Genomic DNA, 71,826 nt, shown 5'->3' on the forward strand with positions numbered 1-71,826 from the left:
ATCTTCATTGCCTAAAACTTGTCAATCTTTAATATAAAACATGGGTAGTCAACCCATGGGGCTTGGAGGTTGCGGGGTGTGTGTGTGTGTGTCTTCTGCCATGAAAAGTACGATTGGACCCATGGAGACCTCAGTCATGTTTTCCAGGCTGGTAGAAAAATGTTTTTTTCTGACGTTTTACCTTTTAATAATGCTCAAGATCTCACTGTTTTTTTATTTATTTATTTTAGGGTTCAGAACGTGAGTGGAGAGACGTGGTTTTAATGTGACAGGGGAGATACTATTCTGTTGGAAAAGCATCATTCATCTTGCCAGCACCTAACATCTTTAATACCAAACCATCTGTATCTGTGCATTTCTTTAGGTGAAGGATAGACAGTCTGTGGGCTTGATTCCTGCTAGATTTTGGGTCTCTATAAGATTTCTCATAAAACTGAAATAGTGCTTGTTTCATAGGAAGTAGTTTATTTTAAGGTGTCTCTAAAACCCACCCTTCCTTCCTTCCTTCCTTCCTTCCTTCCTTCCTTCCTTCCTTCCTTCCTTCCTTCCTTCCTTCCTTCCTTCCTTCCTTCCTTCCTAGTATGAATTTTCAAGGTAAGATTCTTATTTCCTAAAAAAAGAGAAAATAATGTTCTTTGTAAGTATACAATTTTAACATAAGCCGTTCCTCAGTTCTATACCCAAAATATGCTTTTGACATTGTACACTATGATGGTTTAGTAATATTGGTTACAAACGTAAGTATTGTTTTTGTCTGTGCAACAGAGCTGTCTTGACTTTCAGTTAATTTTTTCCAGAAGATTTCCTTTAAAAAAAAATTAAACCTTGAAGCAATCATTTGAACTTTACAGTTGAAATATAGAGACCTTGAATTTTATCATGTGCCCCACTAAACTTAAAAGAAAATATATTTATGTATGAATATAGCACAGTTACCTAAGGCATCTCATATTTGGCTATTCACCAAAATCAATGCTATGGTGTTTCTTGAGGCCATTAAGTTTTGGCTTGATCCAATTTCCCTTTATTTCTTAAATGATTTTTTATTTTATATAAATTCTCATAGCACAATTGGTAGAATATTATAAACCATTTGTGTTCCCATTAGGCTCAGCAAGGTCAAAGATCCGATGTGTTTGCGATTTTCATAGTAGAGGACAAATTTGCTACTTTTTAGAAAAAGAAAATTCATACTACTTATATATAAATTAACCAAAGTATGTTTTTGGTAATAAAGCAAGACAGCATGCTGTTTGCAATTTATAAGACGCCTCGCGTAGAACTATGACTGTCAGAACAATTGCTGCTGGTATTTAAAAACTAAATAATAAGAATTTATAGAAATTCATGATTTTACAATAAAAGACCCTGTTATACAAGATCTAAATTAATTGCCATAAGTTTTGAGTATAGTGAAATATATTGATCTGTTAATCCCATATTTAGATATGACTTTTTGATAGCTAGGGAGCAAACTGAAATTCATGTAGAATTCATGGAAAATTCTGTCATTATTTCTGACTTCAGTCTCCACCAGAAGGAAGGGAAGGAAGGAAGGAAGGAAGGAAGGAAGGAAGGAAGGAAGGAAGGAAGGAAGGAAGGAAGGAAGGAAGGAAAATTGGAAGCTGGTTGGAAGGTTGCATTATCAGTGTTCTAAATCATGAAGAAGTACAATAAATAGTCCTCTCTTTTCAGGTGGGCACTTTTTATGTATGGAGAACTTCCATTGGTGGACAGCCAAGAAAACAAAGCAAATCAATTCAAACTCCAAGCACAAATGTGTGTAAATTGTGCAAATTATCCTACTTTGGACACCTTATAAAAAGTCCTAATCCTTTGGAGAAGCCTCTAATGCTGGGAAAAGTGGAAAGAAAGAGTAAAGAAAAGGATGACCAGAAACAAGGTGGATGGACTCGATTACAGTGGTGATGGGGACACCATTGGAAGAGCTGAAGAGCCGGGTTAGGCACAGATCATCATGGAGAGAAGCAATAAGGATTTGATTGTACATTGATGATTGTACATGTCTTACAGTGGAGAACAGCAGATGTTGCCTCTTCGCAAAGTGTGAAGACTCAAGTATTTGACTTGAGTCACAAACTCAATGACTAGACTCCTAACTTTTCAACTTTTTTTTGGAATAATGAGACTGATGAATGACTGTAAGCATATACAGAGTGCCTTTCCTTGACATTATGTAATGGGAACCAGATGCTGTTCTTGGAGGTGAGAAGGTTAGGATAATGAAATTGAAGATGTCAGCTTATACAGGCACCATCTCAACTGGGCATTGGCTGAAAGGGAAGGGAAAATCTAGACTGGAAAACCTTCAAGGGTTTTTTCTTCCTAGTCAGTTTTCCCCTGGCTCCTAACCTGTCTCAAAAAAATCATGCTTCCTCCTAAGCGAAGGGGTTTTTGTATCCAGCAGCTATATTTGCCTATTATTTTGGGCAGCTAACAACCCTGTCAACATGCAAGTGGACAGGGTCAGGTTAACAAGCTGTTTCCTCCTTTTTTCATCTCTATAAGTTAAGCTGTGCCCCTTTTCCATCCGAATTAAACATCAGGAAGAAGTGGCGCCTTACAAAGTATTAGTCATTTCCTAGAATTTTTAAATATTTGGCTACCATTTTATAGTCCAAGGTCTTATGATTCATCCTAGTTTTACTGGAACCAATACTTTATGCAGCAAATTTATTGATGTTCTTATTAAAATTAGAAAGTCTGAGGCTGAAACCTGACAAATTAAGCTATGAGGTTTTTCCATCTTCAGGGATTTAAGCCAAAGTCTTTCCCAGCTTTGCTGTTGGAACCCTATAAAATAGAGATTATCAGAAGTATAGGATGCTCTGATACACCCAGCCAATTTTTTGAGTATCACTACTATCTATACTGACTGGTGATAACTTTCTAGGGTTCCAGGACCTTCCCAGCATTTTTAGGGAGCTGGGATTGCTGAAAAACAAGAGAATAAGCTTTAGAGAAACAAGTTTACCCTGAATGGATTGAAGCTTTTGCTTCAATTTGTCTCAAACACTGTAGTGAAAACATCCATTTTGGAGAGAAAGTCTGGATTAAGAGTTTATTGAACAAATGTCAGAGGCCTTTGGCTGATCTTACACATCATACTAAGACATGGCTTATTTTAGCTATGTTCTATTGCAGACATTACAATAGAGTCGATTTAGATCAGTAGTGTCCTAAGCTGGAGTGGCAGAGTTCCTATTCCCTCAGCAAACTACAAGAGGATGAAAAGTAGACATTATCATTGGAGCCCCTGTGAGGTCAAACCATTTCAAACTATTTCAAAGGGATTGGAGAGTTGATAAGACATTTGTTTTTTTACTGTTGTTATCTTCCAGTGTTTTGGGGTGTTGCTGCCATACAAGACAAAGGACATGAAGGAGATTCAGAAACATTGCTAGCTTATTCCTAAGTCAATGTGAAGATCTGGGAACTATTGGGCGATAAGCAAGGTCAGTTTTTAGTTCAGTATGTCGATTGGTCTCCTGTGAAGGGATCTATGGTTTAAGAAGCTTTGGGTGACGTCTATCTGCATAAGCCATTAGAACACTGGGTTTCTCAACCATGGTCACTTTAAGGTCCATAGCAGATTTTCCCTGCTATCATGGGTGGATTGAAGTCCACACATTTTCAGAAGGCCAAGATTGAGAAACATTATTTTAAAATGTGAAATTTGTGGATTCATGGTCTATTCTGTAGGAATTTAGAATGGAAGAATTCAAAATTTCTAGTATAATTTTGTTAATGCATAAAATTAAAGGGTATCTTTAGTCTTGACACTCTTAACATGTTTGGTGGGAATAATGTTGAAAGATCTAATAGTTTTGGAAAGTGTTTTTAGGGACACAAGTCAGAACTGTCCTGTTCTGCCAACAATAGAATTATATATTTTATATTTAAGGGATAAAATGAAAATAATAAACACAAATGATTCTTTCAAATTTATGCTGGTGACAAGAAGATTATCTACCACCTAGAAATGGAAACACACACACACACACACACACACACACAAACCTTCCTATAGGAAAATGTAGAGTTTCAAATATAGACCTTTGGCACTCCAAATTATTAGAAATACTATAGTCTTAATGGTATAACTTATTGATACAATATATAAAATGCAGGATATCAGAGGTAGTATTCCATTTAGTCTAATTTGGGGAACAAATTATTTGGTTTGCTAAAAATTCAGAACCTGTTAAGAGACATTTATCATCTGTGAAGACATGGATTTTGTTGAGTGAAACTGAATGATAATTTTGAAGGGGAAGTTTACAGTTACGAATCAACTTATGCATTTCAGTTATGATATACATCTTAATTATTTGAAATTTCTGTCTATCTTAACTCTAATCTAATGGTGTTGTTTTGAGATGTGCATTACCTCCATAATAACATTTTTTAAAAAGTTCACATAGCATTGTAGTAGTTGACTAATTTAATATTTAAATGTAATATGTGAATTTCTCCTTCAATTTTTGAAAATCTTTGTTGATACATTAGACCAGAGTTCAGTAGCTAATTTCAAAACCCACATAATGCAATCATTTCTGCCCTTTGGCACAAGGAATCCAGACCACCCTCAAAGCTACTGAATGTGGGAAAATATAATTTTGTTCCTGAAAAAAAATCATTGGCCACTTCTGTATTTTGGGGCTACTGAATTTGCTTCAAATCCCATATTCCGATTAGTCCTTCTGCCCGTCACTACCCTAAATTTATTAAATTCTTTCAACAAGAATGGAGACAGTTTGCATTTCATTTTCCAAACAGTTTGTGTGTTCTATTATTTTATTTATGAAGGGAAACATAGAGGGACATAAGTCACTTGGCAGGCTTTTGATTGACACACCCTTTGGAATTGACACTTTCCATTAGCTGTTAGAACTTCTTAGACACTTTCCATTACTTAGAAATCCTAGGTTTTTTTTTAAAGCTATGCCATAAAAACAAACATAGAAATAGTGATGCCTGCCTGCAATAGTCTGGGAACTTGGAAATTCCTACTGAGATAAGCACATTTCTCCTCCTCTCAAAATTGGCAGACACTTCCTTTAAAAAAATCCTCCTCTTCTTCCCTTTCCTTCTACTTTCCCCAGCATTAGAGCCTTCTTCAGAGAGCTATGTCTTTGTATAATGTGTCCAAGGGAGAATAATCAATAATAGACTGAGTGCTGATACAGTATGATGGTTAGAGAACTGAGAAGTGAGCCAGAACAAGGGAAATCAGACTAAAATCTTCACTGACTAAAAGACTACAGATTAGCTTATTTAGTTAGTCAAGAAGCAAAGACCCAGTGCTCTTAACTGACCCCTGCCAGTTGTCCTGTTTAAGGACAGCTCTCAGAGTGTGAACTCCATTGAAAACAACAACACCTCAGATCTACGTTCCTAAGATTTTGGTTTTTTTATTTTTTTATTTTAATTCCATTTATATCCCGCCCTTCTCCGAAGACTCAGGGCGGCTTTACAAACTTAGCAGTAAGTTTGTAAGCAGGTTTCTCGTCTTGCTCCTTGAACTCTTGATTTTCTGACTCAGCTGGGCTTAGAGAACTTTTTTGGCCTTTGCGTCTTTGCTACTTTTCCTGACCCTGTGCTACACTTGTCTGTCTTCTACTACTTGACTCTAGACTGAACTCTCCACTACCTGGGCTGCACCCACTTTGTGGGCAAAATTTCACTCTCCTGTATATCTGGAGTGTACATAACATCTCCTCAGTCAGCCGACTTTCTCTACCTCTGTAATTGCCTGGAATATTTCACATCAATAAACCCACTGTAACTAAATTCAGTGTATTGGATCAACCTGGAATAAGACAGTAGTAGAAAAATGAGGCCTCATGAGTTGGGACGTTGCAGCTCTCGGACCAAACAAGCAGCCGTCTTCTGAGACTGTTAAAGGAGAATATTCGTAGCTCAGGGTTGAAATGAGGTGTCCTTGGTGCTCTCTGAGCTTTTGTTTTCATGCAGATGTTTCATTATCCAAAGTAGGTAACATCATCAATGCTGAGGGTCTGTCTTCTAAGATTTGGATCAATGACAACAGGCCAGGTGGTAGCTGAGGGGGCCAGACGCCAGTGTGTTCAACATGCCCAATTTAAAATACTGTTTTAGTGCTAAGCTTGATCATCCATTTCTTAGCAAAGAGGTAGAATCTGGGTCTTAGGTCTTAGTCCTATAGTAGATTTAGTTTCAGCCTAACCCTAATTGGACAAGTTGCCTTGCTCTTCATGCTCTGTCCAAGGTGCTGAAAAAACATGACATTGCTCACCTTTTCAAAAACTCTTCGTTTTGAAAAAAAAATGCTTCAGTGGCGTCTTGGCCACGAATGCAAAGAGAGGAAAGGAATGCAGAAGCCACTAATAGATACAAGAGATCCTAAACAACACTTCAGGCTTAGGAAATCAATAAGCTTAAGGAAGAAAGTCAAAATAATTGCGCCATGATTCTCCATCATGTAAAAGAAGATAGAGGGCGATTCAGGTAGGATTTTAAAACTCCATTATTGATACATTTCAGTAATCAAATATAGTTCCATGCTGCCTGATTCCTAACCTGGCTTACCTATAGGGTTGGTCTATCCTTATAGCTTGGAGGAGATCGCGAGAAGGCAATCTGGTGGTCTTTATACGTTGGTGGATTACAATTTCTGTAAACGCCAGACAACACAGCCAACTGTAATAGATTTTACAGTAGAACCCAAAGCCAGTATGAAGTTTTCCACTTCTGATAGAAATTAGGTCCATATTTGGTCATCTAGAATTTAACTAGTAACTGAGGTAGTTATATAAAATTTAATTTCAGTTACAACTATTTAATTTAATTGTAATGGAATTAAATTTTATATAACTACATCAATTACTAGTTAGATTATTTAATTGTAATGACATTTCATTGCATTGTAATTTAGCTGTAATGAAATTAAATTTTATACAACTACCTCAATTACTAGTTAAATTCTAGATGATCCAATATACATCTAATTTCTATCGGAAGCAGAGAAATTCATACTGGCCAGGTGCTTTGGGTTCTAATTGTAATTCCATTATTCTTTTACTTTTAGATGCTGCTACGAATAATGGCTACTACTATCATATGTCTACAGATGACATGGATAGCTGTTTTTCTCATGATCATACATCAATGGGTGTAAGTGTAATCTGTATTAATGTCATATTTTAGGATATAAAATTGTGATAGTCAAACGTTGGTGCACCCAACCAATCCTTTTCTTGTTATTTCAATTCTTAGTGCCAAGGAAGGAAGTAACGTATTTATAAACATAGCAAAACTCCTTTTTGCTCTCCTACTGGGATCTACTGGGGCAAAAGTATCTGCTTTAAGTTCTCTCCTGTCTTTCTATGTAGCTGGGGAAATAGATCCCTCATTTGCTTCTAAATATCCTTCACTTTTCTTAGGAAAATGAATGATTGTATTTGAATTAAGCAAAAACCTCTCCCTGAGGATACTTATGACCAGTGGTGGGATTCAAATATGTGAACAACCGGTTCTCTGTGTGGATGCCACTCTGGAAGTCCATTCTGGGCCCGGGCCACAAAAAATTAGCTACCGGTTCTGCTGAAGTGGTGCGAACTGGTTGAATCGCACCACTGCTTATGACCTACCCCCAAAGCCACAAACGAAGCCAGAACTAAGACATTTGTCACCAAAGACTGAACATCAGTTATTAATGGATAAAATCTTATATGTGAGTTGTTTTACACTGTATATTTCTCTCTTCCTTCTCCCAGCTACTGTCAGCTACTACTCTCTTCCTTCTCCCAGCTTCTCCCAGCTACAGGGACTACTGTCCCTGTAGTCTTCTAGCAACGGCAGATTTTTCTCTAGACTCCAAAACTTGTTTTGTAACAAAGCTAAACACAAGCTGCAAAGATCAATTACAAATGACATCTAAACTTTTTGGAATAGAAATCAAATTAGCAACTTGATGTGTTCCTCCCTCCTTTTTAAAACTGTCAATGGAGAATTGACAATGATTGTTTATTTCTCAGAAGAGGGTATCGAATCACGGCCAATTATTAAATAAGACATGAGGCAGAGATAATGTGGTAAAGTATTAAATCCTGACATCTTCACTTCAAGAATGCAGCCTTAGCCATTATTTTACCAGGCAAATGTCATTTAGATACCTCAAGTGGTTTTTCTAAATATCAGCCTTTACTGGGACACACAAACATTTGGCTTTAATTAAGAAATCTGGTTCTTGTCATAACAGAAAAAAAGAGGCTTACTTTTATAGCTGTTCTTGGATGCTGGTTAGCCTCTAGATTTTGGAACAAACATGAGAAGTACTTTTCTAACTTGTTAGGTCCATGAAAAGCTTGGCTTGAATTTTGAATGCAGCCCATCCTGGAGGAACAAAATAAACTTGCAGTAGGCCCTTTGATCTTCATTGGAGTTGGTTTAGATCTGTAAAAGAAACATTGCTTGGAGCACTTTTTAACAGTAGAATTAAAGGTGGAAGCCACGCCTTTCAACAGACATACATAGCATTATCCAGGCTGTGAAAATAACTTGCATTGGATTCATCTATATTAAATTACCATACTTAATTACTTAACAGAAAGGTGTTGGGAGTATGTGTATATATGTGTGTGTTTATATGTATGCGTGCATCTCTCTCTTTGTATATACATACACATACATACATAAACTCTCTCTCTCTCTCTGTGTGTGTGTGTGTGTGTGTGTGTGTGTGTGTGTGTGTGTAGCTTGGCTGTTTTCTTGCAGACATTTCATTACCAAACCAAGTAACATCATCAGTGCTAGTAGGGAATTGGCTTTGCTCTCATGTTATATACTAGTGGCTTGCCCGGTCAGTGTTGGTGGGAGTGGACTTGGTGGTTCAAGGCTTGTTGGTGGTTTGAGGTTTGTTTTCCTGATTTTAATCAAAATTGAGAGGGGGGTATGACTAGTGATTTCCAAATAAGGCAGAAATAAGGTTAAATAAGGACTTACAACGTAGCTTGCTTGGAAGCCACCCTGCTTGTTTCAATCTTTCCTCAAATGGGGGAGAGAGATGGTTGCATCCAGATTTCTGAAACTCATGCCAAGGAAGGTCTTGACCATCTGGACATGACCATTATTTCATAGGGCCTTTGTATTACTCATCAATAAAATATGGAAGCAATTATCTTGTCCATGAACATAGCTTTTCTTTTCTTTTTTTCTTGCGCTTTGTTTTTTGTTCTCCAGAGAGCCCAAGCCATGCAAAACTCACGAGGAACCTCCTTTCTGAAATAAAAGATTAAAACGTGGTGAAAGAGAGTCCTCTTCTCTCCAAAGTTTTGATAACCTCATTAGATTGGGATTACCTGTGAATCTCTTCCAACCCAACCCATGCTTATTCTCCACAGGCCTTCCTTCCCAGGTGCTGGTGAATATTTCAAAATGAGACCTCTGGTTGTGGTTCTGTACTCTATTTTGGCTAATTGTCTAATCAGAACCAGATGAGCGAGGCACTTCTCCACTAGACTCTTTTTTTCTGAGCAGATTGCGTGTTTATGGCTCCCACTACAATTTTAGGAATGTAAAAGATAAAGTAACTATGGCTTTTATGAGGCTGATATTTAGAAGGCTTGTCAGAGGAGGCTATCAGCAGCGGTTCCCCCAGGGACTTCATTAAACTGGGATTCCCTTATTTTAACAACACCTCAGGGTGAATTAATGTAGTCTCTGATATTTGGAGGAAAAGGGCAGTGGGTTTCAATTGTTTTAAATCATTGGGCGTTTACAGATTGATAATACAGTCAGTCAAAAGGTATTGAGGATCTTTCTCATCTTTTCCTTCTTACTGGATTTTTTTTGGTCTGTGTGTGGCCGAAAGCTACAAAAGAGATAAGCAAAAGCTAGGAAGGTTATACACGGAAGACCCAATGTTAACATTCTGTTACTGCTGCTGTGATAAGAGATTGGGGGAGAAATCACACTATCCTTCCCTCTGATCAAGTCAAAGACTTGATTTGCCATCACTTTAAACTATGGCTTAGTTAATTTTGGGTTTGTTGCCATAGCCCACACAATATGCAACACCCTAAAGCGAGGTTTGCAAGAATGTGCACAGCATTCAAAACATCTAAAACTCCTACGGGCCCTCTGTGTGTTTCTGCCACTCTACGATGCTTAATTGTACAAATTCTTCACAAGTCCGATGAGGAGACTTACTAAGGCTATCTGTAGGGTCAGCATCGATAAGCAGCAGATAAAACACCGCTGATGTTAGAAAATGAGTCTCTTCTTTTACTTATCTTAGTAGCCAGGAATAAGCAAGGAGAAGAAGTAATGCAAGAAAGAAAGAAAACAAATCACTGGAGGATGAGGAGCTTCTAATCCTATTGCAAAACATTGAAACATTAAGATAAACAAGATTAAGTCCGTGGGGCCAGTGGGAAAACTTCTACAGCTGATCTACCTGACATTAGCTAAATCTTGGACCAGATTCTCTTAAACAACGTCCAGCCATATTTGGCTTATGTTTTCTGCCTTTTTATTTGCCCTTTAATCACTGGAAAGGTCAGGAGTGTGTATCTACCACATCCCAAGACAAACATAAATAGCCAAAGAAATTCAAACAGTTGTCAAAACAGCATCATTTTCACATCTATCCCAACTGAGCCCTTGTTGAATACTCTGTGGTGGATCTAATTCCGGCATACGGCGGTCAAGTAAGGTGAAGCAAAGCCACAATGAAGTAGAATTGAAAATAAAAGACAGTCCCAGATTTGATCTACAACAAGGGTCAAGCTTGGGTGATTTTAAGACCTGTGGACTTCAGCTCCCAGAATTCCCCAGTCAATTATGCTGGAGTTGAAGTCCACACGTCTTCCATGTTCAAGTCCATGTGTGGACTTCAACTCCATGCATAATTGGCTGGGGAGTTGAAGTCCACACGTCTTAGAGTTGCTCAGGTTGGACACCCCCATGCTATACTCTTGGTTGGTGACCTTAGATAGCCAATGAGTAGAAAGAACCTAACCAAAGGTTTTGGAGTTTTTTGATGCTGTACGCTTTTGAATTCTGGAAGACCTCCTTGCTCTTTAAGTGGACAACCTGATTATTTACCCAGAAACTGACAATAGCTTACAATAAGCAATCAGAGGGCAAAGCAAGTATAAAAACCACATTTTTTTTGACCCCACGTATTTCTCAAGGCCAAACTTAAATCTGTATCATCCTTTGGAATATCTCTGGCATTTTCTATGATGTCATACTTTTTTGCTGTGGCCAAAGATATTCCTCTTTTATTTATTTGCTTATTTTCTTAACTAACCATTTTTGTACACTGAGGGAAGAACAGCGTGCAACATTTTTCAATAAGAAACATATGTTAATCTCAAAGAATCAAAGATATCTTCACTTGTCCATACAATAATTGCACTTTTTTTTTCTTTTTTCTTTTGCTTTCCATCTGGGGTTCTTAGCAAGGCATTTCACTGCTAATTCAGAAAACAGTTGCTGCTTTTTGGACCACATAAAAGTTTGGCTTGTCACTCTTGGGGCTACCGTGTTTTCGATCATACTCATGATAATGTTTTATTTTAGGAAGCTTGTTTTGAATCCAACATTGGATGCTCAGGTATGCTTTAGGCTTGCAGCTATAGATCTATATTATAAAAATCAAATTAGTTCCTCTTTTTTTTTATATTCCAGCCTTCTCAGAATTATCTTTTACAGATATTTGTTCCAAAAATCTACTTTATACTGATCTGGCTCCTAAAAATTTAGGTATTATGAGAGAGGTCATAGTGCAGTAGTAGTTGAATAACTGTATTAAATTTTTTTAGTTGCAGCTGCACAATTAGAATTAGAAATAAACTATCAAGGAAGCACAGTATATCTTATCACAGAGGAAGAAAGACTTTTGCTTTATTCTCACTTGGAGTGCTTGGGCCTTTAGACAGGGAACTCTGAAGTTAAATACAGGGCCGCTAAATAATTAATTAGAGCCAGCTTGGTGCAGGAAGCTGTGAGTTCTAGTCCTGCCTTAGGTTAGGTCAGGGGTAGGCAACCTTGGCTCTTTTATGACTCGTGGACTTCAACTCCCAGAATTCCTGAGCCAGCCTGGCTCAGCTTGGAAACCTCTCCCTTTCCCTCAGCGTGGCTGGCTCAGGAATTCTGGGAGTTGAAGTCCACGAGTCATAAAAGAGCCAAGGTTGCCTACCCCTGGGTTAGGAAGATGACCTTGGGCCCGTCCCTAACTCTCAGCTCTAAGAAGGAGGCAACAGCAAAGCACTTCTGAAAAATCTTGCCCGTGAAAACTGCAGGGACTTGTCCAGGCAATCACCAGGAGTCAAAGCTGACTCAAAAAAGAGGAGAATTGGACAACTCCTATCTCTCCATCTTATGGTAAAATAAACGCTCGAAAGTAATGAGCCTTTTTGAGTTCATCCCCTGCCTGCTTTTCTGTAAGGTTGACACGATCTTCTTGTAGTTAAAAAAAACAACCACCACATTATGCTGCTTTTAGAACAAGACCAAGGCCTTGTTCATGTCCATTTCCAAAGATTAATGGCCAGCTAGTAATCCTTCCATACTTTCCTGGGTCTATACGATTAAGCCCACTTAGTTTTGCTCTTTATCTACCACTGGGGGAGTTAAGATCCTGACATTTTCATGCTTTTATCCCCCAGACTAGAGATCATAATCATAGAGCTTCCCGTATCTTTGAAGTCTGGTGCAGCTTCGTTCTCTAGCATTCTGGCTGTCCGTCACTCGAGGTATATAAAGAATCCTGCCAATTAAAGGAATTTTGTTTTAAGGGAAAGATTCAACGTTGTGGTACTTATACTGAAAGCCTTATAAGGTCTGGGTTAGGTTGTTGCTTAAGAGTAGCAAATTTTGGATCATCTTTATGGACATTTGGAGTATATTTCTTCGGCTGCAGGACAATGAATAGCTGCAAGGCATAAAATCAGGCTGGTTGTATGAAATGTTCAGTGTTGGCAGCCAGGGTGATAGGATGTTCAAACTTCTGAGTGGCCTGAAGTCACCATAGCCCTGGTCCCTTTTAGGAACAATGAATGGCAGGAGAGTCTATGGAAAGTCTCAATCATCCAGGTCATGGTTTTCCCAGCGGTGCTTTTTCCAAAAGGCAACTGGACTTTCTTAGGCTTTTTATTCTTTGAAAACATTTCGCTTCTCCTCCGTTTCTTCTGTTCTTTTCAACTCCGTTCTTCAGAACTGAAGAAGCCTCTTGGAGGAGAAGTGAAACATTTTCAAAGGAAAAAAAACACGAAGAAAGTCCAGCTGTCTTTTGGAAAAAGCACCTTTGGGATGGACACAGGAGAGCTTAAGGCCTAATCTGTAATATAATGTAAGGCAAATTAAGAAGAGGTTGGAGAAACATTTGTTTGAGATGTGATAGGCTTTATTGCTTGGGCAGGGGGGGCGGGTTGGACTAGAAGACCTCCAAGGTCCCTTCCAACTCTGTTCTTCTGTTATTTGTCTGCTCACCTGGCTCAGATTTTCCGTTCCTTGATTGCCACAAGAAAACTAGGAATTGTCAGCTTGTGGATAGCTTCCTAGGATATCCTGCTCTGTATTGCCTTGAAAGACTCCATGCTGGCTGTGCCAAGTGCCTTTGGGATCACATGGCACCTATTTATAAACCACCCAACCTGCCCCCTCTCTCCCTGCCAGCAAGCTGCAAATACGAAGGTCACTTAACAGCCAGCAGCCCCCCCAAGGCTGCCCTTGTGTTCTCTATGGAGGACAGAGAAATCTCCTAAGGACACCGATTACAGGTTAGTCTTTGCTTAATTGCTCTTCACACTGCTGTTCTTTGCCATGAACATAAACCAGAGTGTTACTACTTCAGCTGGTTCCCAGGAGTTCTTTGTTTTTGCAGTGTTCCAGCAGACAACGGTGGAAAGTGAAGGCCGTAATAATATTCAGAGTGCTGAGAACGACTCTTCTTTGTAGAGCGTGAAGGGGCCCTTAAAACACTCATCACAAGGAAACAGGGAAAGACAGATTATTCTGTCCATAAAAGAGATGATACTCAACCGGTTGAGTAATTGGAGTTAGCGATCTATTAGGAGTAGTTAGCTGGGATTCCCCCCACCTCCCCAGAAAATACCCTGTTTGGTGTGGCATGCTCCAGAGTTGGATCATCTCATAGTCCAGATGACTTCAGGTGGACATTCTACATTAATTCCATACAAAGATGACCCAGGGAGGTTCAGAATTCAGGAATCTTCTGAGGATTTTATCTTTATTTTAAAGTTGTTAATCTTCTGCAAAAGCTTGCTTGAATTTGTTGTAATCAATGTTTTCTTAGGTTTCAAAATCCAGAAGGGGACAAAGTAGTCTTTTGTACTTTTGTAGATTCTGTGTAAATGTACAAAGAAAAAAATAAATACTCTTTTTTGGTTCTTTGCCCTTCTCCATTACTGGCCCAAGCAAACCAAGGCCACAGTCTGAGACACAATTTTTCTCACGAGTAGTTTTTTTTCTAGATGATCTGGATTTCTACACTCGTAATTCCTGACCACCATAAAGTTCAGCTTTAGTACCTCTAGAAGGGACCAAGTTAGAGCAATAAGTCTTACGTTTCATTAAACCACAAAGGATCTTAGTTAACCTAATTTATTCAGGCTGTAAGATTCAACCAATTGTATGTAGGCTTTTTGGAAGTCTTATTTTATATTTTTCAGGGACTTAAAAAGGCATGTGTGTCAATGTCACATTGCTGTTTCTCTTTTAAGTCTCTGCGAAATGCAAAATATTTTTTGCCAAAGTCCGTACGCTGCCCGATTCTTTGGGCACTTGTTTATAAACTATCTGGACTCAAACAAATAAAAACTATGTGAATTGCAACATACTTTTGACTACAAATAAGTAGCTAAATCACAAAGCAGTATTCAGTATTGCTTAACAAATCATCAAACCAATGAAACAATAGTAAACTAGCAGAAGCAAACTCTGTCAAAACTTCATTCAAATGAAGATTGGAATAAAGGGGCTTACGAATTTTGGAAGTCCCAAATGCATTTGAGAACCTCTAAATGGAAACTAAAGCTTTCAACAATGTACTGGATCTCAAAAACACATAACCAGTAAATATATTTTAGGTACTCTATATAACTCATGGCTATCCATCCATTGAGAGGCCTTAGATCAGATTGCCTATATTCACTCTGCATCCACAGATACCACATCAACCTTACCATTCAGCAGGCAAAATAACCACTGATATTGCGCGACCAGCAACACAAGCTGTCCTTGACTTAAGACCACAACCTGGGACCAGCATTTCCATTGCGAAGCAAGTCAGTTCTTAAGTGAGCCATGCCTGACTTTACAACCTTTTTGCCATGGTCATTGAATGAATCACTACAGCAGTTGTTAAGTGAATCCGGCTTCATCCATTGACTTGATTGTCGGAAGCCAGCTGGGAAAGTCACAAATGGGGATCACGTGATCCTGAGAAGCTGCAACTATTGTAAATACATGCTGATTGCCAAGCGCATGGATTTTGGTCACGTGACCATGGGGTGGTGGTGTTATAATGGTCATAAGTATGAGGATTACTTATACATCACTTTTTTCTAATGCCATTGTATCTTCAAAAGGTGGCTAAATGAATGGTTATAAGTGAAGGGCTACCTGTAATAATGGCAATAGCACTTAGACTTATATACCGCTTCACAGTTCTTTACAGCCCTCTCTCAGCGGTTTACAGAGTCAGCCTCTTGCCCCCAACAATCTGGGCCCTCATTTTACCGATCTTGGAAAGATGGAAGGTGGAATCATCCTTGAGACAGTCAGGATCAAACTGCTGGCAGAGGGAAGGCAGAGTTAACCTGCAATACTGCATGCTAACCACAGCTCTTATATCCCCATTCTTCCAGTCCTTGTTCTGTCTTGAAAGTTAGAAGCCAGGAATGGGATCAGTTAAGGAGTCCTGCCATTTATAAATCAAACTCAGCTTTCAGACGAGTGACAGGAGGCATGTTGCTTCACACTGGCCATTGCAACAATTTATTTCCAATTTGACCCAAAATGAAGCAAATTCCTCTAAAAATTTATGTAGGCTAAGCATGATGGCTGGTTTGTTTAATATGGCGTCTTGCCCAGCTTGAATATTCTTCAAAGTTGGATGACATCTCCAAATTACACCTGCTTCTAGGTTCAGGGTGTTTGTCTTTCTTCTTAAAGAGCTAAGAGGCATGGAGAAGCAGCATATATTAAGCAGAATATTAAGCAGGATCTTGTGCCAGCTCTGTCTGAACTTCTATCATATCTGTTCATGGAAAGTCAGTGATTCATTGCTTCGTTTACTCATGTATCTGTTTGAGAGCGCAGGCATTTATCCAAGCGTGTGGGATGTGGGAGACAGAAGTGTAACTGTTTCGGATACTAAATCCTTTTGGATACTATGGTTTTATGCAGTCAGACTTTCCACATTTGGATAAGCTGATGAAAATTAAATAACTATGCTGAACTTTTGAAATTGAAAATCCCAGGGCCTTTTAACCATAAGCAGCATACTTCAATTTGTTAATTTGCTTGAAATTTTATGAATATATATGTTTGTGTGTGTTTGCTGTGTCTAAAGCTTAACAGAAGCCATAAAACTCATCAGATTCTTGCCTACACTAACCACTTTTCTGGAAAATTTGATCAAGGATATTATGGAGACTGGAGATCTTTTCAAAGAAAATCTGAAACACTTGCTTGGAAGGCCTACAAATGTCTGGATTTAGCCTATACGTTTAGCCACAAATCATAGCTTACAAACCACAACTGCTTCGTCCCCACAACATGGTAAAATGAAAGCAAACCACATGATGGACTAGCCTAGAGGTGGGCAAGGTTTTTGTGATGGGGAGGGTAAATTGAAAGTTGTATTTTTGGTCTGCAGGGGGAATGTCAGTGACATGGTGATATCAACAAAAGGGCAGAGCTGAAGTGTTAGAAAATCAGTATATTTGCATTAGAACATAGGTAGTCTCAACTTACGATCACAATTGACCCCAAATTTTCTGGTGTTAAGCAAGACAGTTATTAAGTGAATTTTGCCCCATTTTATGACTTTCCTTGCCACAGCTGTTAAGTGAATCACTGCAGTTAGTAATGTGGTGATTAAGCGAATCTGGCTTCCCCATTGACTTTGCTTGTCAGAAGGTTGCAAAAGGGGATCACGGGACCCGGGGACTCTGCAACTGTCATAAATTTTGAACTAATTGCCAAGTGTATGAATTTTGATCACATGACCATGGGGATGCTGCAACGGTCGTAAGTGTGAAAAATAGTCGTGTCACTTTTTTCTGTGCTATTGTAACTTTGAAGGGTCTCTAAATGAATAGCTGCAAATTGAAGACTCCCTGTAAATATGAAAGTTTGGTGATACGACCCTGGTGGCATCCTGTTTGCTCTCGCTGATGTCTATCCTAGTAAACTTTTTCTGCTTACAGAACATCTGGACCAACATCAAGGTCAGGCTGTTTTCTTGCTGGACCCAGGAAGATGGCTACGTTGGTGCGAAATCGAAACAACATTTTGTTACCCTTCTTCCTCTCTCTCACTGCCAGGACATTTCAGCCCAAAACTGGACCCCGGTCTTTTAAAACGTTCCATGCTTTGTGGAGTGACCAGAAAGCAAAAGGTAAAATTAATGACTTGAGGAAAAATACTTATTGAGGTCAGTTAATGAAAAGCAATGAGATCCACTGTTGATAAGAAATGTCACCAAAGGAGACTATCCCATTCCTAATAATAAGAATAATCAAAATGTGAAAATTCAGCTGAGGACAGTTTAGATCAGGGGGTTGAGCAGGGGGCTGGACTAGATGACCTCTCTTCCAGCTCTCTGATTCTATGTTTCATGTTTTAATGAAACCAAAAGTCTGAAGTTGCATGAACAATTCAAAATAACAACAGTGCAGAACTATTTTGTATAATATAAGGAAATGTATGCATCAGAATAAAGTTTACTAGTAAAGCCAACCAATGTGGTAAGATCATTACCTTATCATGGCCAGTCTCTACAAAAGGCAAATGTACCTTTTTTAAAAACCACACTGGCAAATCCTGGAGTATGGATGCAGGCCACACGTGCAGCTCTCCTTTTATTATTATTTAAATGGAAAGCAGTTGTCGTAAACTACAATTGAAAACTGAAAAAGCGGTGAGCCAAGTAAAGGCTACTTCAATGCTTCACCCTGCCTTTTTTCAAAAGCTCTTCTGTTCAAAATTGCACGTCCTATAAGTTTTTCTTCAAAGAAGAATTCTGCAGGGTGTCATTCCCCTTGTGGGGAAGAATGACATTCAGGGAAAAAAAATTGAGTAGGCAGACAGGAGGATGTGAAAGAATTAAGTATCCAGTCCCCAACCTTTTTACCTCTATTTGATTGCCATTACAGAAGTTGGCCTCCATTAAAAAAAATCTACCCAAAATATGCCTCTGAGTTTCACTTGTAGGTTGAACCTTAGCCTTGGATTTTAATTTCCTTTCAAGTTTCCCATTTTGCTTGTTACCATTGGGTAAGGCTAGCCATAAAGTAACAATGGCATATTAAATATTGTTTACTCTTGCAAGAACAGTAGTTTAGATTTATTTTAGCCAGTTCCAGAAAATGATTGCCTAATGAGATAAAATAAGCAAAGCAAAAGTCAACTTAAAACAGAGTTTAATTGCTAAAAAGCATAGTTTGGAAACAGACTCTGGTGGATATGTAACTGAGAAATATTGGACAGGGTAACGTATAAACTGACTCATTTTCAACATGCAAAGGAGATTGTTGCAAATGTCACAGTGACTTTGTAATTGTACAGAAAAGGGGGAAAAGTTATAACTTACAGTAATTAGATACAGTACTCAACAAAGAGGTGCAGAGAAAGACAAGAAAAATGACATTTTGTAAATTAAATCTGCCGTAGCTGAATTTATAGAATCCTAGCATTGGAAAGAAATCTTTGTCAGTCCAACAGCTTTTAAGTGCAGAAATCCAAATTATGCTCTATTAACCATTTGCTACCTACTGGAATGCATCTTCTGGCTATTACCTTCTTTCTTAATTATCTCACTAAATAAATTAGAACACAGAATAATAGGGTTGGAAGGGACCTTGGAGGTCTTCTAGTCCATCCCTCTGCTCAATCAGGAGACTCTATAACATTCTGGACAAATGGCTGCCAAGTCTCTTCTTGATTAAGCAAAGCATTAGCCACATGCAGCAAATGCCAGCCTCGGTTTGATGGAAAAATGCATTTGAAATTCCTTTCCAAGGATACAGTAGTTGTGAAATTCCCATCAGGGTGTTTCTTATGATGGTGGTGTTGTATTTACATAGGCATCAAGAAATCCAAATATATGTGATTGTGTGAACGTTCTGTGTTAGGCAACATTTGGCATCTCTGGCTTCTCATATATCCATCACTTTCCAAGGTTATATATAGTGAAGGACAATGAGTCTCAGCATTTTTATAGTGTAAGCCAGGAGTCTTCAAACTTGGCCCTTTTATGACCTCTGGACTTCAACTGCCAGAATTCCTCAGCCAGGCATGCTGGCTGAGGAATTCTGGGAGTTGAAGTCCACAGGTTAAAAAAGGGCCAAGTTTGAAGACCCCTGGTGTAAGCTCTGGGTTGAACTGTGGGGTCCCTGGTGCTCTCTGAGCTTGGTTGTAACAGAGGTGAGTAGGGCGTGCTCTCTTTTTATATACTAGGGTATGTATGTCCTATCAGCGTTTGTGGGAATGTCCTTTGTGGTTCCTTGATCAGGCTGATGGTTAATATTTGATTGCTGGTCTATACACATACCATACAATTGGTTTACATGCCACTCAACAATCCAAAACCCAAGAAGGAAACAAAAAAACCCCAAGACACCTGTTCATCAATAATCATCAGCCAGATAACAGGGATTAATACCAAGATTATACTAGAGCAGTTGATGATGTTACCTAGTTGGGTAATGAAACGTTTGCAAGAAAACAAGGACCCCACAAAATATGATCCAGGTTGGCTGCATTCCTCAACACATTAAGCCAAAATCATATCATGGCTTGAGGTATTGCATGAAGCCTGTCAACTATGGCTTATTCAGGTAACCATGACCTAACAGGATGGGTGGATCATCTTAAAAAGTAATATGTAACCCTGCCTTTACATAATCAGTTTTTTAAAGGCGTGGCTTTAGATTTGCATAATGACTAATTTTTCCCTCTTGTTACAAATACTTGCAGTTAATTCAAGCCAGGAGCGAGAAGGAAAAGAAAATGGAAGAACGTCCAGCCCATTTTGACATTGCTGTCTTATTTCTTGGTTTTCCTTTTCCTGCCCCCAAAGCCAGTGGACTTGAGGTTGTCCCATCACAGCTTGTGGCTGATCCTGCACCTTTTTTTTAAACATGTAAACAGCTCAAAAGTTTGTGTAAACCATATCCCGGTCAAGTATTTTGCAAACCAAACTTTAATTTGTTATTATTTTGGCATCTGCCTGTGTCTTTGTGTGACTGTGTGAGTTGGCTATGGAACCGCACTTTGATGGTGGAATGTTCCATCTTCAGCCACTAACAAACCCTCCCCCCACACCCTTCTATACCACCTTGCCTATTATGTTGTGAAGGGTGTTCAGTGGAGCTGTGTGGAGTGAGAGAAAGAAGTTCACTTTGAAAAGTTCTTTGAAGCCAAATCAGGGGGAAAAAGTCAGGCATTTTTTTTTTACTGTTTATACTTACAGAAATGGTAGAATGGCCTTTATAGTCCCGACTGGGATTTTTTTTTCCTTCTGATTCTACTTCCACTTTTTTTGGAAAATACTTATTATGTATTACGAGATTTTATTGTTCCAGGTCTTTTCTTCCATACTGGAATTTTTCAGCGGTTATAATATTTTTACATGCATTAATCAAATACACAAATCAGTAGTAGTAGCAGTAGTATATTTGTAATGAGCTTATCCCTAACTGAGGCTCTCCAGATCCTTTGGGTTTGTTGTTTTGGTTTATTTTCTGTGTTTCTGCCTGACAACCCCAACCTTCCCAGGAAGTACTGAAGTTCACTGAGATCACGTCTACGTGGGCCTCCTTCCTTTCTGTCTATCAATCTTTTGGTTGGTCTGCTTCATACAGGGATCCGCTACCAAGATCTTGTGGTTGGCATTCCTAAAGAAGTATATAAAAATGAAAAAAGGGTAGCCCTATCTCCTGCTGGTGTCCAGGCTTTGGTGAAGCAGGGCTTTCGTGTGCAAGTGGAGCACAGCGCAGGTGAAGAAGCCAAGTTCTCTGATGACCAGTACGTAGAGGCAGGAGCCAGAATTGGGGACCTGAAAACCGTGTTTGGATCCGATATCGTTCTAAAGGCAAGAATGAAATAAAACTGCCAGTCTGGTAGGCAGGATTATTTAACTGCTGGACTGCTGGACGGATGGATGGATGGATGGATGGATGGATGGATGGATGGATGGACGGGACTTTTGAACTTCCATTTAAAACCGACTCTGGGCAACTTACATACTCTATTTACATGAATAAAGTTAAAAAGGATGGTGCCTAAAATACAAAGAAGGAGAGAAAGAGAGAGAGAGAGAGAGGGATGAATGGATGGATGGATGGATGGATAGATGGATGGGACTTTTGAACTTCCAATTAAAACCGACTCTGGGCAACTTACATACTCTATTTACATGAATAAAGTTAAAAAGGATGGCGCCTAAAATACAAAGAAGGAGAGAGAGAGAGAGAGAGAGAGAGAGAGAGAGAGAGAGAGAGAGAGAGATGGATGGATGGATGGATGGATGGATAGTAGTTTACTGTAGTAGTTAAGGTGCTGGTCCAGAAACTAGGAGACGGTGAGTTCTAGTCCTGCTTTAGGCATGAAAGATGGCTGGGTGATTTTGGCCAATCAGAAGAAACTGTGAGTTCTAGTCCCGCCTTAGTCATGAAAGCTGGCCGGAGGTGACCTTGAGCCAGCCACCCTCTCTCAGCCCAACCCACCTCACAGAATTGTTGTGGGGAAAATAGGAGGAAGAAAGAGTATTAGGTATGTTCACTGTCCTGAGCTATTTATAAACAATAATAAAGATGAGTTAAAAAATCAAATAAATAAATAAAAAGAAATACAGAATACATCATCAGAGATGAATACGGCTTTGAATTTATGAAATGTCAGATTATGGAAAGGAGAGTTCACAATATTCCCATCCCTGAGTTAGGATTATTCCTTTATTTCTCTAAGCCATCATGTGGTTTTGAATTAATATTTTGGGCTTATTAATTTGTGGTGTATATGGTTTAGCGCAATGTAGAAACTCAGCCAATCATGTTATATTCAATAAAACATGCATAGCATAGCATAGCAGAGTGTAATAACAAAATAATATTCAAATATTTGTCTGGCATTTTCCAGCAATAAGAGTGAAAATAAGGAACAAATGTTGAAATATTGTGCCAGCAAAGACGTATAAATCTCAGAGATGTGAAGAACTGATCACAAAAATCCAAAGTGGAAATGAAATTTCTACTATTTGGTGATCCAATAATTATTATTTTAATGGCTGCAAAGGGTAAAGTAAGCAGGGATTGGGTTCATGGTTCAATAAATCATAATCAGTTGGGTTTTGAACAATAATTTGGACTATATTTCATGGTTTATGATCGATGATTATGAGTCTGAAGTGGTCCAGTATATTACAAAGAAAAACTGTAGCCTAGTCCTCACTTTGGCGCATGGAATTTTCCTTCTTCTAACAAAGCAGTGTAATATGGTATTTATTTTCTCAAAGGTCAGAGCTCCAGTTTTTAATGAAAAGTTGGGAATCCATGAGACCACCTTACTCAAGGAGAAATCAGTTCTGGTCAGCTTTATCTATCCAGCACAGAATCCAGATCTCTTGGAGAAGCTTGCTCAGCGCAAAGCCACCGTCTTAGCAATGGACCAAGTTCCTCGGGTCACTATTGCTCAAGGATATGATGCCTTAAGTTCAATGGCCAATATTGCAGGGTGAGTCCACATTATTCTCTCTACTAATGACTGTTTCCTCAATGCCTAGATTTTATTGTATTAAAGAGGGACAGTTATTTGGTAGAACTGAACAGTTTTGGGGCAGATTGAGAGCAGAGCCATGGCATATAAATGTCTCTGGTAGGCTTAACATTGCATGTTTTTAAGGATCATTTTAGGGTTTTTTGTTTTTTGGGGGTGGTGGTGGTTGTTTTTTTAAAATGACTCCTGCTTCAAAACAGCTGAAAGCTTTCGTTATTGATTTGGGGCAATTGACGTTGAATGAGGTTCCTGAAAGCAGGGATTTATTGATTGATTGATTGATTGGCTTTAAAGGGTCCCTCAACTCAAACAATGTGACTATGAATAGCATACAACACAAAGCAGTAGGACTGAATGCCATACTAGAGCTTTGGTTTGTCCACTCATCTCTATATACGTAGTACTAGTTTATGTACGAGAGACAGCTTGGTCTAGTGGTTAAGGCATTGGGCTAGGAACCGGGAGACCAGGAGTTCTAGTACCTTAGGCACAAAGCCAGCTGGGTGATCTGAGGCCAATAGACTCACTCTTGGCTTTAGGAAGGAGGCAATGGAAAGCCACTTCCGAAATCTTGCCAAGAAAACTATAAGGTCATCCAGGGAGTCACCAGAGGTTAAGACTGATTTGAAGGCATACACACATGTGCACACACATTTATGTATGATATAACGGCATGAGGAATGGGGTTGTATAAAAATGAGGGCAGCTGTGACTAGGTGATAGAAGTCCCATCTCTTTCTAAATGCTTCAAAAATAGATGTCAATAGGGTTGGGGCATCAACTATGGGGTCCCAGCTGTTCTCTTGACTTCTTTATTTCCTTCCCTCGCATGACCTCCACTAGGAACGGAGTTCTTTTTCTTGTCATCCTTGTTCAATTATATGATGCTGCATTTCTTCTGAACCTCATATTTACAATTTCATCTCCTTTGAGCTAAGAATAACTAATTTCTGGCATCTGAAATGTGGGAAACCTCAAGTGGGGGAATATATATACATATATATATATATAAACCTAGTAGTGGAAACTCAGGCAATTGCCATGTTGGAAACATCCCAAAACATGGGAAATTCTCAACAGTCTTATTTCTTATATATGGTTCTTACTCAAGAGAGAGAGAGAAAAAAGTTTAAGATGGATTAAAAAGAATAACACAGGAGAACCAGAAGACCATATTCCATCCATATGGCTCCTGGGAACCACAGAGTTGTTCTTATTCTTTTGTTGCTTACAGTAGCTTCTCTGAGGCTAATTCTCTTTTGGCTGGAGCCCAACTTCTCCAAGCTAGCTATAGCTCTGGGGGCCATCCGTTGTGGAGTTAGCCTTGTTTTCTGCCCTGGAGCACCTAGATCCATCTGTCTCATGTGTTCACTGAAATCTTGTGAGAACATTTCAGAGGACACCAAAATCTCAAGAGATCTCCACAGTTTAAAATGTTCTTTTGAGAATAAATTGTTGTATTGGGTTATTGGTGTGTGCCATATACTACTGCCAATCTTTCATTAGCATTTCATTTCATCCAAGAAAGGCTAGGCTAACATTAGATAGGTTCTCTCCAGATAAGCTTGGACAACAGCTTCCAGAAATTCCAGCCTTTCTGGAAGACACTCAGTTGGAGAAGGTTGAGCTAAGTTATGCTAACAGTAACCACACGGCTCTTAAAAACCACCTTAATAAAACAAACATTACACAATTCGACTTCATTATTTTTAAATCCAGAGCAGATTCAAAACAACTGAGTAACTAAATCATCTGGATGTATTAGTTCCCAGCCTAGTTCTGTCACATCTGTTCTATAAGAGGCTTCATGGTCTTTTGATAGAACTGTATCTCATCTTGTTTGGTATCAACCCAAACTTGCTGAGAGATGGGTGGTTGATTCTAACATCTCTGACGTCTGCTTTTGGTTACGCCAAAACCAGACTGGGGTTTTACTGCCTTTTAAAATGTCTTTGCTTCTGTGATTCACATTCAAGTTATGGTTACTAAAGGAAACAAAACAAGAATTCCAGACATCTCTTGCAAACTCACTAACTATAGCTGGGTTGAGTAATGTGAACTAGATTCCACAGCAGATCAAAACAATGGAACGTCTTGTGACCTTAAAGATGAGCAGATGTATTAGGTGTGGGCTCCAGTGCACTTACACTTTTTGCCACTATAAATCAGTTTTTTTAGAAAACCATAAGACTCAGTGGCTGCCATGAATTAATGAGATTGCCCTCTGGTTTCTACCATCAAATGTGTTCTTCGGTTTGGCATGACATTCACATACCAACCTGGGTTTCTTTTCCATTATGGTCTTTCATGCAGGCAAAATTCAGCTAGTAGACAAATGAAAAGTTTTGTAAAAAGCCAAAATACACTGTGCTAATTAGATTCTGTTTGAAGCAACAAGTCTCAAAGACAAATAGAGGCCTTAGGCCAGCCTTCTCTAGACTGGATGCTGCCCGGAATTGCTGAGAACTGAAATCATAACACATCTGGAAAAAACAGTCTGGGCATAATTGGACTCATTTACATCCCATGTTGATCTATAGACCCCTGAACAGGGGTCTTCAGACCTGGCCCTTTTATGACTTGTGGACTTCAAGTCCCAGAATTCCTCAGCCATGCTGAGAAATTCTGGGAGTTGAAGTCCACAAGTCATAAAAGGGACAAGTTTGAAGACCTCTGCCATATAGAAGATCATCAATATGTTGGCTGGGGAATTCTGGGAGTTGAAACACTCATTTCAAAACTGTGGAAGTTGAGAGATTAAGTTTGCTTAATCAAGTCTTTTTCAGTCAACTTGAGGCAGTCAGCCTCATTGGATCTGCTGACATTTCCACAGAGATCCTACTAGACATTTTTTTTAAAAAAGGTTTTTGATTAAAGTTTAAAAATACAAGGGTAAAAAAACATAATACAAACTAAGAAAAATAAAATAAAAAGTGCAAAAAGAAAAAAAGGGGGGAATTGGGAAAAAATAAGGAAAAAATAAAAAGATATATAAAGAAATCATCTCCCTCTTGATCAAGACAAGTAGGAACAATTTTAGCAACTTACCAATTTCCCTATCATTAGAGCCAAAGAACGATTCATCCTATATCTCATCTTTATTAACAAATAATCAAGCCGTATTATTCATCCTTAGTCAGCAAAAGCTTATTAAGAGTTATCGGAAATAATATTTGTTCTTTAACCTTAAGCAAATTAATTTCACATTCCTTTCCTTTTACACAGTAACTTGTCATTTTCTCTAAAACAAATACCAAAAAAAATCTCCTCTTTCTATAACGTTTCTGTATTTATCTACCATTTTAGCTATCCAAATATCAGCCACTTTGATTTCTATATCCTGTCATTTTAAAATCCATATCCCAAACTGTCTGATCCTGTTATATCCTCTCCAGTCTCCTCGCTTAAAGCCATTTTTATAGTAACAGACAATCTTAAGAAAAAGTTCCTGAGTCTTATCGTTGCCACGTATCCTTGAATAGTCAATGGAGCCAGCCGGATTCGCTTAACGGTTATGTGATTCTCTTAACAACTGCAGTGATTCTCTTAACACTCAACCACCTTGCTCACCAATGGAAATTCTGGTCATAAACTGAGGACTACCTGCATACAAAAGCAGCAATTCTCTTCTTAAATCCCTAATCCCCTTAGTCCTGCGTGCGAAGAAGAAGAAAACTTTATACTGATTTTCCAGAGATTGTTTATGTTGGATTCGTGATACCTGGATATCTTGGGTTGTAAATTTTCTTCACATGCTTCCAAATGTACCTTCCCTTCCTTGCTTTCAATCAAAAAGTTTGCTTATGTCTTAAAAAGAAAACAAGATGTAATCATTTTGTTAATCCAAAACAAGTATCTTTCACTTATTCATAACATCTAACATTCTCAGGGAGGGAGGGAAGAAGAGAGGGAGGGAAGGGAAGGGAAGGGAAGGGAAGGGAAGGGAAGGAAGGAAGGAAGGAAGGAAGGAAGGAAGGAAGGAAGGAAGGAAGGAAACGGGCTGTCTAACATGAGCTGGTCTTAAATGCTTCCAAAATGCTGTTCAGACCTTTTAAGCCACAAAATGAATCCAAATAAATGTTCAGATAATAAAAATTAAGGAACGGGATGCTCAGCCTAAGAATGTAGGAATTAGAACCACAACTAAACAAAAAGGTCCTTTTACAGACAAAAAAATTCTACTATGATGAGCTGGGAGAAAAACATACTCCCAAATGAGCATAATGTAATTTAAGAGGTGGAAAAAAAACATTTACTATGGTCAGGTTACCTCCACTCTGCCGTTGTATACCCTCTGCTATCTAAGCTATTTCTTTCTTAATTTTAAGTTATTTATTATCTTACTGTCCTAATCTTTTATAGTATCATTTTATTGTAAGCCACCCAGACAATAAAGTTATCATCATCAGTCTCATAACTGTGAGATGGGCGGTGAATAAATTTAATAAATAACTAAATAAGAAAGAAAGAAATTTATTAAATGTATATGCCGCTCATCTTGCAGTTCGAGGTGACTGTGGGCAGCTTACAACATAAGAAATGTCCTTTGATTAGGAGTAACAGTGGTATAAACTGTTAGGACATGGGGATGATGATGATGATGATGATTTTGGTATCCATCTATGGCTTCTCAGCCAATAGATAAAGGCAATCATTTGTTTTTTTATTGACGGATTATTTATTTGTTGGAGATGTTTGATTGCCCTCACTGGTCTAAGCAGTCCCGTATATAAATATTTTTGCCTAGTTAATTGAGTCCGTTGTTATTCATTTCAAACGCCTGCTGTGCTAACAGCTCCAAGTGTTTTTCCATCTTTTTTCCTAGGTACAAAGCTGTGGTTCTCGCAGCCAATCACTTCGGGAGGTTTTTTACTGGGCAGATCACTGCTGCTGGAAAAGTACCTCCCGCAAAGGTAGGTTTCATGACATGGTTTTCAGGAAGCACCATTAGCACCATTTGAAGCCATTTCAAAGAAAGCTTGAAGAAGAAAGCCATTTGGAAACTGCAGCTTTCATCTACTAAAGAAGAGAGTGTTTATAGCTTCCCTTCCCTTCCCTTCCGCTTTCCCCTTCTCTTTCCTTCCCCCTTCCCCTTCCCCTTCCCCTTCCCCTTCCCCCTCCCCTTTCCTTTTCCTTCCCTTCCCTTTACTTTCCCATTACTTTCCCTTCCCTCCCCTTTCCCCTTTTTTATCTGTCTGTTTGTCTGTCTACTCTCTCTCTCTCTCTCTCTCTCTCTCTCTCTCTCTCTCTCTCTCTCTCTCTCCCTCTCCCTCTCTCTCTCTCTCTCCCTCTCCCTCTCCCTCTCCCTCTCCCTCTCTCTCTCTCTCTCCCTCTCCCTCTCCCTCTCTCTCTCTCTCTCTCTCTCCCTCTCCCTCTCCCTCTCCCTCCCTCTCTCTCTCTCTTTCTCTCTCTCTCTCTCTCTCTCTCTCTCTCTCTCTCCCTCTCCCTCTCCCTCTCCCTCTCCCTCTCCCTCTCTCTCTCTCTCTCTCTCTCTCTCTCTCTCTCCCTCCCTCCCTCCTATAAAGTCACATTGCATATGATGCATGAATTAACAGAAAGGTTTTATTCTGGGCTCATAAAAATACATTAACAAGCCCAACTGTGAGTTCCTTTCTTTTCCTTCCTAGATGCTCATCATTGGTGGAGGAGTGGCTGGCTTGGCTGCGGCTGGGGCAGCGAAGTCAATGGGAGCCATTGTGAGAGGATTTGATACCCGGTAGAGTAACTCCAGGCCTCACCCTTCTTCTGTTGTAAAGAAAAACAGGATACAAATCCTAAAGAAATCAAAAGTATATTTTCCTGCCGTCATGAACCTGTTGCCTATAAGGAACCATCCAACTTTAAGATGGTTCAGTGTTGATTATAATTTTCAAATATGTGCCCACTTCAATACGTATTAGTTTTACGTACTCTTAGTTGTATGTTCTGCAAGCCTTCTTGGCAGTCCTCTGGGAGAAGGAATGGTGGGATCTAAAATAAAAGTAGCAATAATAATGCTAGCTGAAAATCAACAACCCATTGCAAATTGAAAGGATTTTGCAGAGCATCTGCTGGCATGTTACTCAAAGGTCAGATGGGATGCTTGGACTGAAGAGCAGTTATATGCTATTGATCTCCACTCTGAAAAGTATCCATGCTAGTCATTGCTGTGAAATTCTCCTTGCTTCCAGCCCTCCAGCTCTGGAGCAGTTCAAATCCCTCGGTGCAGAACCTTTAGAAGTCAACGTTGCTGAAACAGGAGAAGGTGTTGGAGGTTACGCGAAAGAAATGTCCAAGGAGTTCATAGAGGCAGAAATGGCCCTCTTTGCTAAACAGTGCAAAGAGGTGGACATTGTTGTTAGCACAGCTCTTATTCCAGGTACGCTACGACTTTTATCACCATCACAGCTAGTCCCTGACTTACAGCTTTTCGTTTAGTGATCATTCGAAGGTACAACGGCGCTGAAAAAAAGCGACTTACAACCGTTTCCCCACAGTTAACAACTGTTGCAGCATCCCCATGGTCACGTGATTAAAATTCAGACGCTTGGCAACTGACTCACATTTATGACGGTTGCAACGTCCGGGGGTCCTGTGATCACATTTGGCAACTTTCTGACAAGCAAAGTCAATGGGGAAGCCAGATTCATTTAACAATCGTGTTACTAGCTGCAATGATTTACTTAACAACGGTGGCAAGAAAGTCGTAAAATGGGGCAAAACTCACTTAACAATTGTTTTGCTTACACATTTTGGTCTCAACTGTTGTAAGTCAGGGACTACCTGTACAGAGACCTTAGCGGTGTATGAAACCAAAATTTGGTCTCTTATCTTATCATGGGTGTCAAGTAAGCCAAATCTTTTTTCCTCTGAGACTGAAAATAGATAGAAAATGTAATGATTGAGTGGGTTTTATTTTCCTGAGATATATGTCCTGCACAGTTTTGGAGATTCAACAGACAGTGACAGTCCTACTACTAGTTGCTGTATTAATGGATTGTAGAAATAGGTAGGAATTATTGAGCTTAAACTGACCCTTACAAGTAAAAGCCAGATAATCCTGAGGTTTTGTTGGCATCTGCTCAAGCTTTTTTTTCCTTTTTTTTTAAAAGAAATGTTGAGTTCCCATCTTTCATTTCTGCTCTTGCCATTTCCGACAGGGAAAAAAGCTCCAATCTTGATCACTAAGCCTATGGTAGAATCCATGAGAGATGGTTCCGTAATAGTCGATCTTGCCGCTGAGGCTGGTGGCAATGTGGAGACCACCCATCCTGGAGAACTTCACATACATAAGGTTTGCACAGGAGAATCTGTTTCAAATATTCTGTCCCCTTGACAGATGTATTATTTTGCTGTTCTCCAAAGCAACAGAACATCACTCGTAGGCCTTCTTAGCTACATTAAGCATCTTAAGGTGTGGGTTTTCCAAGAGATCTGACCCCACTATACATTATCCCAGCTCAGGAAGGACACCCCTTCAAATGAAATCGTGCAACTCCCAGGCAACAAAAACGACCTTGTCATAGCTTATGATTTAAGATATTCCTAAAATCAGACATTTTGGCTTACTCAGCAAGTTCTTTTAACTACAGCTGTCCTGGAAACGTATGGGCTTTGCAGAAGTTTTGTATATACCAGCATTAGCGCAACAAAATCATGAAACTGTTCTGCACTACAGCGACATAGTTACGGTTTAGCGCAGTGCTTGAATGTGACCTCTGTTTGAAGCTTTTCTCCTTCATCTGACCTCAGAATAAGTAACTTTAGCAGCGAGGTGTACAGTTAACTGAATTTACAGTGCCTTTAAGGGACACCATTTGCAACTGTAAAGCTCCCCCAGAACTTAGAGTTATAACTGAAGGCAGGACAAGAAGCAACGGATGGAAATGAATCAAGGAGAGGAGCAACCTAGAACCAAGGAAAAATTTCCTGACAGTTAGAACAATTAACCAGTGGAACAACTTGCCTCCAGAAATTGTGGGTGCTCCAACACTGGAGGTTTTTAAGAAGAGGCTGGACAATCATTTGTCTGAAATGATAGGGGGTCTCTTGCTTGAGTAGGGGTTGGTTCCTTCCAGCCCTGCTATTCTGCTCTGTTCTTGAACAGAATAACAAAACAAAACAAGAGTTGGAAGGGACCTTAGAGGTCTGTTCTGTTCTTTTCTGTTCAAGGTTTAATTTGTTGAAACAAATGCAGAGGGATATTATTTCTTCCTATCTCTCCCCCACCCTCCTCTCCCATGCAAATAGCTTTGTTGACAAAATAGTGCGAGTCAGGTTATCTAACCCCCTCCCTTTACTTTTCGGAGTTAAATTGGAGTGCAATTAATCTGGGAAGCACAGTGTGTAACCATGATAGAATCAAATGTCCAAGAGGTGTTTTCAGACTTTTAAAGTGTGTTTTGATTTCTTAACTCTTGAAATAAGCACCATATGGCGATGGAACTGCTTCCCCCAAAGGCCTCCCGTCTTGCTCTGCCATTGGCTAAAAGTCAAAGAGAAAAGCTTCACCCCCCCCACCCCCCCTACAAGAGTAAGATCAAGCTGTTCATGTAAAAAGCCCTTAACTGGCAAAATAAAGTGTCAGCAGAGATCTGATTTACCATCAGCTATAAAGGATTTATCAAGTCAAAACACCTAAAAGTCTGTATCAAGGCATTATGTGAAAAAGATGTTTTTTAAGGGTCTTGTTTATGGCTTTCTCAACCCCCAGGGTGTAGTGCACATTGGTTACACCGACTTGCCAAGCCGAATGGCTACCCAGGCCAGTAGCCTTTATTCAAACAACATCTTGAAGTTATTAAAAGCTATTTCCCCCAGCAAAGAATACTTTTACTTTGAGCCAAAAGATGATTTTGATTATGGGACAATTGATCACGTCATAAGAGGGACTATGGTCATGAAGGTGAGTTACTGTTATTTTTTCCCCTCTCCTCAAATTCCTTAATGAACAGTTTAATGGAGGCATGCAAAACACTGTAATGGAAGACAGAATCAAGATCTTTTCAGAGAAATTGCAGTTGATTCTGGACTTTTGTCTGGAGTTGAGCTTTGCAGCTGACATCAAAACATGGAGTTTGGTTTCATCCACAGACTAGAACATCAGACCTTCTTCCGATCTTCTGTTCTGGTTCCATCTTCTTTCGTTTTGCTTTAAATGTCACATATGCATAGACCAAGCCTACATATGCACCCAGCCTACATTTTTGCCCAGCCATAAACCTTTGTAAATCAATAGTGTACAGATTGCCTACACACTGTTTTTCCCTCCAGTTCCAAACCAACTTGTTTGGAACTGGAGGATCAGTTGAAATCAAGCAACATAGAAGATTAATTGTAAATGCCTGAAACAACTTCAGCTGATGGTAGAGATCAGAACCAAGTTCTCTGAGTCAGTCATAGACAGGGAGAAGCAAAGGGATAACTGGGGCTAAATTTTAGCTTTTGACCTATCTACACTCAATCTGTTCACATTGCTCTTTTAATAATCATAATAAGATTTGCGACTTTCCATGTATTATTATTTAAGGACTCATCCTAATTTGTCTCTGCTACAGGAAGGGAAAACTCTCTTTCCAGCACCTTTACCTAAAACTTTGCCACCTGCTGCCCCAGTTAAGCAGAAGTCTGTTCATGATCTAGAAGCAGAAAAATTAGCAGCCATTTCACCCTTTAGAAAAACAATGACCTCAGCTGGAATATATACAACAGGTATTTCAAAATGTTAAATTTATTCATTCTCTTTCTCTGTCTCTCCATCTCTCTCCATCCCTCTCTCCATCTCTCTCTCTTTAAAATACGAATTCCTCTTTCAGCGTTCATTGTGATATGCATTAAGAGTTTTGCTAAAACAATCTGTGGGAGAAGACACGGCTGAGCCCGAGGGAGGGGTCAAACATATCATCAGTCTTGAGTCCCTTCGCACCAACAAGAGATCTAAGTCCTTTCCACCTTGAGTTTCATTGACTCTTATCTACCTCCAATTTGTGTTGACTGTTAGGAGTTACCATTCTTGTAGAAAAGCATTAGCATACAATAATCTTACATTTATTTGAACTGCCTGGACTCCTGATTTCCTGCACTTGACAGAATCATAGTTAAAGGATGAGACATCATCTCAAAGGTCTATTAAAAATATCTGCTTCATTGTTGCTACTATACTTGAGCCAAGGAGTCCATCCCAGATAGAACTGATAGAGTAAGTTAACTTTGATTAAAACATGAGTGGGTGTGGCATGCTTTTCTGCATCTAGAATCCACAGCCACATTGGCTCAGTTTACTAGTCTTAAACAATATCAATGGGATAAGTGAATAGGCAGATTCTAATGGCAAACTATAAGGGACGCGGTGGCTCAGTGGGTTAGGACGCTGAGCTTGTCGATCGGAAGGTCGGCGGTTTGGCAGGTCAAATCCCGAGTGCCGCGTAACAGAGTGAGCACCTGTTACTCGTCCCAGCTTCTGCCAACCTAGCAGTTTGAAAGCACGTAAAAATGCAAGTAGAAAAATAGGGACCACTACGGTGGGAAGGTAACAGTGTTCCGTGTGCTTTTGGCGTCTAGTCATGCCGGCCACATGACCACGGAGACGTCCTCGGACAAGCGCTGGCTCTTCGGCTTTGAAACGGAGATGAGCATCGGCCCCTAGAGTCGGAAACGACTAGCACGCATGTGCGGGGGAACCTTTACCTTTACCTTTACTAATGGCAAACTGTCCGTTATCTCCATGTAGGATTTGATCCTTCCTAAACTTGAATGAAATATTTTATCATCTCATTTTCCTCAGTGCTTTATACCAGAGCTTAGGAAAACTCTGAGGGAAGAATCTTTTCATACACAATTAATTTATGGAACTTATCCCCCTAAAACACAGTGATGGCTTTTAGTTCTATCATCCATTTCGGTTGGCCAGGTTCCTAGGATTAAGTTTAAAATATGGTTATGTAAATACAGGGAGTTAAACTGCATGCAACTCTATAAATATCTTACGAATGTTTGCTAGAAGCTCCTTTGAAGTAAGATTGTGTGGGACTACAGTTTTAATAGCATTTAAGGCTAATAATTAAGAATGTAATTTCTGCATTTAGAGAAAATGCAACTGACTCTTGGTTGGTTTGGAGATAACCTTTGAATAATAGCTCCTTCTGTCATGTCTTGCCTACATGGAGACCTGCCTTGTGATTTCTCAAAAATATTCTCAGCCAATGAAAGAGGCGTCTGCTTTTCTACTATTCTGTCACCAAAGTTTAGATGTTATTTTAAGTTTCTCTTGAGGATAGTCTTGAACTGATTTGATTATTGGATGGAAGCGATGCAGGAACCTAGTTCCAATGCTGCTAATTTTTGTGACAGTCTCTGTAGTTAACCCACACTTCTTAATCAGAGAAGGCCCTTTGGATGGACTTCTATTACGATACCTTTGGGATTAATAAAAGTTTGAAGAGAAAGACAGGACAGGGCATTCACTTACCTATGTGGCCTCCGAGTCAATCTGCTCAAGAGTACCATAGCACACCTTGAAATTTTACTGAAATGCTCCTTCTTGGGGAGGAAAAAAAATCAATAAAATTGAACAAAACATTATGGGGAAAAATGCAGGGTTTTTTGGGGTGGGTGGGATAAAGTTTTCAGAGGTGTCCTGAATAAATATTCTGTGTGATGTGTATTTATCTTTGCCCAGTTCTGCTGCCATATTTTTTTCTGCAGAATGCAGCGGCTGTTTAGGCCAATTTTTAATCTCTTCCTGTTTGGTAATTTTCTTTTATCTGAGTCAGGTTGTCTTACTTTAAAAAAAAATATCAGCTTCGAGGAATGAGGGAGTGTGGACAGCAAAATGCTTCAGTGGAAGCTGTAAAAGGTATTATTCCAACCATATGTTTGAGCACAGCTCTGGTACATTCTTTTCTGAGAAGGGGAAACAAAATCCTGTTTTAGGAACTGAGTGGTCATGCCTTGAGAATGTTGAAAATTCCTGGCGATTAGGGTATGGGAAAGCAAAGACATTATGATACTTGCAAAAGGCTAATTATACCATCTAAATGCATTAAGGTTAAATTGAATAGATAGATATTATCTATCTATACAATTTAACAATTCATTAAGTGGTTCTATCTATCTATCTATCTATCTATCTATCTATCTATCTATCTATCTATCTATCATCTATCCATCCATCCATCCATCCATCCATCCATCCATCCATCCATCCATCCATCCATCTATCTATCTATCTATCTATCTATCTATCTATCTATCTATCTATCTATCTATCTATCTATCTATCTATCTCTATATCTCTATATCTCTATATCTCTAACGATCCATCCATCTATACATGCATCCATCTATATCCAATAAGCTAGTTTTGCAGAACAAAGATACCTGTATGGACATTTAATTATTCATATTTTATCCTGAACATATTTATTTTTATTCATTTAGTTATTAAATTTTTATGTTGCCCATCTCCATCTCACCTGTGCTTTGGCTACAATTAAAGTGTTAAGTATTTTGCTTGGTATTGAACTGATTTACATGTAGAATTTCCTCATCATGCATGGATTATGAGTCCAAGCGGTCACTTGTACATGTGAACAGCCTAGACAAAACAGACCAGGATAAAGCAGTAGGAAAAGGAAAGACACCACTGGGTTTGACTGAAATGAATGGGACACAGCTAATTTGCATAATTCCCATATGGTTATTGTGTGTCTATCAATTCAGTTACTCTCTTTGGAGAAGTAGTACAAGGGTTCACACATCCAAATTTGCAAACCACTTACAATTAAAAGGGGAAAAAATCTGGTTGGTTCATCAGATTAGGGTTGTATTGTATCAAAGAATAATACAGGGCAGTCAACCCCATGCTGACCCAAGAATTCTGGGAGTTGAAATCCATAAAGTTGTCATAGTTGCCCACATCTTCTCCAGAGGTTGGACCACAGATCCAATAGTAGCTGAAAAACCCAAGCACTATAGTGAAATGCATCTGGACGCTTCCTCTTTGGAGAAGGCTGATATATAGGGCCCCGAAGAAGATAACTACAGCTTGTTCTCATTGGATGTTGTTGAAATTCCTGTGTGGTCTGCCTCCTTTAACATTTTTCAGATGGTACAATAGAAGCTTTTTCCTCCAAAGTAAGTAACTAAATCAATGGGAACCTTGGAGCCGTTTTGTAATTTTGTAATTCTTGGGACATTGTCCCTTGAAGGTTTGTTCAAACAACATTTTTGACATGTCTAAAACGTTATTTCTTGGCATTTCCACATCCGGAGGCCAAAGCATTCTGGCACAGAGAACTTGGCAAAGTGAATTTTAACCAGACAAGTCAACATTTGTGGGGGGGAGGAAGGGAATGCAAATTACATCCATAAAGTCTTCATATTCTTTCTTCCAGTGTCTATTTTATTGTGAAGGTTAACACCCCAGAAACCAAAACAGAGTTAGACCCTTAACCAGGGGCACCTTTTTTTCTTTTTGAGGTGTGGGGTGGAGAGAAATGCTTTCTTACGTATCCTAAATGTTTGTTGTTTTCTTCAGGTCTGACATCAGTTTTAGGGTTGGGGCTCCTCTCTCCGAATTCTGCCTTCACCCAAATGGTGACAACTTTTGGTCTCGCTGGAATTGTGGGCTACCACACCGTTTGGGGTGTCACACCTGCTCTTCATTCCCCTCTGATGTCAGTGACCAATGCAATCTCTGGTAATGTCTAACCTTTGCTTTGCTGGTTTTTTTTAATGATGATGATGATGATTATTAAATTAATAAAATACTTAGAAAAAAAAAGTTGTGGCTACTCCATCACTGGAGGCTTTTAAGAAGAGATTAGACAGCCATTTCTATGGAATAGTGTGGGGTCACCTGCTTGAGCAGGGGGTTGGACTAGAAGACCTCCAAGTTCCCTTCCAACTCTGTTATTCTGTTACCTATATTCAAGATTCACTTAGTTGTTCATTTGTTTTTTTTTAAAAAAACCTTCTATTGCAGGGGTGTCAAACTCAATTTCATTGAGGGCTGCATCAGCATTGCGGTTGCCCTCAGGGGGCCGGGTGGGTACGGCCGGGGTGGGCGTGGCCTACTGGGTGGGCATGGCTAGAGTGCATAAGGCCTACTGGGTGGGCGTGGCCAGCTCTACATCGTTCACATCAAGGGTGCCTATGGGGGCCTGGGCAGGAGTGGGAAAGATCTGAGGGTCTCTGGCAGAAGGAGGGTCTCTGGGCCAGGGCCAAGGCAGTGGGGGCCGTTCCCTCACTGTTTCCAGGATGGCTTCGCGGGCCGCATGAAACCACTTCGCGGGCCAGATCCGGCCCCCGGGCCTTGTGTTTGACATACCTGTTCTATTGGCTAAGGTATTTTAAATGTTAAATAATGAAGAAGCGTTGTGACTTTAGCATTTTGTGTTGCTTGCGTAGCAACGTTTTCGTTGGCATCCAAATTTTCCAAGGCTGCCTCTAGTTGACTAGCTCGGAAGATGAGTTGAGAGCTGTTAACAGTATGAGTAATCAAGCACGTTCAACCACAACAGGAAACATCTGCTATATGATAGAAGGTTTCTGAGTAGGGATTACAAACTGTCCATCCCTTCACTGTGTCACAACAGGTTTTTTAATTTTCTTTCTTTTAGGACTTACTGCTGTGGGCGGCTTGGTGTTGATGGGGGGATCTTACCTGCCTTCCAGTATTCCTCAGACATTAGCTTTACTGGCTGCCTTTGTTTCCTCAGTTAATATTGCAGGTAATAATTCACAAATAATAATAATAATAATAATAATTTTATTTGTATACCGCCCTTCTCCCGAAGGACTCAGGGCGGCGAAAAGTGCATCTTCACTCTGGTGATGCAATGGTTAGAATGCAATATGGCAGGCTAACTCTGCCCATAGCCAAGACTTCGATCCTGATCTGCTCAAAGTTGAGTCAGCCATCCATCCTTCTAAAGTCGGTAAAATGAGGATTCAGATTGTTGGGGGCAATATGCTGTCTCTGTATAGCACTTAGAGAGGGCTGTAAAGCACTATGGAGCAATAGTCTATTGCTATTGCTATTTAGAATAAATATTTATATTTTGCTCTGGCCATGGCTACCGATTTCCAAAACCACGGGAGCTGTCTTCCTTAGTGTCCATGGACATCCTGTTAGGAATCCTACAGGACTGATTTCCAGCCCACATTTGCCAGTTTGGTCTAGTGGTTAAAGCACTAGGCTAAAAAGTGGGAGACTATGAGTTCTAGTCCTACCTTAGCCATGAAAGCTGATTGGGTGACGTTGGGCCAATCACCATCAGATGTTGAGTTCTGGTCCCACCTTAGCCATGAAAGCCTGTCGCTGTCTCTTAGTCCAATCCACCTCACAGGGTTGTTTTTGTGGGGAAAACGGGAGGAAGAAGGTGTGTTGAGTATGTTCACCACCTGGATTTATTTGTAAAAATAATAAAGGCAGACTATAAATAAACTGAATTAATTAATTCTCTGATATAAATTAATTCTTTGTTTCATCCTTCTGCTTCATCTTAACTATTTGCATTTCCCCCAAATAGGTGGCTTTCTAATTACCCAGAGGATGTTGGATATGTTTAAGCGTCCAACAGATCCACCTGAGTACAACTACCTCTATCTTCTCCCCGGAACAGTCTTTGTTGGTGGATATGGTGCATCTCTTCTCGGTGGATACAGTATTGAGCAGGTCAGAAATCCTGGCCGGTTTTTAGGGCCTGTTTGTTCATAACCAAGTTAACAGATCAATCATGAAGAACAGCTTTTCTGGAGAAAAAGTTTCTCAAGAATCGTTAGTACCAGTGATGCATATTTTTCAAGCAATGTAATGAAAAAAAACAAAACACAACAGTTCATTAGGTTTAAGTGGTCCCTGAATTGTGTAAATAAATTTTATTTATTTTTAATTCCATTTATATCCCGCCCTTCTCCTAAGACTCAGGGCGGCTTACAAGCTTAGCAGTAGCCTTCATTCTATGTATATGCCTGCTTATTAGGGCTTTCACACACACACCCCAAGCGGCATTATTACAAAGTCAGCTTAATTGCCCCCAACAATCTGGGTCCTCATTTTACCTACCTCGGAAGGATGGAAGGCTGAGTCAACCTTGAGCCTGGTGGGATGCGAACCTGCACTAATTGCAGGCAGCTGGTGTTACTTAAGGAGGCATTAGCCCAAACATGATGGGTGCGTCTCTGCGCTCAGCTTCTGCTTTCAGCACACAATAAGAAAGTAAAACAATCTTTCTGCCCTGCCCCCAATCCTTAATTCCTTGCTAGATGCAAAAAGGAAACCAACACCTTGGGCTACTTGTGTGAGATCATTTATGGTTGGGCAGGCTAGCCAATAACAGAATAACAGAGCTGTAAGGGACCTTGGAGGTCTTCTAGTCCAACCACCTGCTCAAGCAGGAGACCCTAGATCATTTCAGACAAATGTTTGTCCAATCTCTTCTTTAAAACCTCCACTGTTGGAGCACCCACAACTTCTGGAAGCAAGTTGTTCCACTGATTAATTGTTCTCACTGTTAGGAAATTTCTCCTTACTGTAGTTCTAGGATGGTTCTCTCCTCCTTAGGATCTCACAGAATTCTGTGCATTGAGCAGAAAATAATAAAGCATTGTTTTCTGCTAAGTGCCCAGAATTCTGTAAGATCTTAAGAAACAGGTGAGCGTAACTTATCCTGTTTCCTTAGTGTTTTCAAATATATGCAGAGGTCACAGGGAGTCAAATAGGTGCAATTTCACTCCCCCGTGGAAGAATTGACTGTACATATTGAATATGTAGACTTGTTTTATCTTTATGGATTCACCCAAGAGCTTCTATATCTAAGGAGAGTGAGGAACATTCAAGAGCATGATGTTGAAGATGTTGAAGAACACCTAGACTCAACAGGCAGGGGTGATTGCCTGCAGTTCTTTTTATATCTGTCAGTGCCCACTAGGAAGACCAGCTGCATCATCTATTCATTTGTGTCCAACTCTTGCTCATGCTATGGACCAAGTCTCTCCACATCTTCTGACCTTGCACTACTTCTTTGAGATCTTCTATGCTCTGGTTGGTGTCAGCATTGATGGTCTAGGACACGGGTAGGCAACCTTGGCTCTTTTATGACTCGTGGACTTCAACTCCCATAATTCCTGAGCCAGCTGGCTCAGGAATTATGGGAGTTGAAGTCCACGAGTCATAAAAGAGCCAAGGTTGCCTACCCCTGGTCTAGGAAGACCAGAGCAGGAAATCAACTCCCCAGGAAGGTTAAAACTACTTTTACTGAGATGGGCTACCATAACAGAATCTTGCAGGTCTCGTTGTGCTGAACCTCCTGCCCACTCTTATTCTCCAGTGAATTAAGAAATTGTCTTCTTTAGCTGCTTTCAAATGTTATCTCATTGTACTGGATGTAAAAAAAAACACCACATGCTTCAGCTCCTTTTGCCTAGGTTCTTGCATATTTCCATCAAGATCATCTTCCTCGCCCACCACAACAGCAGAGAATTAATCGCCTTCTATCCCGAGTCCAAAAGTTTCATTTCAAAAGTGGGTTGGGCTATGGCTAAAATCAGCTAAGACAAAACTAAACAGAATATAAGTTAGATTAAATACAGCATAATTACTCCCACATGTGTATAATATTCCCCCACCCCACCCACCCCCGTGCTGTTATATTAAAGTTATAATCTAGGGACAACTCTTGAAGGAGGTCAGGAGGCTATACTCGTTGTTTTGGTGGTTTGGATTCAACCTTGGGCCTCTTGAGTGTCGGTCTCTTATTTAGGAGCCACACTTGGTTCGGAGAAACTTGGCAAACTCGGTGTGTCTCATGATCTTGGTTGTGATATAGTTGTTGATGAAACAGCGTTCCAGCAAACACACACAAGTGTTTGGCCTTTCTCTCTCTTTTGAATATTTCTTTTAGCTATTCTCCAAATTCAGGATATGTCATCTCACCCATGACTGTGCCTTTTGTACAGAAATAAAACACGAAAGGAGGAAACGGGGGTTCCTTCCCTCTTTCTCTTTTTATTATGTCCATTTGTAAAGGTTCTTTGGACAAGATCTGTCTTATTCCAGAACATCTGGATTAAACTCACAGCTAGTCCTCAACTTGCAACAGTTCATTTACCATCCGAAGTTACAACGGCTGTCAGTTAGTCAATAAGTATCGTTCTTCTTACTAATATATATTCAAAATAACATATCACATTCATTCCTCACTAGTTCGTTTTCCTAACCATTGGTAAAAATTATCCCATGTTCTATAGTAAACTGAATCCTCATTCTCTTTAATCTCTTACGTCAATCTATCCATTTCTGCACATTCTAAGTTTTTCTTAATTGAAACCTCTTCAGTTGGTAAGTTTTCATTTTTCCAGTATTGGGCAAATGCTATTCTGGCTGCTGTCAGTACATGCAATATAGGCTATTCTGACTTGAGAAAAAGTAGCCCCAGCTAACCAAACCCAGGCAGAAGCACCGCATGTTACATGTGAATGCACGGTCATGCCAGGTTTTCAGAGCATCTTGCTATGCATCAAAACCCTCAAACAAATCAAACTGGGAATAAAAAAAAATGAGCTGAGATGATCTCACAGCGCTGGTATTTTCAAAATGCATTTGAACTGGTGGTCTGCAGTTCTTCTGTGCAACGAATGATGGTGAAACCTTTTTTTTAAAGCTTGCTGCAGGAGAGGCAAAATAAATCTAGCAAGAATAGCTTTACTATGTCACTTAAATTTAGAGCTAAGTAGTTCACCTAGCTATCTTCTGCCAGGCAGAGCACTGTACAACAGAAAGAGCTAAATGGTTTTCCACTTTACTAACACACGTTTCAATTTATTTTCAACAGTAAGTAAGTAAGTAAGTAAGTAAGTAAGTAAGTAAGTTTCAACTTATTTCCCAAAGCACCAGAGAAACAAGGAATGGAAACTAATCAAGGAGAGAAGCAACCTAGAACTGAGGAGAAATTTCCTACAGTGAGGGCAATTAACCAGTGGAACGGCTTGCCTCCAGAACGTATGCATCACTGGAGGTTTTTAAGAATAGACTGGACAGCCACTTGTCTGAAATGGTCTAGAATCTCCTGCTCGAGCAAGGGGTTGGACTAGAAGACCTCCAAGGTCCCTTCCGGCTCTATTACTATTACTTTGCATAAAACTTTGACGGTTTACTCAGGAAGATTTTGAAAATTAGAGAAAGGAAAAGACAAGCGTGTTTATTTAGAGAAGCAAACAAAACATTCAGATACACGTAGAGCTTGACTTACCACCACAATTGAACCCAAAACCTCTGTTGCTAAGCGAGACAGTTGTTAAGTGAGCCTTGCCCCAATTTATAACCTTTCTTGCTAGGGATTTATGATATTTTTGCAGCATTCCCCACTGTCATGTGATCAAAAAATTCAGACACTTTGCAACTGGCATGTACTTATGACGGTTGCAGTGTCCCAGGGCATGACTTTCCAACAAGCAAAGACAAGCAAAGTCAATGGGGCCGCCAGATTCACTTTGCAGCCGTGTTTCTGACTTAACAACTGCAGTGATTCACTTGACTGTGGCAAAAAAAAAAAGAGATCACAAAGTGGGGCATACTTCACATAACAAATGTCTCGCTCAGCAACATAAACGTTAGGCTGAATTGTGGTCATACATCAAGGACTACCTGCACTTCCTTGTAGTTTGGTGCAGGGAGACAGGATGGCAAGTGAAATCTACAGACATAAGGCCTTTCCCCCTTATGCGCTTTGCTTCTCTCCCTCTGCAGATGATGTACCTGGGCTCTGGACTTTGCTGTGTGGGAGCTCTTGCCGGCTTATCCAGTCAGAGCACTTCCCGGCTTGGCAACGCCCTCGGAATGATTGGCGTTGCCGCTGGTATTGCGGCTACTTTGGGCACCTTGAAACCTTCGCCGGAAGTACTGGCCCAGATGTCCACAGCCATGGCCTTAGGAGGCACCATGGGTGAGCCTTTAACCAGGGGTGTTGAAACTCCATCCTAGGGAAAACTGACAGTCCTAGTGTTGTGTACTGGGTTCTTGCTGGAAAGCAGGAGACGAGGCGAGAGAGTTCAGGCAGGAACGTGCTTTATTGAAATGCAGGAACTGAACTGAGAACCAGGGCTGCAATGCAGCTGTTTATACTCTGGCCACTAGGCGGCAGCCAATAGGTTTAAAGCAACCTATGGCCGCCCTAGAGCCAACCAATGGTGGTCCTGGAGACTGACTGTCTGAGGAGCTGGTGACCGTTACCCAGCTCCCTGCTTAAGCAATCTCACAGTAACCAAACCCACGTGGTACAACTTAGTCAAACTAGGACCAATACATTACACCTAGATTCAATGGTTGGGCACCTTCAATGAGAAGATGTCCATAATGGCTAAGATAACCCCCAAACGGGTGGTTGCTAGTTGCTGGCACCTGACACAGAGATTTGCAAAAGAGAGTCCTAATAGACAACTACTTAAATAGGAGCCAGCAGTGTGTTCGGCTGCCAAAAATGTCAATGCAGTCCTAGGCTGCATTAACAAAGTGATAGAATCATGATTGTGTGAAGTGTTAGTGTTGCTTTATAATGCCTTGGTAAGATCAGACTTGGAATATGCATCCAGTTTTGGTTGACACAATCTAAAAAAGATGTTAAGACTTTGGAAAGAGTGCAGAAAAGAGCAGCGAAGATGATTAGGGGATGGAGGTTCAAACATACGAAGAATGGTTGCAGGAATTGGGTTTGTCTAGTCTAGTGAAAAGAAGGACTAGGGGTAACATGAAAAGAGTTTTCCAATATTTGAGGGGCTACCACAAAGAAGAGGGGATCAACCTATTCTCCAAAGCACCAGAAGGCAAGACAAGAAGCAACGGATGGAAACTAATCAAGGAGAGAAGCAACCTGGAATTAAGGAGAAACTTCCTGACAGTTAGAACAATTAATCAGTGGAATAAACTGCCTCCGGAAGCTGGGAATGCTCCAACACTGGAAGTTTTGAAGAAGAGTTTGGATGACCATTTGTCTAAAATGGTATAGGGTCTCCTGCTGAGGCAGGAAGACCTCCAAGGTCCCTTCCAACCTGTTTTTCTGTTCTTTTAATGGATCCAGGGTGCCATTTGGATACACAAAAACTATTCTTTCCAATTCCTTTACAAGATTGCTTGTGGTGTTTATAAGATGATCTTGATGCCCAGGCATCTACTGTAGTACTATATTTTGGGGTCATAAATTATGTTTAATTCCAAGAGGTGGCACTCTTGAGTAAGAAGAAAATCTCACCATAATGAGGCGCGAAGTGTACATAGTAAATATAGGAAACATTTCATCTGGAACCAACCGTGCCAGCTCACTGCTACCATGCAAAACAGTTTTCATGTCAGTAATGTTTATTCACAAATGTCATGTTGCTTCCTTCTTTTCGATTTCTCTCCGTGCCCTCATTTACTTTTTGCGAATTAACATGAAATACGGAAACTGCAGGCGAAGAGGAATCTGCTCTGCCCACGACATTCAGATTCTTGTAAACAGGCTCTGAAACGGATTTGTGTGAAATCTTATTTTAGTCCCACGTTGGCACCAACAAGTGGAAAATCAGGTTTTCCAGCTTGCTTATTTATTTATAAAAACAATCTACCGCTTTTCATTTAATAAACAAAAGCAGTTCGCATTTTTTTTAAAGCGTTGGGAAATCGGATCCCATGTAAGAGTATAAAAGCAAGAAAGCTCATGATTTAAATATCTTGGGCAATCTGAATAAAGCTGGCTTAAAGATTAGCCCTCTGGGTAAGCCGTCTAAAATTGAAAAGAGCTTCACCTCTGTTCAGGTTTGTGAGCCATGCGATAACAACGTGAAGATTTGTGTGTGGGTTTTCTTCTTGTGTGGGGTTTTTTTTTGTATATGTGGATAATTCTTCTATATGAAATGGAACACTGGGTCAGCACTATATAGAATAGCATTTTCCTCCTCAAACAACTCAGCAAAAATGATTCCTTTTAAAGTCAGTTGAGAAATGAACCCATGTGGAAAAGTAGACAGGAAGTTTGAATTCACAGAACGGTGGATACGTTCGTAAGAAGAAGCTGTATCAGAATTGCCTAGCTACGCTACCATTGGAGTCAAAGAAAAATTTGACCTGCATTTGTCGGCATTATTATGTGAGGAATAGAAATTCAACTCCAAGGGTGTTGAATTTTTATTCCTCACAATAACAATTATCTATGGCTGCCATGAAAATGAGCTTGGTAGGCCCAACGGTGTACGAGGAATTATGCAATGAAAGCATTCCTTGCTCAAATGAACCACACAAATAGATCAAGTGAATGGAGCATCAGTCTCTGCAGGATCAAGTCACCAGATCACCACTTAACATTGTTCATGCTTCCAAACATCCAAATGAACTCTGTGCCAAAATTTGAATCAGGGTTATGTCAGGCCCCAAAATAGCAATAGCACTTAGACTTATATACCGCTTCATAGTGCTTTGCAGCCCTCTCCAAGCAGTTTTACAGAGTCAGCATATTTGCCCCAGCAATCTGGGTCCTCATTTTACCCACCTCGGAAGGATGGAAGGCTGAGTCAACCTTGAGCCAGTCAAGATCGAACTGCTGGCAGTTGGCAGAGTTGAAGGAAGGAAGGAAGGAAGGAAGGAACGAAGGAACGAAGGAACGAAGGAAGGAAAGGCAATAGCAATAGCACTTAGACTTATATACCGCTTCACAGTGCTTTACAGCCCTTCCAAGCGGTTTTACAGAGCCAGTGTATTGTCCCCAACAATCTACTTGATCTCTGCAATGCTAGAGAATTTAATCTTGAACCTTGAAGGACTCCTAAAATGAGATCATAATGTACCATTCGTATCTTTTTTTTAAACCTCAAAAGTTAGAGAACTGAAGGTTCGTATTTTACTCTTTTTCCATACAGGTTCAAGGGAATGATGAGCCGTGAAATCACCTGGGCCGGACTAGAAGACCTCCAAAGTTCCTTCCATCTCTACTCTATTTGTTTTCACCTTGGATCTCAATGGCTTTGTTTTGCAGGTCTCACAATTGCAAAACGTATCGAGATCTCTGACCTCCCACAACTGGTTGCTGCCTTTCACAGTCTGGTTGGCTTGGCAGCCGTTTTGACCTGCGTCGCTGAGTACATGATTGAATATCCACATCTTGATTTTCATCCATCCGCCGGAGTTCTCAAAACTGTGGCCTACTTGGGCACTTACATTGGAGGTGTAACCTTCAGTGGCTCTTTGGTAGCCTATGGAAAACTGCAAGGTATGCCTTTTCGTGTTCAGGATATATGGTTTTTTATTATTATTTTTTTATTCTGCAGAACTCAGCCTAATAACATCAATGGCTTTTTAAAAAATTAGGAATTCTGTTCATACTGAATTTCCATAAAAGTTGGGGGCCAGGGTTTAAAAAAAAACACTCCTTGAAACAAGTCTGACATGATCTCAAGATCTATGAATAGTAGACTCTGTATCTCAGTATTAGCTATTACATTATATGGCTCATGCAGACCAGAGGATCATTTATGGCGTAGCTGAGTGTTTCTCAACCTCAGCAAGTCCCAAAACTGCTTTTCCTAAAGGCAACTGGACTTTTTTAGGTGTTTTTTTTTCTTGAAAACATTTCACTTCCCATCCAAGAAGTTTCTTCAGTACTTGAGACGCAAAGCCTTTTTAAGGAAAAACAAAACAAAACAAGAAAGACCAGCTGCCTTTTGGAGAAGCATCTTAGGGACAACCGTGACCTGGATGGTTGAAACTCTCCATAGGCATTCAACCTCAGCGATATTAAGATGTTTGAACTTCAACTCCCAGAATTCCCCAGCCAGCCAGAGTTGAGGTCCATACATCTTAAAGCTGCTGAGGTTGAAAAAGGCTGGCATAGTGGATCAAGTGTTAAAATTAGTTTGGAGGATCTTGTTTGAAGACCTCCTACCCAGTCCTAGTCCAGCACATCCCCATTATGCCTGCCCAGCCAAATAATTCTTAATTTCTTAATTAAGTTCTTAATTTCAGTCAGTTGGGCAAGTAGAGGGGGGGGACATGACACGGATGGAAAGAAATAACCTACCTCGCATTTTCATGCCACCCTACCCCAAGAGTTCATGATCAACCATTGGCTTTATACGTTGTATCTCATTTCTTTCTAGGTTTGTTGAACTCTGCTCCTCTTCTCCTGCCTGGCCGTCATTATCTGAATGCTGGGCTGCTGGCAGCTTCAGTAGGAGGCATGATTTACTTTATGTTAGACTCCAGCTATACTGGAGGCATGGCCTGTCTTCTCGGAGTTTCTGGGCTCTCCTCAATAATGGTAGGAATGAAAAACTGTAATCCCCATTCCTTTATGTTGGGCAGGCAAAAAGCTGGAGATGAGCTGATGGCAGAGTGAGAGCAAGCCTAAGGACAGGGTCAGGCAATGGGTGGAAGCTTCTTGAACAGTGGTGGGCAACCTGATATCCAGGCTACCAGTGGGGCTATTGCCACGTGCCTTGGAGCTCACCACACTTTGTAGTTCTTCCTGATTTTATTTCCTTCTTTCTTATGGACTTAATTAAAAATGGGAAGGGGGATTCTGCATCTTTTTTTTATTTTCAAGAATATGTTTGGGTCTCACATAAACAAAGAGAGGAGCAACCTGGAATTAAAGAGAAACTTCCTGACAGTGAGGACAAGCAACCAGTGAGGACAATCAACAGCTTGCCCCCAGAAATCGTGGGTGCTCCATCACTGGAGATTTTTTAAGAAGAGACTGGACATTCACCTGTGTGGATATTCACCTGCTTGAGTAGGGGGCTGGACTAGAAGACTTCCAAGGTCCCTTCCAGCTCTATTCTATTCTATTCTATTCTATTCTATTCTATTCTATTCTATTCTATTCTATTCTATTCTATTCTATTCGCAGTAAAGATTCTATTCTATTCTATTCTATTCTATTCTATTCTATTCTATTCTATTCTATTCTATTCTATTCTATTCTATTCTATTCTATTCTATTCTATTCTATTCTATTCTATTCTATTCTATTCTATTCTATTCTATTCTATTCTATTCAACACCATATGCATTCTTAGAAAATAAACAATGGCTTTAGTCTGGTCCACCTGCTTAGAAGCCAAGATAAGTTGGTAGTTGGTTGAGAGCAGGTTGAAGGGCTGTATGTGAGCTTAGGAAGCAACCATATAAGTCTTCCTTCTGGTTTTATGTAAGACTATGCCTAGAATATGTGTTGGACATTCGAAAGAAAGGTAACCCGTGAACACCTGATATACAATGGGTTTGATTTCTTGTGCCTATTGTAGGAAACCCACAGAATAGTCTCTTTTGCCAGCTCCAGATCTTAGTATCACCTAATGAACACTGGTCATTAGGGAACCGGTGTTGGACGCACCCTTCACATTCAGAAAGAGGGTAGTTACTCCTCCTAGTTCTGGGTCTAAATATGGCTGATCAGAGTATAGAATTTTTTTTCCTCTTCGTTTTAAGGTGAAACGTAACCAAGGTATTGTTGCATAAACCTATATACATCTGCTCCACCTTCTTTTTTTGGTGCATCAAAAATTGCAGGGAGTGACACTAACAGCAGCTATCGGTGGAGCAGACATGCCTGTGGTGATCACTGTGTTGAATAGCTACTCTGGATGGGCCTTGTGTGCAGAAGGGTTCCTTCTCAACAACAACTTGATGACAATTGTTGGAGCTTTGATTGGCTCTTCTGGAGCTATCCTGTCTTACATCATGTGTGTGGTAAGGTTAGGTCCTCTGTGATGGGGTCCATTGCCTTTTTCATGGAAACAAGACTTATTTCTTCAGTGCAGGCACACTGGCTGAGGAATTCTGGGAGTTGAAGTCCACGAGTCATAAAAGGGCCAAGTTTGAAGACCCCTGCTTTAGTGGATCCTGTTTTGTGGCTCTCCCACTTTGTTAATCACAAAATATTTCAGGAGGACCTACTGGGACAGCCACATTCCAGCCTTGCCTGGATATTTCCAGACGTTTTAGGTACCCTCCAAGTAGATTGCAACTCTAAAAATTCTTGGGATCCCATTCACACAATTATTGGAATTGCAGTTCCATAGTTTTAAGAGTACCCAGATGTGGAAAGCCAGCAACTATTGTTGCTTATTTAAAAAGCTGAAAGGATTAACAAGTGTTTGCTTCAAAACAGTTCATTTTCTTTATTCCCATCTAAGCATTATAATGATATACCAAACACCAAAACCATGTTTCAGAATGAACTAGAGTATTAAATTCTGGGTTTGCAAGCTATGTTGTGAATAGAAGCTGTCATACACATTACATCTGTACCGTACAGAGCAAAGCAGGCTTAAAGTAGTTTCCTGCTTTATATTCATTGGAATCTTTCATTGACTGGAAGCTTTGGGTTAATGTACGGTTTATGGTTGACCAGGCTATGAATCGCTCTTTACCAAATGTCATTTTGGGCGGATATGGTACGACATCTACATCTGGAGGAAAGCCCATGGAAGTAGTTGGAACACATACAGAAGTTGGGATTGACCAAGCCATTGAAATGATCAAGGAAGCAAACTCTATCATCATTACACCAGGTAAGAGTTAACAATTCACCAAAGACTGATTTCTACATGAACTACCTATGTTTTGTTTTGGGTTTGTACATTATATGAAGCCAGCAACTGTAATTCTCCAACTCTGCAGTATGTAGAGAAAATTGGGGAAGGATGAGACTCATCTTATGTCTTGGTTTGTTATCCTTTAACTCTTGAGGTTCCATTTCAATGAGTGGTTTTACTATCTCAATGGCAGATACTGAATCATGTTTTGGGGGGGGCCCTCCTTCATGAGTGAGGTCCACCCTTCTATGCCAATCTTGTTTTTTCTTAGACTCAAAGAGATTAAAACCTTTCACTAACCTCCAGGGTCCCTTCCAACCCTGTTATTCAGTCTAGTCTTATACTCTTCGTAACACTCTCCTGGCCTTAATGCATGTTTCTTCGGTACTTGGTGTTCCCCTAACAGCATCGGGATTCCTTCTCCAAGTTCTGATATATTTCCCCTCACTGCAGGTTGGGGTTTGTGTGCAGCTAAAGCTCAATATCCCATTGCTGACATGGTGAAAATGCTGAATGAACAAGGAAAGAAAGTCAGGCAAGTAAACCCCAATGATTATATATAGAATACATAAAAATTCTCACTTTGCGTTGCATGGGATTACAGCTGGCATCCTAGTGACAGCATTCTAAAATGAAAATGTTTTCCAAAACAATCTCCAACTTGTTGAATCAAGGGACTCTTTCAAGAAAAAAATGATGCATTGTTTTTATTGTTGATCATAGATGCCAGGTGCTGTAGCCAAGATGCTATATGTGGTACTCGAATTATTATTAAATTTATATCTCATATTTTCACTGTTTTTAACAATACCATACCCTCGAAAGCCAAACCAAACTTGTCTTTAATTAAAAAATAAATAAAATGGCAGTTGTATATATTTGCTGACTGAAACTTTAGGAGGAAAGTTAGGTGCTGTCAAAATGGTGCCACCATTGCCTCTCTAAGAACTTTACTCCTACTTTTATGGGGTTTTTTTTGGGGGGGTGTCTTTGGTGCCTTTGAGTCACTGCTGACTTCTGGTGAATGCCTGGACAAATCTCTGCAGCTTTCTTGGCAAAACTTTGGAGAGTGACCAGCCCAAAGTCACCCAGTGGGTTTTGTGCCTAAGGCAGTGGTTTGTATTTAAATGTGGTTTATATTATACTATATCTACAAATGAATACTAGAAATAAAATACCTACACATGGTGAAACAGCAAACTCCAGTACACAGCAGTCGCAGCAGGAAATGGACAAGAGAGAGAGAAACTCCAGTAAAAATACTTTCCTTTTATACTCAGGCTCTTAAAGGGATACACATACCTGCTGTATAGCTATTAAATTATAACCTTGACAGACTAGAACTTACTGTCTCCTAGTTTCTAGCCTAATGCCTTAACCACCACACCAAATCAACTATCTTCCTCTTGTTTAGAGGAGAGAAGATGCAATATCTCTCCCCTTTCTATGACCCTTGTCTGATCTCTCCCAATTTCTCAGTCTCTAGACCTGTTCCAAGGGACGCGGTGGCTCAGTGGGTTAGGACGCTGAGCTTGTCGATCGGAAGGTTGGCAGTTTGGCGGGTCGAATCCCGAGTGCCGCGTAGCAGAGTGAGCGCCTGTTACTCGTCCCAGCTTCTGCCAACCTAGCAGTTCGAAAGCACGTAAAAATGCAAGTAGAAAAATAGGGACCGCTCCGGTGGGAAGGTAACAGCGTTCCGTGCGCCTTTGGCGTCTAGTCATGCCGGCCACATGACCACGGAGACGTCCTCGGACAAGCGCTGGCTCTTCGGCTTTGAAACGGAGATGAGCACCGGCCCCTAGAGTTGGAAACGACTAGCACACCTGTGCGGGGGAACCTTTACCTTTACCTTTAGACCTGTTCCACATAATACCAGTTGCTGAAACATCTCTGTGGAGTTCTGAATTTTGGTACTAAAGAATAGGCATCGTGCTTTGTCCAACCTGCCTTGCAGGATTGTAAGAAACACATCACTCCAACCATTTACCTTGTGCCCTTCCCTTGTGTCCTTATGACACACTTGGATCAGTTGGCTTTGTCTGGAGGCAAACTGGTGTTTGGACCCAACGCCTTTCATTTGCACTACACAGCCAACTTTAATTCTTCTTTATTAGTTCAGCATTTCTTCCCATTTGGGGGGGGGTGTCGCAGGTTTGGCATCCATCCAGTTGCGGGCCGAATGCCAGGCCAGCTGAATGTCCTCCTGGCAGAAGCTGGTGTGCCGTATGACGTTGTCTTGGAGATGGACGAAATTAATGAAGATTTTCCAGGTAGGGGATGAAGGTTGAATGAGGAGAATGAAAAACCAAACAAAACAATGGCTTAACGTTTGCATTTGCAGCCACCTAAGTACATTGATTTTTATCTGCTTTTGGAGTTAGGCTGAGGAACGATCAAGCTGTCATCAACAAGTGGTGGCTTTTATACATGGAAATGAAGGAGAAGATATGGTGTTTACTTCGGGTTGCAAAATAGCAATAGCAACATCAATAGCACTTAGACTTATATACCGCTTCACAGTGCTTTACAGCCCTCTCTAAGCGGTTTACAGAGTCAGCATATTTGCCCCCAACAATCTGGGTCCTCATTTTATTGACCTCGGAAGGATGGAAGGATGGGTCAACCTTGAGCCAGTCAGGATCGAACTGCTGGCAGTGGGCAGAGTTAATGCCTTGCCAAGACTGTATTTTAACCACTGCACCATGATGGCTCAGTGTCTTTAGTTGAATCTGGAGCTCCAGTTATTGTGAAACGGATGTTGATGTATGAGAAATTATGCTTTCCTCTTGCCCCTGCCTTTTATTTCTCCCCTATAATTATCATCTTCTGGGCAATCTGCACCCCACTTGCTCTTAGCCCCTCCTGCAAGCTACTGTACTGGCAAATAAACTCAATTTCTGCCTATTTGATAATACTAATAAGCTTACACTAGAAATTGGCACATACTATAGGAATTTGTTCCAGCTTGAACCAGTTGCACACCTGAAGCAATCTCCTGAACGGACGCCCCAAAAAGTCCTCTGAGATTGACAGTTGGATCACATTAGATCGAATGCTTAGAACTGCTTCAGTTCCAAAGCTTGTTTTCTCATCTGACTTCAGAGGTGGTCTGTTTTCTGAGGCAGTCTATCAGAAGGCAAGGCAATTGTCTTTGACATCTCTTTGGGAGGTCACATTTTATGGCTCAGCAAGGGACCCATGATGGTCCTGGACCAGAAATAAATTTTCAAATTAGCACCGCAGCTATGAATTCAACAGCTTAGGCTTGTCAGGCTAATATGCCAGCGTGGAGTCTCTCCAAAGTGTGAGAGCAGCTGAATTCAAATGGAACGAGTTCTTGCAAAATCTACAGGTTTCAAGCAGGCATCTGCTCCCCACCAAGGATGTATACAAGCAGAAACAGAAAGAGAGAGAGAGAGAGAGAGAGAGAGAGAGAGAGGGAGAGAGAGGGAGAGAGAGAGAGAGAGAGAACAAGGATTTTCTAGGTGTTAATATTCACTTTAGTCAACATAGGATTGAGGATGTCCACAGTCTGGATAACCACTCAATCTTAAGCTCAGGTAATTTTTATTCAGCCTAATCTAGGCTGCTGTGAAGATAATGTGAAATGGGATAATTTGTTCACTTTGGGGAGAAGATAGGTCACAAATGAGGATCGGAAAGTGAGGAATGACGTTATTTGGTTTCTTCTGAACCGTACTTTGCTTTTGATCTATGTAGCCCGGTCCATGGTGCATTTTGGGTATTTTGTATCTGGTTTCACGCATAGGTTATTTTGCATAGTTCTTTTTTTAAAAGCCTTTTCATGAAAAGAGGAAAATATTCCCAAGCCACAATTTCTGCAGACAGATCGTAGGGTAAGGAACATGCAAAGGACACTGAGTATCGCTTAGCTGGCTCACTATACTTAAAGAGTCTTTTCCCGGCTTTCCTTTATAGTCTCAGAAATAATGTTAGAGCTTCCCCGATTTGGGTGCTGTTTTTTTTTTAATTGCACTTATCTCCCCCTTAGATTTTGAAGCTTTTTGTATTGAAAGGTCTTCCTTTTGCAAGGATTTCTCTTCTTACTTTCAGACACAGATTTGACGTTGGTCATTGGTGCTAACGATACCGTGAACTCTGCAGCACAGGAAGATCCCAACTCCATTATAGCCGGCATGCCCGTATTGGAAGTTTGGAAATCTAAACAAGTAAGAGACAACAAGAAACGGAGAGCACAGGGTGGTGACTGCTTCTTCGTTAGAGCAAAGCGTACCTAACACGCAGCGTAAAAAGAAAGGGCTCTTTGTCCCCAAGTACGAAAATGTTGTCTTCGCCACAGTACAGGGTATTATGATGATACTTGTTTTGATGTCATCAAATCCTCCAGTTGACAGAAGGTGTAGTTTCTCTGGAAGAAATGATTATTCTAGCATCTAAGGGGCAACACAACAGAAAGTCTGCAAGTTTGCTAGGTTGCCTGCTATCTTGGCAGTAGAGTCAACAGTCACGTCGGCTGGGAAATGAGAGCTGAACTCAAAGACCTCAGAAAAGCAGCAACTTGGAAAGTAAGATGAGGATATTTGATTAGACAGTAATCTAAACGAGGATGTTCTGCTATCTGTTGTTGGGAAATCTGGAAAGCTCTCTAGAAGATTTGCCAGCATAATAAGTAAGATTCTGGATTTGTCAGCAATGCATTCTGATCCAGCTGGGCCCTGCTTATGTCCTCATGACTGTATGGTGACGGTCTTTTGCTAAGCAGTAGGATCTGAAATATGGTAATTTTAGAATTTTAACTTATGAAGAAGAATTGAGGGGAGGGAATAGGCTTAGTCATAAAAGAAGATGATTGATGGGGTATAGGAGAGGTGGATGGTGAAGACCTGTTTTTCATCATCCCAGAACAATGTAGTTAAATTGCAGGAAGGCAGGTTCAGGTTGAATATTAGGGGGGGGGGGAAATTCCAGTATGAATTCCTAATGGTAAGAGCAGTTCAACCCTGGAATCAATTACCAAAGTCATCTGCTTGGAATGATTTAATTGACATTAATTTAATTCAATTTAATTTAATTCCTGCCCTGGCAGGAGTTTGGACTCAGCCTAATAGTCTCTTCCAACTTTTATGATTTTATAATATTCTATGTGAATTTGTGTTTCATTCTTACCCCAATGAAAAATCTACAGACTTCGGTTCAAAGTCTTTTCTGCATATTCTTGCAGTGGTGCTGGTATAAAACCGCATTTGAAGATTTAACCGATTTGTATACTGCATGCTTCTTCTCTTAAGAAGGCAGACTATATTTTTAACTAGCTTTTTTGAATAAAGGCAAGAAATAGTTGAACTCACCCTTATTATGTCATTTGGTTTCTCCACCAGGTCATTGTCATGAAGCGCACCCTGGGAGTTGGATACGCTGCAGTTGACAACCCCATTTTTTACAAACCAAACACTTCAATGTTGCTTGGAGACGCTAAGAAAACCTGTGATGCTTTACAAGCCAAAATTCGAGATTCTTATAGCCATTAGTGCTTCCAGTCATTCTAAGGCATCATCCAGTGATAAAGCGTTATTATGTACCGTTTAATTTGATTGTGTTTATTGAAGACCTTGAAATAGATGGAACTTTTAACTGGCTGGTGCCCATTATTTGCATCCTTTGAAAATGGACATAATCTTTTATGTATATACATTGTCAGAAAGATAAATAGGAGAATCTAACTCATGTGAGAAATGAGCGGTTTCTGTGTCTTTATAATGGGTGAAAATTCCATCATTCCATCCATCCTATAATCAACTTGTTTCTCTATCATTGCCATGAAATTTTCAACTCCTACAATAAGAGACAACTGATAATTTCTGGGCCAGATGTGGTCCTGTGGAGAGGACATTCCATCACCAAAGAGAAAGATCTTGAGGAGGAAGTGGTGGCTATGGATCTAGGGTCTGTCTGCTCTAGGGTGCAATAATGATGGCTTGTGAAGAATAAATGGCAGGATGGTCAATCAAAGGACAGCAACGGACGGGCTTGGAGAAGAGAGTTTTGGGAAGTGAGAGCTGAAGAGGTCTGAGGAGCTTCAGAGTGTAAGACTGGTAATACTTCTGTTGGGAAGACAGGTTAGGAATAATGTTAAGATGGAGTTAGGCTAGTACTGATGGGATAAAAGCAGTTTGTCATAACAAGTGTACCTGGATCAAAATAATTTTATAAAGTTTTTTTTAAAATAAATCCTTTGTTCGTTAACCATGGATCTATGCTAACCATAGATCTATGCTGTCCTACAGAAAATTTTCCAAACTTGATAATATCACCTTGCAGGTTTGAAGAATTTACAGAGCCGTGGGGAAAGAAGATAATAACATAAAACAGATAACAAGCAGATTGTGGGACACAACCTGGTTTGCAGTTTGGCATTGCTTTTCAGCATAACACTGACTTCTGAAGTGAGCAAGGCATGGTATGAATTCAGAGAAGTAAGGACTCCTCATTTCAACCCTGAAATAGTCTCCTTTATGGGAATTCAGAGAAATCTGAAAGCTGCTGGGTGAATTAAACTTACAGATTTAATGGCATGTCTATCCTGGGCTAGGCACCAAATCGCTCTTCTCTTCCTCCTTTCCTTTCCATTTTTTTTTAAAAAAAGAACTTTTGGCAAAGCACAAACCCTTGGCATCCCATACGACTGTTCCTATCTGTACATCCGAATATGCTGTTCAGAATTTGATTGGTTCTGGGGTTTAAAACAAAAACCCTAAAATCCATTCAACGTTTATTACATAAACAGTTTCTCTGACTCTACTTCTAAATAATTTACAAATGTTTCGAGGAAATAAGATCTGGAACACACTGTGAATGTCTTTTGGAGTTAAGACCATCGTAACACATGGAGGAGACCATCGTAACACATGGAGGAAGACATCATTTTGCGGTAGGAGTGGAAAGGTTCTCTGTTAAGTATAGTCCAGCATTTAAAAAAAAAGCAACTTTGCCAGAAGAATTCAGTGTGTCCTTGATTAGCAACTCTGAGATGAAACGCTCAGGAAAAACCCAAATGCATATAATGGAAGCAGCCTTCATCATTGCACAAAGCTACGATGCCCTAATAATATAACTAAGGACAATAAAAGCATTTTCACTTTTTTGGTTTATTAAACAGATGGCTCCAAAAGATAATTATTTGAATCATTACATATGCAGCTTTGTAGAACATCTATGATTTAAAACGCACGATCCATCCTCCAATAAGCTTTATTGTAGCTTCTATGGATGTTTGATTGCAGCTACATTTATGCACTGGAGTGAGAAAGGAGGGTGTATTCTGCCTTGAACTTCTGAAATTGTTATTTTGCTGCAGGTCCCAATCTTAGGAGCAAATGTTATGCTCCTGTGCAAAGAAAGCATAACAACCAATCCCTATGCTGGCTTCCATAAATAAAGTAGAAATTTAAAAAGGACTGTAATATCTACAAGTATTAAGATAACTAAAGATATCTAATCTAGACCTCACTGATAAGCCATCTGTAGACCTTTAATCAAGACTGCCAATTTTTGATGGCACAATTTCACTTTAATATTAAGCATAACAGGTGCCTTAATCTTCCATCAACTGTATTGTGCTCATTAAAAAAAAACCTCACAAAAAGTAAGGAAATGTTAGTCCTGTCCCTTGTAGGTTGGGAAACACCCTTCCCCCAACTTCCAGAAGCTGATCTATCTCTGGTAGAGAAATATGACCTTTTTCTGAAGCGTGTATGCAGCAAAAGAAAGAAAGCACTGCATAAAACAAGGCTGGCTAAGGAATTCTGGTAGTTGGAAGTTCACAGGTCTTAAACTAGCCAAGGATGGACACCTGTGCTTTAAAAGGAAACCTTGGTTCAGATCTATAAGCAATCAGTAGTGGAACATATTTAAGCAATTTGGAACTTAATTCAGTCCTAATCGTAGTCACTGTTAGCATCGAGCTGAATATTTTAGTCTGGCTTCCCTTTGGGGGTGGAATTGGAAGGTGAAATGAAGTAATTTCAATAATTTTTAATAGTAAAATAATTAAGAATCTTCCTTGATAGTCCAAAGAGTAACCCTGCATAATGAAGTTTCTGCTAACTTTAAATACAAAATTCAAGCTGGTAATTTTGTTGTTCAACAATTTTTTAAACAAATTCTACTTAGATGCCACAAGTCCAGCTTTGTTTTGGATAGTCTTCTCTTAACAGTTGTAAGTTTTGTCTCTAGAAGTTTGGATTTAGTTTAAATTTAAAAGACAGCAACTATTACCACTCTATCTTGTAAATCAATTTCAGTCATTCGAATCTTAATTAGTTTAAAGGATTGATTTTAAAGGGTAATGGATCACAGTTTCTTTTGGGACATTTGCATGTGGAATGCTTCACTTTTTCCCTGCAGAATCCTTGGCTCTCCTGATCAGCTTGTACATAAATGAGAAGAAAAAAAGCAAATTATCGTATTGTCCGTCGTATTTTTCTTTTAAGACCTCCTTGTGATAGTCTACTAGAAAGTAATAAATTGCTTCAATGGTAGAGAGATAGGTTTCTGGTTTTCCTTTCTGATGGCGCCAAAAGCAGGTTTTCCTACATTTCAGTTCAATTTGTAGCAACCCTGCAAAGTGAGAAAAAAAAAGACAATGTAGGCATTTAATTACACAAAAGAATGGAAAAAAACTTGTAGCTAACTGCTAACAGGTTTCTCCAAAGCATTAGACACAAGGATAAGCTTAAGACACATTCGTCAGATTTATACAGTAATTTCCATTATATTTTCAAAATATGACTAGGTAAGTCATCCCTTTTCTCTCTTTCCTGAAATGTCAACAGTATCTGAGTGGAATACAAAAAAATGTTTTATGCAGCATTGCAGTGTACTAGTTTTAGAAAAGCAAATCTTTTGGAAGAAAAATAGAGTAGAAAGGAGGTATTTATTCCTGGAAATAGCTCTCCACTATACCTAGAACAATTCCCAAGATTCGTTTCCATTCATAAAAATAATACCTTGAAGCCGCTCATCTGTGATTATTTTGTTTGTTTGATTCCATGTGCTGTCGATAAATACAATTTTTTTCAGCACATTTCCACTCTTGGGCAATTTATCTTCACTCATGATGCAACTGTGGCTTGGGTCCAATTTTGCAGACTTGGATGCTGGTTCTGCTAAAAAGCCCTTGGTATCCGTCTCACCTTTCGCTTGCAAAGAGAGAGGAATGTTGCTTATTGAAATTGAATTAGGTCCAGGGAAAATAAGTGCAATCTAAAAATGGGGTGAAAAAAACCTTCATGAGGTCTAATCTCAGCCACAAGGCAACCCCTATTTTCCCCAGTGAATCTGCTTTAAAATTGTGCTTCCACCAATATTTATGAAAATACAATCTGGGTAACATTTACTAACATCAGAGTTTAAGCAAATATGAGAAAATGTTAAAACCCTGCAGAACCTCATAGGCCGACATGCTGATCCATCCTCTTGCAGTACTCCCATGCCATTACTGATCATGAATTTAGGCAGTCCTCGGCTTTTGACTACAACTGAGCCCCATTTTACGACCTTTCTTGCCACAGCTGTTAAGCGAGTCACTGCAGCTGTTAAGTGAGTAACATGGTTGGTAAGAGAATCTGGTGTCCTTTGCTTGTCAGAAGGTCACAAAAGGGGATCACATTACTCCAGGACGGGTAGGCAACCTTGGCTCTTTTATGACTCATGGACTTCAACTCCCAGAATTCCTGAGCCAGCCATGCTGAGGGGAAAGGGAAATGTTTCCAAGCTGAGCCATGCTGGCTCAGGAATTCTGGGAGTTGAAGTCCACGAGTCATAAAAGAGCCATGGTTGCCTATCCCTGGTCCAGGACAATACAACTGTCATAAATATGAGCCAGTTGACCAGCATCCAAATTTTAATCACGTAACCACAGGGATGCTGCAACCATCATTAGGTGTGAAAAATGGTCATAAGTCCCTTTTTCAATGTCACTATAATTCTGGTCACTAAAATGAACGGTTGTTAAGTCGAGGACTACCTGTATTCCCCTCTTGCCATCTTGGCTTTAGGCCATCTGTAGAGGTGGTCTTCTCTTACTGACTACAATAGGAACCAGCAACTCCGTTGCTAAGGGGGTCATCAAATGCCACAATGCCCATGATTGAGAATAGTGACTTCCTGCTGGCTTCCTCATTGACTTTGCTTTTTGGAAACTGCCTATGGCTAATAGCTGTGGCTGTTGTAGATGCATGCTAGCCCCAGAGACACTGCAAGAGCCACCGCAACTTTTGAGGACCAGTTGTAAGTCACATTTTCAGCATGGTTGCTGAACAAGTGCTTGGTAAGCGAAAACTCCCTGTTCTCCCAAGGAAATCCTTGCAGAAATGGTTGTACTCTTAAAAATAAATCAAGAAGTGAAACTCACTTCTGTGATTACAACCAAGCAATTATAAGTCCTGCTCCATGAATTCCTGGACAAATACACTGGTTATTTGCTCTCATACACGAAAAAACGATGCTAAACACAGTATATATTGAACAGCAGCAATCATGGCAGTGAAAAAACAAAAGGGTTTCCTACGATGCTACGTATAAACAGACTCTTACTTCATGTTGCATTTCTTCATAGTCAGGAATACACGGATATGTATAAATGGTAACATCTTCAGATGCCAGAAGCTTGGCGTGTACAGCTGTACTTTTGCCATCCGTTTCATTGGGATGCTTAATTATATCAATTTTCAGGGGAAGCTTAAACAAAGAACCCAGAAAATGTGTCAAAAAGACACCCCCAAATTCAACCATAAATACATATATAAATTTGCTCAACCACGCATTCGACTCTGGATATCGAAGTATAATACATGATTTGCACCGGTTACAATTGCAATTTTCAGCAAAATAAACAGTGGGAAAGAACAAAGATATCATGAAACTGAATAATATAATTAAAAAGAAGCTACTATTTGAATTACTTAAATCAAAGGCTGCCTTTGGGGCATGTCTGGGTAGACATCTTTTCCATCATCTTGTACAGCAAGGGTGGATAATTATGGTCCTGTGGACTTCAACTCCCAGAATTCCTGAACCAGCATGTTGCAAATGCGTGCTGAGCCCAGGGATGCTGCAACAGCTGCAACTCAATAAGCCCTAAAAAACATGGTTGGCTCAGGAATTTTGGGAGTCGAAGTCCACAGGTCATAAAGAGGCCATACCAGTAGTTCCCCACCTGTACTACAGAGATGCCAAGGTTTGGGCAGGAATCTTGGCTAGGAAAGATATCCAAGTAGCACTGGACTACTGTGACCTGTTTTTCTTTCACTACAGCAGCTTTATGGTTATGGGACTTATTATGAAGCTTGGCACAAAAGACATGATTAGGTTAAACTCCACCTTTTATCTATTTCATCTAGTAAAATTACTTGCTGGGAAATTTGATATAAAATGACCAAAGAACACCTCCTCAGATCCCCCGTACAAACCTTCACAATAGGAATATCTTCAACAGGGACAGTTTCAACCGGAACATAACACGAATAGCAGTAGAACATCCTTGAGCCGTGACATCTGGGGCATTTTGATCTTCCTTGTTTTTGGGCTCTCTCAAGAACAGCTTGAGAGGTCAGACGTAAGTTGTCAAACGGGGTTTCTTGTAACATGGATGCGGCCGGTGTGTCTTGATTTTGCAAAAACTCAGCATTTCTCTTCATTTCCTGGTTTATCTTGGTCTGCTTTTTTAATGGAAGATGAATTTAATGATATATTTCAGATGAATGATATCCTTGGAACTGTTAAAGATAAATAATGCAAGAAAAGTTTTCAAGAATAATTTCAGGTGAGTATTGTCGAAAGCACATAAAAATGCAAGTAGAAAAATAGGGACCACTACGGTGGGAAGGTAACAGCGTTCCGTGCGCCTTTGGCGTCTAGTCATGCCGGCCACATGACCACGGAGATGTCCTCGGACAAGCGCTGGCTCTTCGGCTTTGAAACGGAGATGAGCACCGGTCCCTAGAGTCAGAAACGACTAGCACGCATGTGCGGGGGGTACCTTTACCTTTTATTGTTGGAATAGAAATCTTGATGAATGAGATTAAACATAATCAGACTAGGGAAAACTGTATTCTCCAGGAGCCCTGAACATAAATAGTTGGAGGGCTGAAATTTAAAATGTGTGTTTGTATGTGTGTGTTTGTGAGAGTCAAGAGAGAAGAAGGAGGAGGAGAAGGAGGAGAGAGAGAGAGAGAGAGATCTCCTAAAACAACGGAGACATGCAGGTGGAATATTTTCCCAACATGACGGGATCTAACCCAGCGACTGCACAACTGATCTTTTCTCTACATCTGCTCTAGGTTAAGTGTTTGTAAGAATCAGTTTAATGTGAAGCTTAACAATATAAAGTTCAGGGTTTTTTATGTCTGGTATTTCAGGACCTTAGTAATACTATTCATTAATAGAGACTTAACTTGTATGACAGGCAGTTTGTTATTTATTTGGCATGCATAACATGCTTTACCAGATTAAGAATATAGAATATATATAATGGCATGGAGTAGTTGCTCATTTCCTTGATTCAACTGCCAACCTTTTGCAGTTTATAAAATAGCAATTACTTCTAAAATGATACTTAGTAAAGGGATAATAACAAGAATGTATTTGTGGCTTTTGTGTAACAAGCCCAATTTCTGTTTTGCAGTATCAGCTCTTTCTTCTTGGAATGAGAAAATTCTCATAGTTTGCTGGAGAAAGCTTGGCTGGTAGGTGAAGAAAGTTGCTTAGGTTTGGGCAGAATTTTCTAACCAGAGATTCCTTTGCTCAACAGCAGGAAATTCATTAATCTGTTATGCATTCCTGGCCTACAGATCAATCCACCCTATATTAAATAACCAGTGACAGCTTTCCTTGACATGGCAAGGAAAAATGCTGCTGACGGAGAAAGGGGTAAACTTTATCTATGATTTCCAGAACCCTAACAATCAAAGAAATAAGAACGTGCACTTTGTTAACTTGAAGTAAGGCATGTTTTAAAGAACTGAATAGTTTAACCCAAGTATCAGTCAATAATCCTAGTCCTGGAGAGAACCAAATTTAAATCTCATTTGACCATTAAACTAAACTGAACACTCTTTGCCACTCAATGCAGTTTCACGTTGCACTTAAAACTATGGTTTATTTAAAGATAATTTATTCACTGCCCTAGCCTACCATATGTAGGCTGCCAAATTCAGACAACTGATTTAGCAGCTGATGTTGTGCTTTTATATGTTAGATAGCACTAAGCCCCAATTGGCGGGGCTCATTAACATCCTTTGTCCCAAAACCATGGCTTGCATGCTCCAATAGCTGGATTCCCATCAGATATTTTTCTTGGTTTTTGCTTAGCACCAACCAGTGAAGCCAATTATATCAGTCTCATCTATCTCAAAGAGATATAAAGATTAAATGGAAAGAGTGTTGCGCAGGTAGTCCTCAACCTACGACAATAATTAAGCTCAAAATTTCTGTTGCTAGGTGAGTTTTGCCCCATTTTATAACTATTTTGTCACGTTTGTTAAATGAATCACTGCAATTGTCATATTAGTGTTGTTAACCGAATCTGGTTTCCCCACTGACTTTGCTTGTCAGGAGGTTGCAAAAGGGGATCCCATGACTCTGAGACACTGCAACTGTCATAAATATGAGTCAGCTGCCAAAGCATCCAAATGCAAATGGCATGATCATGGTGATGCTGCAAAAGTCCTAAGTGTGAAAAATGGTCATAAGTCATTCTTTTCCATGCCAGTATAGCTTCAATGGGGACGCGGTGGCTCAGTGGGTTAGGACGCTGAGCTTGTCGATCAGAAGGTCAGCAATTTGGTGGGTTGAATCCCGAGTGCCGCGTAACAGAGTGAGCGCCTGTTACTCGTCCCAGCTTCTGCCAACCTAGCAGTTGGAAAGCACGTAAAAATGCAAGTAGAAAAATAGGGACCACTACGGTGGGAAGGTAACAGCGTTCTGTGCGCCTTTGGCGTCTAGTCATGCCGTCCACATGACCACGGAGACGTCCTCGGACAAGCGCTGGTTCTTCGGCTTTGAAACGGAGATGAGCACCGGCCCCTAGAGTTGGAAACGACTAGCACGCATGTGCAGGGGAACCTTTACCTTTACGTTTATAGCTTCAAACGATCACTAAATGAAATGTTGTACACATAGCACAATAGATTGCTGTAAAACATCTAGGCTAGTGTTCCTCACCCTCTAGAGATGTGTGGGCTTCAAATCTCAGAATTCCCCAGCTAGCATGGACAGACTTTAATTCACAATTCAACATGTTATCAGTTGAAATCCACGAATTTCAAGTCGAGGAGCTGGGAAACACTGACAGAGGCAGCCCATTTAACTCAGTGGTTCTATGGTGGGAGGTCACTTCCAATTCCCCGCCCCCCAATGCCAGAGAGTGAAGTTGGCATTTCTGCAAAGCAGGCAGGAAAGCCCACGCTATGCCTTTCCAGGCAGCGGGTCCTGAGAATCCTGGGACTTTTAACCCAGGTTGGGTTTAAACCTCCAAAATTTACCAAGCCTCTGCAATACACCAGCACAGCTCTTCTTCTCGACAATCATGCTGGTTAAGCTTAGGAACCACCGTGACCACCCTGCCGCACCTCTCCAAAAAGAGAAGTTGGCAGCAACCTCTAGAGAGCCCCCACAACTGTTTTTTTTTTTTTGCAAGCTAGTCAACCGTGCACAGGGCTGGGGTTGCTGCCGCTGCCTCCCCATCTCTCCCCAAGCCCAAAGGAAACCTACCGCCATCTTGCACAGCAATGCCCACGGACTCCTCGGCGATTGGGAGCGGGTGTGTGTGCGTGCGTGGGGAGAACTATTGCCAAGCAGGCCTCCCACCAGCCTCGCGGAAGGATCGCGTGTCTTCTCCCCCTTAGCACAGGCGCGTGGGGACGGCGGCCGACGCGCGCGTGGCGGAACTTCAGCGCCGCTGGTGACGGGGGAAGCCCGGAAGGATCGAACGCGACGGACCGAGGGGGGCGGAGACGGGCGGTTGCTAGGGCGCCTTAGCAACGCCGAGAGAAGGTCCGTTGGAGGGGCGGGGCCTGCTGTTGCGGTTGCTGGGAGGGTTCGGGCTGGCGAGGGCGAGAGGCGGCCGCCCTGGTTGGAAATGGGCGAGCGGGGTCGCACGCTGACCCTCTCCTCCTACAGGCGTTCTTTCTCCAAGGTCGGCGGCGTAAATCCGAGGCTGCCCTTCCCCTCCGCAGGGAGGGACGACGGGCAACACGTGGCTCGCGTTGGGGCTCTCGAAAGAGGCGGGAAGGACGTGGGAGCCAAGACTGCGAGGCTCAGTCTGCAAAGCCATGATTAGTTGGTTTTTTTTTTTGCTTTTCTTCTTTTCTTTTTTTTAAGATGGTGCACCTTAAAACAGCTTGGCCTCCAGAAGTTGCGGGTGCTCCATCACACTGGAGGTTTTTAAGAAGAGACTGGATGACCATTTGTCCAGAATGGTGTAGGTCTCCTGCTTGTGCAGGGGGTTGGACTAGAAGACCTCCAAGGCCCCTTCCAATCCTGTCTCTCTGTAATTCTGTTAATCGGTAGAATGGCTTCAGAAAGCTGTGGGTGCTCCATCGCGGGAGGTTTTCAAGAAGAGACTGAATGGTCACTTGTCTGGAATAATATGGGGTTGGACTAGAAGACCTCCCAGGCCCCTTCCAACTCTTATTCTGTATTCCTAAGGGACCTGGAGGCTCTTAGGTGGATATGTGTCTTCCCTTTTAATCCTGAAGGCACGTTGCCATGCTTGACTGGGGTACTGAGCTGGCATGTTTTTGAAGTCTGCACATAACACTGAAGCACACCAACGAAGAGGTTTCCGAACTTCAGTCCAGTGTCCCCTTCATGAAAGTTTTGATTGTTGGCCCCTCAAAACATTTATTAAATGGAAATAAAAATTACTTTAATAGTACCACAAATAACAATGACAAGGTCAATTCCTTGAATAGTCCAATTGATTCTTGAAGGTCAAAACACTGCTTTGGAGAAGTGCCAAAGAAAACATGTTTGTATTGCAAACCAAGACACACACTAACCAAGCTTAGTTTGTGGTGCAGGTACAGCACCTAGTTTTTTACCTGAATTAATGAAGCATGTTGTGTGAACACAACCATAGCGAGAGTGAGCTAGTTCACCATTTGCTATGGGATGTTTATTGCTCTGCCAGATATCTGAAGGAAAAACAAACACCCGATTAGAAACAAGTTGTTGATACGAGGAGTCAAAGTTACAAAATGGTTCAGTGTAAGTAAAACAATAGCATATCCCTCAAATGAATTCAACCAACTGGCTGATTCTATTGAATCAGCACTCAATTAGGATGAGGGTGGCAATGAAAAGTATTATGGATCAATTCTTTAAAAAAATAAGAATGAGAAGTATTTAAAATAACATTACTGACTTTTTCCCCTGTATCAGAAATAACAAAGAAATGACCTGTGTTCACATATTTATCTCAGCCATGGTATGCTCAGTATGTCTGGGCAAAATGTCATTATGTATTTATACTATGCCAAGTATTATGCTCAGTTATATTTCAGTCTTTGATGGCGATACATGGACATAACCACATTGAAATTCATCAAAGTGGCAAAGGCAATGTTTTGATCTTTAGTCTCCATTTCTGAAATTGCTGGCAGCATATAATATTTCAATAAAAATAGGGGGATTTTCCCCAAAGAAGTCAGAAAAAAATCCTGCAATGTTCTGTCAATATTTTGGTTGATTGTGTACCCAGGACTTGAGATTCAGGGGCCTGGTTTACATATAATACTAAGCCAGAATTCTTTAAACTAGTATTCCATTTAATTCCATTTATATCCCGCCCTTCTCCGAAGACTCAGGGCGGCTTACAAGCTTAGCAGTAGCCTTCATTCTATGTATATGCCTGCTTATTAGGGCTTTCACACACACCCCAAGCGGCATTATTACAAAGTCAGCTTATTGCCCCCAACAATCTGGGTCCTCATTTTACCTACCTCGGAAGGATGGAAGGCTGAGTCAACCTTGAGCCTGGTGGGACTCGAACCTGCACTAATTGCAGGCAGCTGGTGTTACTTAAGGAGGCATTAGCCCACTGCTCCACCAAGGCTTTGGTATGATTAACCATACTGGCTTAGTAGTTTATATGTACGTAAGGTTTACAAGAAACAGTAAGATAACTGAGCACTTCATATGAATCAAATCAAAATAGTCCTAGTTTTCCTCATATTTTAAATTTTATTTCTGTCTCTGATCATAATATTTCTTCAGAGTATTAGATTAGCAAAACCCAGTTTCCAGGCTTACTACACTGAAAGGAATAACTATTTTATTGCACAACCAGGGCTGTTTTATTTTATAAGACGTGTATCTTTATGTGTTTATAGGAAATTATAGAACTTCCTGGTACATTTGATGAATTTTTGGCCTCTTTCAATTTGGTATGTACGTTTATGAAATAATTTTAATAGTGCATGGGAAATGGTATGAAAATGTCATTAAAGTAGTAACAATAAACACCAGGGAGGGTGGTTATGCAGTTTGAAACATCTGGAGGGCTTTAGATCCCCCTGCTATAGATTAACCATCTTAGTTCAGCAAAGAAAAAATAGATGCAGGTATGATGGTTAATGCTGGACAGCTTATCCTGGAACTTCTGAAAGGCAATTAGGAAATGTTATGTGAGAGAAAAAAGGCAATTAGTCAATGCTGTGAGAATCAAAAATATTTAGGGCTGAACTAGTATGATATGAATGGCAGTTTCGAAACATCACTTATTTTTCTCCCACAAGCAACTGTGTAACAGCAGCTGTCAGCACAGGGAAACATAACTGGTCAAAATTTTCCAGTGTCAGATGCTATACAGGTAATCCTTGACTTACCACCACAGTTGAGTCCAAGGTTTCTGTTGCTGAACAAGACATATGCTAAGTGAGCTTTGCCCCATTTTATGATTTTTCTTGCCACAGTTGTTAAGTGAACTGCTACAGTGGTTTGGTGTTGTTAAGTGAATCTGGCTTCTCCACACTGACTTTGCCTGTTGCAAGTTTGCAAAAAAAAAAGGGATTACCTGACCCTGGGACACTGCAACCATCATAAATATGAATCAGTTGCCAAGGGTCTGAATTTTGATCACATGACCTTGGGGAATACTGCAACGGTCATAAGTTCAAAAACCAGTCATACGTCACTTTTTTCAGTGCCATTGTAACTTTGAATGGTTTCTAAATGAATGGCTGTAAGTGGAGGACCACCTGTGCTTCGTGGCTCCATGTATAAAACAGACACTTAACATTATTTCTGTTTAGCATTTATTTTGTAACTGCTGTTCTTTGCAGGATGATTGGCCCAAAATCCCACACTTGCCAGATCTGAATCCTTATCCCTTGGTTTCCCGGATAAAAAATGACTACCCTGCAGATACTGTTGCCCGGTATCTTTATGATAATGCTCCAATGCCCCATGAAATTATTTCCAGGTTGGAAAAAAGAATAGATGAGTGCAAACTACAAGTCCAGGAGCATGCTAAACACATCTTTACATTGGAATCAGAAAAATCAGAGCAACAAGAACAAGGTAATTCTGTCTCTTAGCAAATAAGTCCATTCATTGGGGGGGGGGAATATCAGTTCATTGTAGAACATAGAATAACAGAGTTGAAAGGGACCTTTGAGGTCATCTAGTCCAATTGCCCCTGCTGGACCAGTTCAGACAAATAGCTGTCCAGTTTTATTAGTCCCAAAGCCACTATTTTGCTTCTCATCAAAGAAGCTTATCCAGTTCCGACGGAATGTTAGAGAATGGAAGGATTTATATTCCTTGCTGTCAATCTGGTCATTAGCATTCTCTATGACAGACATGTCAAACACAAGGCCTGGGGGCCAGATCTGGCCCGCAAAGTGGTTTCATGCGGCCCGCGAAGCCATCCTGGAAACAGTGAGGGAACGGCCCCCACTGCCTTGGCCCTGGCCCAGAGACCCTCCTTCTGCCAGAGACCCTCAGATCTGTCTCACTCCTGCCCAGGCCCCCATAGGCACCCTTGATGCGAACGATGTAGAGCTGGCCATGCCCACCCAATAGGCCACGCCCACCCTGGCCACGCCCACCCGGCCCCTTGAGGGTAACCGCAATGCTGATGCGGCCCTCAATGAAATTGAGTTTGACACCCCTGCTCTATGAGAGTCGTTGAGGCCAGTTGGAGGTTTATCTGTGCCTGAATAGTGCAAATGGGTGTGGAACCTTGGAACTGCTGAAACCTTTTGGACAAGAAGCAAAACGTCTTCAAGGCTAAAACAAAGTCAGTGGCCTTTTCAAAAAGCACCTTTAGGACAACCATGACCTGGATGGTTGAGAATCACCACAGATATCCAGTTTTATAGGCTTCCTGTTTGGAGGCAACAACCTGTATTGAATAATGTCTCGAAGGAAATGTCAAAACAATTATATATCTAACAATGCCTTTTCAGTATTTGATTACCTCACTTTAGTGTATCTCTCTATTTCTTCCCTAGGCTGTCATACTGCTCTTATTTAGCTTATGATTAGAGTAATAGTTGTATTCATCTTAGGATCCATTGAGAAATATCCCTCTGGTCGATAACGATAAGTTGCCTTGCTATGCTGATGTGATTAGATTTTCTTTTTAAACACAGCCGTGTCAATTTTTCTGGGATACATGCAGACATTTCCTATCCAAGCCCAAAATGATCAGCAACCCTGCATCCACTTAACTGCCCTGGCTACCATGCCAGGGATTCAAGTAAAGTCTCCACCCTGTCCTGTTTGTAGGCCAGCAGATACTTGGCGCTTGCCTAGAAAGAAAGCAGATGTGTCCTGTTTGATAGAGTTGATGGTGATCAGAAAATTAGGCTGAAAAATTGTGGTCTGGCACACAGCAGCAGCAGGGACATTTTTTCCTTCAGTAGCCAAAGTGGATTTAAAACACAGTCTTGTGTGGGAGTATTCTTTTAAGGAGATGTTCTGCGGGAACTATTATCTCTTGCTTCCCACAGAAGTCATTTTTTACATTCTTAGACTGAAGTCATCTGAAAGATTGTCTAAGATCACGTGAAGTGTTAATACCACTTTACAATGCCTTGGTAAGGCCACACTTGGAATACTGTATCCAGTTTTGGTCACCACGATGTAAAAAAGATGTTGAGTCTCTAGAAAGAGTGCAGAGAAGAGCAACTAAGATGATCAGGGGACTGGAGGCTAAAACATATAAGGAACGGTTGCTGGAATTGGGAATGTCTAGTTTAACGAAGAGAAGGACTAGGGGGGACATGATAGCAGTGTTCCAATATCTCAGGGGCTGCCACAAAGAAGAGGGAGTCAACCTATTCTCCAAAGCACCTGAAGGCAGGACAAGAAGCAACGGATGGAAACTAATCAAGGAGAGAAGCAACCTAGAACTAAGGAGAAACTTCCTGACAGTTAGAACAATTAACCAGTGGAACAACCTGCCTCCAGAATCTGTGAATGCTCCAACACTGGAAGTTTTTAAGAAGAGACTGGACAGCCATTTGTCTGAAATGGTATAGGGTTTCCTGCCTGAGCAGGGGGGTTGGACTAGATGACCTCCAAGGTCCCTTCCAACACCATCACCATCCACATTATTATTATTATTACTATTACTATTATTACTATTATTATTATATCTGGGAAGAGGTTTTAAATTCTCGGCTTCTTTTTTTCTTGTTTTCAAGTTGATGTAATATCGCCTCCTGAATCCCAGGATACTTCAAAGAAGAAAATGCAAATAGAAATGAAGGTAATCATGCATTGGATACCCCTCTTCCCCTCCCTTAAGACATTGCTCCACTGAGACGACTGAAATCTGCTAAGAAGTTTGTTTGCCTTGCTCTTAGAAGAAGAAAAAGCCAAACAGAACAGGATTAACAGTTGGAAGGGACCTTGGAGGAAGCCCTATTATACCGTTTCAAACAAACGGTTGTCCAATCTCTTCTTAAAAACTTCCAGTTTTGGAGCATCCACCACTTCTGGAGGCGCATCATTCCACTAATGGTGGAGTAGTGGGCTAATGCCTCCTTAAGTAACACCAGCTGCCTGCAATTAGTGCAGGTTCGAGTCCCAGCAGGCTCAAGGTCGACTCAGCCTTCCATCCTTCCCAGGTAGGTAAAATGAGGACCCAGATTGTTGGGGGCAATTAAGCTGACTTTGTAATAATGCCGCTTGGGGGTGTGTGTGAAAGCCCTAATAAGCAGGCATATACATAGAATGAAGGCTACTGCTAAGCTTGTAAGCCGCCCTGAGTCTTCGGAGAAGGGCGGGATATAAATGGAATTAAAATAAATAAAAAAATAAAAGTGAGGTGACTTCCAACAATCTGCTTGTCCTGGTTTATTCATTCAGTATTTTGGATTAAGCTGATGCATGGGACATTTTAGCTTCTTATAAGTAAATGTTTTATTTAAATGATAGGTCAATAAAATTCATATGTATAGTTAATATTTGTATTCTTCTCTATTAAACAGTTTGTCAGAATAGTTAGATACAGGACACCTTCTCTTTTTTTAAAAATTCCATTTATATCCCGTCCTTCTCCGAAGACTCAGGGCGGCTTACAAGCTTAGCAGTAGCCTTCATTCTATGTATATGCCTGCTTATTAGGGCTTTCACACACCCCAAGCGGCATTATTACAAAGTCAGCTTAATTGCCCCCAACAATCTGGGTCCTCATTTTACCTACCTCGGAAGGATGGAAGGCTGAGTCAACCTTGAGCCTGGTGGGACTCGAACCTGCACTAATTGCAGGCAGCTGGTGTTACTTAAGGAGGCATTGGCCCACTACGCCACCAAGGCTCTTAAGTTCCCATAGCAGAATGATATTAATGATGTACTATGTCATGCCCCAGAACATGGGATTTTGCGTGACTTCTACCCACCCTCTTAGAAATTTCTCTATTTCTATATCTGGACTACATCTACTCTAGTTCCATATCTTTATGATGTATTTCTTGGAAATGTATTTCAGTTTCCTACGGAAGCCCCACAAGACACAAGAAATAAAGACTTGGAGGTAAATTTATATGGTGTAGAAGTCAGTGATGAAATTAAATTGGTTTTTATTTTTCTGCACAAGAAAGGGAAATGGATCAGTTCCAAACCACTGGGAATAAAGCTCTAAAAATTAATTTACACAAAAGTATTTATCATCCCAACCTGAAAGTCTAATTAAGCAATAAGGCTACCATTCTGGAAGAAGATACAGATTACAGCTTTTGTTTTTCCAAGCAA

At 40.5% G+C, this 71,826-nt stretch overlaps 2 protein-coding genes across 3 annotated transcripts; one reads left to right on the forward strand and one right to left on the reverse strand.

Moving 5' to 3' along the window:
* Positions 1–2,049: 2,049 nt before the first annotated feature.
* On the forward strand, positions 2,050–55,197 carry LOC308673721 (NAD(P) transhydrogenase, mitochondrial-like). The gene is made up of 26 exons (XM_081337634.1): positions 2,050–2,226; positions 3,363–3,476; positions 7,091–7,176; positions 12,678–12,764; positions 13,687–13,790; positions 17,466–17,656; positions 21,123–21,352; positions 22,775–22,992; positions 27,860–27,947; positions 28,662–28,750; positions 29,205–29,392; positions 30,174–30,307; positions 31,727–31,918; positions 32,571–32,724; positions 36,551–36,712; positions 37,635–37,745; positions 38,547–38,692; positions 42,764–42,959; positions 46,020–46,253; positions 47,140–47,300; positions 48,554–48,733; positions 49,398–49,557; positions 50,035–50,116; positions 51,733–51,851; positions 53,656–53,771; positions 54,942–55,197. Exons 6-26 carry the CDS (start codon positions 17,518–17,520, stop codon positions 55,089–55,091), a joined length of 3,249 nt encoding a protein of 1,082 aa, XP_081193760.1. The 5' UTR covers positions 2,050–2,226; positions 3,363–3,476; positions 7,091–7,176; positions 12,678–12,764; positions 13,687–13,790; positions 17,466–17,517; the 3' UTR covers positions 55,092–55,197.
* A 1,107-nt stretch (positions 55,198–56,304) lies between these two features.
* DTWD1 (DTW domain containing 1) lies at positions 56,305–64,550 on the reverse strand. Of its 2 annotated transcripts, none has more exons than XM_081337635.1 (5): positions 64,333–64,550; positions 61,032–61,277; positions 60,157–60,300; positions 58,569–58,824; positions 56,305–58,179 (listed from the first exon to the last, which is right to left on the reverse strand). In XM_081337635.1, the coding sequence occupies exons 1-5, from the start codon at positions 64,336–64,338 to the stop codon at positions 57,950–57,952; spliced, it is 882 nt and encodes a 293-aa protein (XP_081193761.1). In that variant the 5' UTR covers positions 64,339–64,550; the 3' UTR covers positions 56,305–57,949. The 2 variants fall into 2 exon arrangements, with proteins under 2 accessions (XP_081193761.1, XP_081193762.1); XM_081337636.1 differs by having other exon boundaries at positions 61,032–61,337.
* Between the last annotated feature and the right edge of the window lie 7,276 nt (positions 64,551–71,826).

The sequence above is a fragment of the Vipera berus genome (assembly GCF_964194415.1).
Source record: "Vipera berus genome assembly, chromosome: 12".
Lineage (NCBI taxonomy): Eukaryota > Metazoa > Chordata > Lepidosauria > Squamata > Viperidae > Vipera > Vipera berus.

Bases quoted from the DNA above. Each gene is read 5' to 3' on its own strand.
- DTWD1 (XM_081337635.1), bottom strand. The intron at 60,301-61,031 runs GTTTGTACGGGG...TCTTTGTTTAAG, and splicing joins AAGATATTCCTATTGTGAAG to CTTCCCCTGAAAATTGATAT. The intron at 58,180-58,568 runs GTATTATTTTTA...CTCACTTTGCAG, and splicing joins CACAGATGAGCGGCTTCAAG to GGTTGCTACAAATTGAACTG.
- LOC308673721 (XM_081337634.1), top strand. From the start codon at position 17,518: ATGGCTACGTTGGTGCGAAATCGAAACAACATTTTGTTACCCTTCTTC. The intron at 21,353-22,774 runs GCAAGAATGAAA...ATTTTCTCAAAG, and splicing joins GATCCGATATCGTTCTAAAG to GTCAGAGCTCCAGTTTTTAA. The intron at 48,734-49,397 runs GTAAGGTTAGGT...ATGGTTGACCAG, and splicing joins TGTCTTACATCATGTGTGTG to GCTATGAATCGCTCTTTACC.